This window comes from Pararge aegeria, chromosome 18 (assembly GCF_905163445.1).
Source record: "Pararge aegeria chromosome 18, ilParAegt1.1, whole genome shotgun sequence".
Taxonomy (NCBI): domain Eukaryota; kingdom Metazoa; phylum Arthropoda; class Insecta; order Lepidoptera; family Nymphalidae; genus Pararge; species Pararge aegeria.
The window spans coordinates 3,772,155-3,844,243 of NC_053197.1; the positions used below are offsets into that span (position 1 = coordinate 3,772,155).

General features: G+C 35.1%; 1 protein-coding gene across 1 annotated transcript; it reads left to right on the forward strand.

Moving 5' to 3' along the window:
- The first annotated feature begins 19,035 nt into the window (after positions 1–19,035).
- On the forward strand, positions 19,036–57,579 carry LOC120631538 (connectin-like). Its single transcript, XM_039901167.1, has 3 exons — positions 19,036–19,153; positions 55,280–56,355; positions 57,092–57,579. Exons 2-3 carry the CDS (start codon positions 55,302–55,304, stop codon positions 57,568–57,570), a joined length of 1,533 nt encoding a protein of 510 aa, XP_039757101.1. The 5' UTR covers positions 19,036–19,153; positions 55,280–55,301; the 3' UTR covers positions 57,571–57,579.
- The last annotated feature ends 14,510 nt before the right edge of the window (positions 57,580–72,089 follow it).

A 72,089-nucleotide genomic window follows, 5' to 3' on the forward strand; every position in this document is an offset into this window, starting at 1 on the left:
GTTTCTCAATATATCCTTACATAAATATTTATATCTGTAAATTTTTCTACGTTTCTGCTAGACTAAAAGCCTCTTTAAACGGGAGGGTTTGCTTATAAATTTTGGATTAATTAAATATTCTAACTAGCATAACGAGGGCCTGATAATTGCAACACTGTTTTTACTTATGCAGTTATCACGGTTTGTTTTATATACTGAACTGAATGTATATCTACTGTTCCAAATAAATAAATTATTATTTTTTATTAATCACCATGTGTAAGATACACAGAAGATGCTGCTGCCCGTTTCCCGATATTTTTCTTAATCGCCTCGGACGACACCCGCGGGAACAGTACAACTGCAAAGGTAGTAACAACTGTATTCTGATCCGCCATCACCACACCTATGTATTTATTGCTAAGAGACTTTTAAAATTGCATTTTCTTTTGAAAACATTTTTACCTTTGCTTATTTCCTTTTGACGTAATCTTCTTTGTGCCTTCGACTTCAAATCGGCTTTCGTCGAGTCACAACCGTGTTTCCGTTTTTCATTTAGTTGTTAGTAGGTCAATGTATTCGTAATATTGCAGAAAGTAGAGACACTTGTTGCAATGTGTTGACTTATGTGATGCGTTATATGAGAATTGGTATATCAAAGAAATTATATCCGTTTGTTCGTTTATTTGCATATAACTTACTCCTAGCTGTTGCCCACGATTTTCCACAAATGGCGATGGAAATAAATTGCTTTTGGAAAACCAACTGTAGCGCTAACATACGTGTCATGAGACAATTATTATCTATACCCGTTACTCGTATTTCTCCATAGTATTAGACGAGATAAGGGTTCGTTCAAAGAACGAAAGGTGGGCTTCTTTTTATAACAAACTAACAGTTTCCATGGGATTTGTAAAAAACAGTAATAAACGCGGATGAAGAAGCTAGCAAATAGTAGTAAAATGAGTATACTTGGTGACATGTTTACTGCGTAAAAGGGCTCAAGCTTTAATGTAAGTTTTCATACAAAATAACGTCACCCACTTGGTTAAGGTAAATCTGTGATTTAATAAGGAGAAACAAGACCTCACAATCTAATACGAAGGTTAAAAAACCTACGCACCTGAAACTGGAGTGTACAGGTATAGTAGAACACACGAAGTCTAACTGATATCCCCAGCCACTTAACCGGTAGTCCTTGGCATCGTTGATGGTTTCAGGAATAAGCTTGGATGGCTGGAGTAGAAAGCAAAGTGGGGAAAACAGTTCCGAGGGTTGAAGAAGGAGAATAGAAGATTTTGCGCTATATTGAATGTTGTTACCTTGATAAGTTATATGGGAGGCTTAGATTATAACAAAAAACGAGTGTGGTTTTATTATTGAAAAACTTTTTATATGATTTAAAATCGCTGGTGTTTCGAAATCTTTGAAAGAATTTAAAAATCGTTTCTTCAACAAAAACAAATCTCCAAGAGATCATCTAAAAACCGTTTCAAAGATATTGTAACAACAAATTAATAACGTCTCAGCGGTTTTAAAAAGCGCTCTAACAAAAATAACACAATTAATCCGAGGGAATTCCATTATTATTATAAGTTTAGAGAAGGGCGGTCGTATGGGACTTTACAAAGGAATCTCTCCTTCCGAGCGAATGACTCGCGTTCAACGGTTCTTAGTTAATTTACAAGCGTAAGCGATTATAAAAACAAAAACGACCTATTATAATTAACGTAGTACCAACATTAAAGCAAGAAGTTATTTGTTTCCAAAACATTTTTAAGCCGGTGCCAAATAAAATGTATTAATTAGCAAGAAAGGTGCGTAACCATTCTTGCTACTAGGTATATTAAATCGAAAGGAAAACAAAGTGTAGGTCATTATTTTTACCTTACTTTAAAATGTTGAAAACACATATTATTTCCAGCTTTTTACTCCCGACGTCGGTTTTTTTAATTATGTCACGTTTTTTAATGGGCCGATTTGCAATTATTTAAGTTATAATAGCCAAGTATTAACCGATCATTATCTTTTACAAAATAATGCATTTCCCTTAGAGATAACGTTATTGACGTGATAACGTCTTATAATTCGATGGAGCCGGCTGCACGCACGAAAAAACATGACGTATGCGGCGTTACCTCGCTCTGAGGCGTTCCATTCAAGGCTTGAAGTGCAAGCGAGAGCGCGGAACGAGCGACAAAGAAGCACAGTCGGCCTCCGCGTTCGACATCTGTCTCTCTTCTACTTGAGTGAGCGATGCGTACCCGTGGACAGCTTCTATACAATAATACATTTACATGTTTTTGGCAAGGATGAAGTGCAGTGAAAAGTGAATGTGGTGTCAATTGTTTATAGCAACGATAATATCTATCAAACAAATAAAATTAAAATTTTCTTTTGAAAAATGCAACCATTCCATCAGTATTTTCTTACGACGTTGTCACGTTCAACTATCGTCAGTAAGCCGATTTTACAGACAAGCAATTTTTTTGTTGAGGAGTTCTCCTAGCGATTCATCGTTAGCTCTTAAACTGAGTAAACTTATTTTATAAATATAAGTAATATAATCATAAACTTAATTTTACCTGAAAATTAGATTAGATAATTTGTAGGAGCATTATCATCAACACATTACCGGCCCACTACAGGGTAAGATACTCCTCTCAGAATGAGTACTGTAGACTTCACTTGCCATTCACGATCTCGTCAAATATGGAGATATATCAAAATCTCTCACACATCGTGAGAAAACTATAAAGGTTTCCTGATGATGTTTTCCAGCCCCGTTAAAGCATGTGATATTTTATTGCTTAAATTACCAACGCAAATACCTAGCTTTGGAAAATTATAGGTGCATGCTGGGGTGCGAACTCGGTCCCTCCGAGAAGCCATGACCTTACTAGGTTATCACCGCTTCCCAAAGACTTTTAGTTCGAAATTGTAGGATACCTGAAGCTAAAAAAAATTTGTTACTAAACAAAATTAAATCGCTAATTGCTCTTAATTTAAACCTCACAAAATAAGGGCATGTAATAATGCATCCCCGTTTTGCACGTGAGTAAGTTTTTGGTATCGATTAAAATGAGTTAGTTATATGGAATAATCATAAGTTTCGTTCACTTCAAAGGGCTTTGTAGCCCGTATCGCATAAACGTTATATTGAAATAAATATTAAATAGATATGTGTTTTATATTTACCCTCATTTTAAAGTACTTCGCTAAACCTGTTTACAAACGACACTCACAAAACGATGATACAAAAGCGAATGCACGATGGATTTTTATTAAAAAGCTGTTAAGCTCTATAATTGTTCTTATTATATTATTCCTAATTACAGATGCACCGAGTAAAGGTTTTGCCGAGTAACGGTTACTCGGTTTCATTGCCGCCGAATTCAGTACTCGGCCTAGTTACTCGATTCCAGTTTTCACATCTTAGAGAAACAAAAAATGTTTATACGTCCACGGCAACCACGGCTGCGAACGAGCTATCACTCTGCTCCCACTTTCATTGTCTTTTATGCAAGTTTAGTACGTCTCGTATATAGGAAGCCAGTGTCTTTTATGCAAGTTTAGTACGTCTCGTAAATAGGAAGCAAGTGCCGTTTATGCGAGTTTAATTCGTCTAGTATACAGGTCACAAATGTCCTTTATGCAAGTTAAGTACGTCTGGTATACAGGTCGCAAGTGTCTTTTATGCAAGTTTCGTACGTCTGGTATATGGATCGCAAGTGTCTTTTATGCAAGTTTTGTACGTCTCGTAAATAGGAAGCAAGTGCCGTTGATGCAAGTTTAGTACATATCGTATACAGAAAGCAAGTGTCGTTTATGCAAGTTTAATTCGTCTAGTATACAGGTCACAAATGTCCTTTATGCAAGTTAAGTACGTCTGGTATACAGGTCGCAAGTGTCTTTTATGCAAGTTTCGTACGTCTCGTATATGAGTCGCAAGTATCTTTTAGGCAACTTTAGTACGTCTCGTATATAGGAAGCAAGTGCCGTTTATCCAAGTTTAGTACGTCTCGTATACAGGTCGCAAGAGTCGTTTATGCAAGTTTAGTACGCCTCTTCCATCACTATTCCTAATGCTGATAATTAATTAAAAGCTTTCTAAAGGCGTAATGTGTTCTAAATTATAGCATGGAGTGTGAATTATTTAACTACTGTTTCCCGTTGAGGGGTTCTGTCCTACGGATAAACGAATTTTGATGAAAATAAGATTCGTTTTTTATATTGTAAAAACCGGATGAACCGTTGAACATCGAAATGTCCAACGGTTCATCCGGTTCCACCTAAAGAAGTTCAATATAAAATTACCCATTTCGATTTGTTAGGTATTCATTTGGGTATTTTCTAATTTTTATTGAGGAAAATAAATTAAATACAAATAAATAAAAAATCATACTATAATGATCAAGATACGTATTTAATATTTAGGTACCTGATCAACCAATCTGAGCATAACAATAAAATCTTGACATTATTAAATCACCTCTATAGAACTTATAAATACACCCAGGCGTACAAAAGTGGCACGAAAGCCATACAATGAGCGCACGGCCACACGAAGTGCTGTTGATATCATACAATGGTATCGGGGGTTGTAATCTGATACCTGATCGATCTTCTCAATCGAAATGGAATAAATGACGCAGATGTTGAAAAGATTACATTTGGAATTGTATGCCGCACTGGTTTTGTGATAGTCCGAGTCGTTATTATAAAAGCAGCCTGCCTGCCCGAAATTCGGATCATTTATCTCAGAAATTTACAACGAGTTGGTGCCATATTTAACTTTGCTTTTATAATGCTTACAATAGCAATATTTTATGAAGCGGTGATAGCTCTGTGGTTAAGACTTTGGCTTCACTTTGGGGGGACTGAGTTCAAATCCCAGAACTACATAGAAGAAGCTGAGAATTCGTTGGAGTGTAATATACTCGCATGGATACAATACTGCCAAATAGTCTTTAAACGCAGGCGAAGCTCCGGCAAGGTCTAGTTAATAATGTATCTTCTCATCATCATCATCATATCAATCTTAGTACCCCATAATACAAGTTACGTTTACTTTGGGACTAAGTGGCAATGTGTGTAGTGACGTGGTATATATTTTTTTATTATATTTATTTATTATTATTAGTCCACGCATCCGCACGGGGCCAGCGTAGTGGGCTACGGCTTTAACCCCTTCTCATTGAGAGCGGAGACCCGTGCCCTGTGTGAGTTAGTAGTGGGTTGTTATTTACATACTAATTTATATATATATACTACGATGCGTTATCGTTACTACATTGCCATCTAGCCCCAAAGAAAGCGTAGCTTGTGTTATGGGTACAGAGATGACTGATGAATATTTTGATGAATAATATACATAAATACTTTTTTTCTTTGGTGTACAATAAAAGTGTATTCATTCATTCATTCATACTTATAATATACATATAAACACACAGACACTGAAAAACATTCATGCTCATCACACAAACATTTTCCAGTTGTGGGAATCGAACTCACGGTCTTGGACTCAGAAAGCAGGGTCGCTGCAAACTGCGCTAATCGGCCGTTCAAACCATCCGTCCATCCATCCGTCGGCCATCGTCCGTTATGATGATGATTTATTATTTAGGTATCCCGTAAATAATTTATTGGCTCTGACAGTTAGACTGTCCGATACATGAATAGAGGGACGGACAGACACACTCACAGATGAATGGACGAACAAACGTTCGGACAAAGTGCAGTTACCGTCGCTCGATCAATAAGTACTTGTAAAATTATCTCAAAAAGCTATAAAAGCTCTTCGCTTGAACTGAATGCCGCCGTGTGAAAAGACTAACGAATTCATTACGTGAATAGCGAAATCACTGACTTCATCTTTTACTATTGACCACGGCTTCGTTGCAAAAGCTTCAGTGGTAATTCATTTGATATATAAAAAAATCGTACAAAATCATCGAAATCAAACAAAAAAGTTACGCGTTCTACACGAAAACAATGTAAATGGCGATTGCAAGATAAAATTATTATTATTTTTCACCGGTTTTTAAAGATTTTTTTTGTTTTTAATATCACTCCAAACAAGCCCAGGGCTGCAATATCACATATTGTAAAAGATGGTATGACAGTTATATAAAACCCATATTCCTAATCGGTTTCCGCGCGACCTCGTAAAAAAAGACACCCTACTGGAATATGCGTAGTTATGTCATGAATATAAATTTTTTTCAGTGTATTATAGTAAGTATTTATGTATATTATAGCCATATCTAGAGCGCTGGGGCTAGATTGCGAATTATTTATTATTATTATTATCATAAAATTCTTTATTCCACACAAAAAAACAAAATGCAAAGAGAAAAACATTAGATTAAAAAAAAAAACTAGTTTAGGTGTTTAAAGGCGGTCTTATCGCTAAAGCGATCTCTTCCAGACAACCTTTGGCGAAAGTAGTTGTTACAAAGAACGTGTTGGTCTAATTGATTGACAAAAACTGACGAATTATGACGTCAAATATAAATACATAATATATACTCGATCTTATAAACATTCCTAAAGTAAATCGCATTAGAAACACACAGAAAATACTTTATGAACCATAATTCATCGTTTTATTAAAGTTTACTCAACGACACGCGTCCGACAATGAGAGAGGAAAGACTATTTTTGGAGATCCGTAGGAGAACTGATAAAATAATTTGCATTTGATAGAAGCAGGCGTTACTTTGCGGAAATCCATGATAGATTATGAAAATTAAGCTTAATAAGCTAATCCTTATACTCCACACCAAACAGATCTTCGGCAATGTACACTCTGAATGAATCTTTCTGGCTGAATTTTACTACGTACGCGAGTGAAAAATGTTCTGTGCGGACGACTCAAATAAATGTTAATAAAAGTTGTGTTTCTTTAATTAGTTAATTTATTATCTAGAAAATATCGAATGTTTTTGCCAAAATAGTAAGAAACAGTTTCGATTAGGGGGTTTTTGATCAGCGCAGCAATAAAAATAATTAATGCAATGCAGTATTTAATAGTAATAGGTACTCTATGACAGTTACACTCCATGGACCTTGAGAAAACTAGCTGGGTATTGCGTCCATTCTTAATTAGACCTTACTGCAACAGCAAAAGAGCGCAATTCCTCTGTGCTCAAATTCACCTACACGACCGTTAAGTATAAATATCTTAATTAATCAATTTAATAAAATGCATATCAAATTTCGGATCCGGCATCAGATTAACCCCCGTAACTTCAGTTGTCGCAAGCTGTAGGTGCTTATCGCAGTTTTATAGTGATTCTGTTTGTATACTGATAGCAACGTACCTTTTATTTAGTTTACGATAACCTATGTATGCCTCCATTACCTGCTTGTTCCAATCCAGCCGTCATAGCCGAGTCACAAGACTACTAAACGTTCCAGTACGATGCTACTACTTACAAAAAAAACTACATTCGGAGCATCCATTCACCATCATTTTCATTATCAGCATACCTCTTGTAGTTAAGCGTGGTTGCCATTTTAGATTGTAAAGGTTCTAATAATCAGAGGAAATGGCAGGCGTAACTTAATAAAAAACATAAGTGAACATTACGGAACCAAATATTGCTTTACCAACTTCCGTAATATTAAAAAGCCATGTATTCAACTCCTTACCATTAAAATTAAAATTTACATATTACTTTCACTCGCTACATTACAGAATTAAAATTATAAATATTTTAACAAATTATATATGTTTCATGCGTTGGAAGTCGCCTCTCTGGCGTAGGCTTCCCCCAGCTCACTCCATTAACTTATTTTCTTAATGTTTCTCATCTACAAAGGTCCACTTATCGTCTTCTTAGCGGTTCCTCGGTCTTTCTCTTTTCCTTCTTTTATTACGTGGCAGCCAGTCAATAGTCTCAGAGCAGAGCAAATACCAAATCATGGACGCCCACAAATTTCCAAAAACTAATAATAACAAACCAAAGATGAATAAAAAACATAAGTAAACTTTACGGAACCAAATATTTCTATACCAACTGCCATAATAAAAACGTATTTCTAATAATCTCTTTATATCATAGAGAACCGTACACCATGACCCTTATTCTCCCTTTGCCATCGAAGAAACACGCGAATTTGAAACTTATCTCTTTTGGAATAAAGGTTGTATAATTAAAAATCATACAATATGGTGGTATTACCATAATTTCATAACAAGGGTGCGCTGGGATTTCTAATATAACACGTATTTTGATTTTTTTTATAGCTTCTGCAACAATGAGGATTCATATTTCGTACACGGAGTGCTGAAAAAGATAGACAGCCTCGATACTGGGACTTTATTATTTATCCACGGCATTTATATAGAAAAAGAAAAAGAGAATATGATAAAGATCCAACTTTATATCGTAAACGTTTAGTTTACAATATTATCTTAGATATATATTTCATTAGGACTGAAATCGGTAGGTATTCCTTGGTTCAAATTCCAACAGCCTTTTTGTCGTTTGTAACATTTCAAACGTTAATTAAGTGTTTTTTTTCATATTGAAGTTACATCATCAAAAAGTATGATTTTTTTGTACGCCAAAGCGACATGCATTTCACAACACCATAAGAAATATCAAGTTAAGTGTCACATTTTGAAGTTTGATCCACCATCATATTAGATTCTCGTTAACGATGATGAGACGTTATTAAATACATGAATATTTAGACTAATGCTACAGATTTTGTGCGAAGATATTATTATGATCGCTTGGTAAATATGAATAAAAAAAAGTGTGTGTGTGTGCAAGTCACACACGATAGAAGTGAAACTTCTGAAAAGTCCCTGATTAAAAAACCTTATTGTATTAACTTTTTTTCACGTGCACGAAATTCTTGGACACGTTCCGTAGAACTTTTTGAGGATTTTTAAATTTTTTTTCCGCCAGTATTTACGATTTTTTTCAACTTTAGTTTTTGGCATAATCTAATTCTCTCGCCGGCTGAATCCTATATTATATCCATTTATGTGTTTTTGTCTCTATCGACTTATTTTTTCGTTTCATTGAGTTTGAAATCACAAAAATTCTAAAGAAGTTTCCCTTTAATAATAAATAAATAAATAAACAACGACAACACACACATCGCCATCTAGTCCCAAAGAAAGCGTAGCTTGTTTTATGGGTACTAAGATGACTGATGTATATTTTTATGAATAACATACATAAATACTTAGAATATACGAATAAACACCCAGCCACTGAAAAATATTCGTGCTCATCACACAAACATGTTCCAGTTGTTCGAATTTAACCCACAATAACGGACTCAGAAAGCAGGGTCGCTGCCTACTGCCAGTCGGCCGTCAAATCGTCCGATACTTCGAATTACATTCTAAGTACTTTTTCCAGTTTGTTCTCTTTAAATTTGACAAGGATGTAATTTAACTCTTGTGATATGCGAGGATAGTGCTTGTAAACTGACAAAAGCAATTTCCTTAAATACCATTCGGAACAATTAAAATAAATAAATAAACTTTGTCCGTCTAGTTTCCTTAATCTTTGATTTGGCAGTGAATAAAATATACGCTGTATGCATTTCTGTTTACTATATTTTAGGCTATTGTTAGGAGAGTTATTAAATTAATTCTTTATGATATTTTTTTGTTAGGTTGGTACGTCAACCACGCTCAAGCACACTCTTACTACTTTTGTTTCGCTAATCATATTTCGGATAATTTACTTTCGTTTCGTTTGTAACACGGTCATAAATGTGTCAGAAACATTTTGTTACGTGTTATTCGCAATCTTGGGCAACACACGCATTACCCCTGATAGCTTGCGTGAGAATATGAATTATGGGTTCAACATGTACAAAGAGTAGACATCTGGGTCTGTTAGAGAATATAGTTAAACTGTAAGATGTATTTTTTATGCCACTTCAAGTTTGGCCTTGATTGACATCACACAAGTGGCGATAAGTGATTGCTGATAAATGATGATGAAGTCTAAGATGGTAGCGGGCTAACCTGTAAGGGAGTATGGTAGTCATACTCTCTAATCAGTTACTACACGACATCGCAACGGAACACTAAATCGCTTAGCGGCACGTCTTTGTCGGTAGGATGGTAACTAGCCACGGCTTCCCACCAGACCAGACCAGAAAAAATTCAGAAATAATGAATTCCCAAATTGCCCCTGCCGTAAATAACTAAATCTGATTTGTCTTAAATTAAACATTTAATCATCATCATTCTCGATCAAATAATGTTTTCACGACCATCCTGGCGCATTGGTAGTTATATAAAAAATAATATTAAAAAGCTTGGGTGTAAATTATTGCTCTAACCAGGTTGCTCTTCTAATAATTTAAAATGACATTGTGAGATGGTGATAACAAAAAAAAAAAACACCCGGCTAAGTTTGTTGTGGGCTTCTTCTTAGACCAGGACGCGTTTGGAACCCTCGTAGATTTAGTTTTAAGTTTACGAATGTGGTTATCGCCATCATCTCACTACCGTGTGGTTCTTATGTACGCATCAAAAGTGCCACCAGTGGGCCTACTTGAATAAAGATATTTTCGACTTTGACTTTAAGTGGGGGTTACAGGTTCGATCCCGGGCATTTACAAAATTACTGTTTTTTTAATTATCTCTGTTTTGGTCTAGTGAGAAAGACTTGCCGCCAAGCGATTCAGCGTTCGGGTAGAATCCAATACAAGGTATGGGTCTATGCAACTGCTATACCCCTAACATATAAGCCCGCTACCATCAAGACTGCATCATCGCATAATAAAATCAGGTGAGATTTCAGCCACGAGCTTGCTTGTGGAGAAATCTAAAAAAAAATCCAATGGACAGCACTTCGCCTCGTCAGGCCAGTAAATTTTTTAACGCCTCTTAAATGTGACATAAATAAATAAATATACTATGACAATACACACATCGCCATCTAAGTAAGCGTAGCTTGTGTTATGGGTACTAAGATGACTGATAAATATTTTTATGAATAACATACATAAATACTTAGAATATACATATAAACACCCAGACACTGAAAAACATTCATGCTCATCACACAAACATTTTAAAGCAGTGGGAATCGCACCCACGGTCCTGAGCTCAGAAAGCAGGGTCGCTGAAAACTGCGCCAATCGGCCGTCAAACCGCGTCGTGTATATAATGTATGTAAATGTAATGTATATAATACTTGCTCGAATACACGGGGGTATACAACGCCGATTTACTTACTCCATCTGAAAAACATTTGCGTGTTCATTCTTGTTCGAAGAAATTCTTGGTATCAGCTGTTCAAAATTTATTGCTAAGTACCAAGAGCCGCGGAAGTGGTACACCCAATAAATAAGCCTTTTACATAAAAACTTTACCATTACATTGCAACCCTTGTCGAGATTGTTTTAGTTTTTACAAGTACTTTATTTGTATCAAGTTTCCTGATATAAACGCAACGACTTTCTATACAATTTATAGGACAGTTTAAAGAAAAGAAATACGCTTTAGGTTACGTGGGATTCGTTTCTACAAGCCAAAAACCACCAAGGTATGTCCCTCTCGTCGGCTTTAGTAGACGTCCGGGGAACCCATTGTATACCTCCCAGACGTCTATCAACCGCCCCAACCGATTGCCAGGGCTACAACGCTAAAAAGGATGGGATCAGGACAGTTTGACCCCTTCCTCAGAATCAGAGTAAACCTGTAATGCCATAATTTTTTTCAAAGGCGTGTTGCCATAATGTTTTCATTGACCCGCTTGACTGGGCTGGGTTGACTATGATAAAGACAGTTATTTGATAATCACAGAGATATTATACTTCTTATTATTGTTTTAGACGTTTCTACGCGGGTTTTTTTTGTTGTGGATCGCTGCTGGCTAACATGCCACTCCTGATATTTGGTATATTATATATATTTTTTTATAAAAGTTGATATGATCATGATAATGTTATTTATTATGATCAAATCAACCCATTACCCAACCAACCATGGCCCACCTTTGAGAACATTATGGAGAACTCCCAGGCATGTAGGTTTCCTCACGATATTTTCCTTCACCAAGGCAAACAAGGGATATTTTAATTGCTAAAAACGCGCATAACTTAGAAAAGTTAGAGGTGCGTGTTGGGATTAGAAGTCGGCCTCTGAAAGTGAAGTCGAAGTCCTAAACTAAGCTATCACCGCTTCAAATAAAATGTAATGTTATTATCTATCTAGAATTTTCCTCAAGGTTTAGGCGAGCACTACAATTTTAGTCTAAAAGCATTATAAGTTTGAGTATGCTCCTAAGGGTGCCTTCAAAAGAAGACAATCTTATTAAATAGAGCCATAAAGTTTTCTTCTTATAATATTATTCTCTGAAGGTGCGGAGTTATAATTTTACTATCTCATACAATGGTGGTAATAAAAAGATTTTACCTGAGAGCTCACAGTTTCAACAATGGGTCTAAGTTTTGCTACACAGAGCTTTGTCTTATGCGATTTGGAGAGTTTTTATTACTTCGCAAAGGAACACTAAGTGTGTATGCTTGTTTTATTGCTGTGTTCTTGAGATTATGTCGCAGTTTCAAAGTGCATATTTTTGACTTAAGTGTTTATTATGGCCTTTGTTCGTGAAAGACCGGCTTCGCTCGTCTGAACTATGAATACTCCTTCAAGTACTCTTAAGTTTTGAAGAGACCGTTAGGCAACAGTTTTTTGGGCATCCATTTTAAACGACATTCATTATGCTAACACGTAGTAAATTCCTTAGCACTTGAATTGGAGTTTGACATCTTTTATACCACCAACTCACTTATATTACCTTATTTATTTATTTTAATGGACAACCATTTTTACTAAGTTTACTTAAAAATATATTTATTTATTTATACAGCAACGCACCCCGTTAAGACATTACAGTTGCCCAACTCGTCTCCCCGGGGCTATTAAAAGAATGTAAGAACAAGTAATAATTACAAAAAATTTAATTAAATTAAAACATAAAAATAAACTATATAAAATTAAGAACTATAAAAATAAAAACAATTCTAATAACAACGACCAAAAATTCAAAAATAATAAAAAAAAAACAAAACATTCAAACATATAATTAATATCATTGATTACCTACTGTCTAATAACATTTTAATTAGCTTTTGGAGCTGAAGCGTATTTCGTAGCGTGAGCTCCATGCTCACGCTACGAAATACGCTAGGTTTACTTGAATGAAAAGTTTGAATTTCGATTGAATTTTTGAAAGATTCGATGTAGCTCGTATGAGATAAAGTTATTCTCAAAGTTGCACTAACACCAATTCTCATGCAACCGGTTTAATAAGGAAGTGGACCGCGTGGGTATCAATTGCTATCAATTCGAATGGACTCTGATGACACCAGAGCCGTAGTTCAAGATTCGTTCGCTCGCAACCGAAGAGTCGTTTTCGAGTACCTATTAAACTCTGTGTTGTCAAAGTACCCTGTAGTACAAAGTACATGGCCCTAATGTCATTCGTTTGAGAGTCGCAAATCTCGAGCTTCTGATTTTTGTTTTACAAACGTTCTGTCCAAAGACCGAGCTAAAGAATTGTAGGCAAATTTGAGCTTTAACAAAATGAAAATAAGTTCCATCTTACACCGATGTTAAAGTATTTCCATACTCGAAAACGACTTCTCGATTGCAAGCAAACGAATCTTGTACTAAGGCTACAGCTTCATACTTAAACAATGCAGGCAAACATCAATCAACATTTATTTATCGTCATCATAATATTGTGGCAGTCTCCACATTACCTAACAAGATGGCGCCACAAAGTTTCTGCATCGCGCTAGCGAAATTCCAAAGATGAATGGTCGGACCTCAGTTCGCTAGCACGAACACCAGCTCTGAGGAAGATCTTACTTTTAGTAAGGTCGAGCACATCACCGAAGCTCCTGTACAATATCAACTTACAAAAGCACTTCTCCAGCTGGACATACGTAAATAGTTTTATAAATTTTAAATGCATGTAAAATTTTTTTGAACTGGCTGGATTTGAACCTGCGACTCTCTGGCAATCACGGCCTGAGAGTCGCCAGCCAAAAAAATTTAATTTATAAAATTGATAATTCCTTCAAGTGTAGGTAAAAACACTAATAAAAATTATACCTTAATAAAAAATGGTTTGTAATACTACGGCCTCATGCCGCTTGCTACTTTTTTCTGACTCGTTATCTGTTCACCTAGTGTTTTTCGACGCTTCAAATGGCATCCCCCTTCAATTAAAAATATAAGATCGTGAAAAACCACTGCAAAATTATTCACACGTTATGAAACGTTTGATACATAAGGCATTATTTATATACAAGAGCATTTGCTGCGTTTCTTGCCGGCTCCTTTTCGATGGAATCTGCCATCGGAACCGGTGATAGAGTCACTACAAATAGACAGTCTTGACGTCCTACTTGAAATAATTGATTATTGAATAAGGTGTTTATTTGTTATCATTGACATTTGGTATGATACACTGTGTAAATAGAAAGAAGTACTAAATTATGTAGTTACCTACTCACAATATCGTTATTCAAATAGATTTTTATCGACATCAATCGACGCCGATGGGCCCATGCTTTCGTTTGAAATCAGTTGAATGTTACAGTTAATAATTGAAGTAGTCTCTTTCGTGATAAGACTAGACTTAACAACTTCGGTTGAAGAGGATACTCATATTCTTGTAATACATATATTTTCCAGACTATTATTAAGTACATGGTCGTGCATAATGTTTCCATTTTAGTTTGTAATAACTACCCGGCCCGGTTTCGCATGGTTTTAGTTAGAATTAAAACAGCGATGTTAATGCTACCTTAATTTATATTCCGGCTACTTGATTGCAAACTATTATTTTTTTCTACTTTCAAGAACACTTCATCATCATCATCATATCAACCCTTTACCGGCCCACTACAGGGCACGGGTCTCCACCCACAATCAGAAGGGGTCAAGAAAACCTAATCAGGCTTTATTATATACGCACTATCTGTTAAACGTATCTAAATGTCTAAGCGTCGCTTAGGAATAGTTAGCGGTTAAACAGACACACGTGGAAAGGACAGTTGTGGATATTGACAATACTCTAGCACCTATTATTATTTGACAGCGACCCTGCTTTCTGAGTCCAAGGCCGTGGGTTCGATTCCCACAACTGGAAAATGTTTGTGTGATGAGCATTAAGTGTTTTTCAGTGTCTGGGTGTTTATATATATTTTCTATGTATTTATGTATATATAATTCATAAAAATATTCATCAGTCATCTCAGTACCCATAACACAAGCTACGCTTACTTTGGGGCTAGGTGGCGATGTGTGTATTGTCGTAGTATATTTATTTATTTATTTATTTATTTATTTATTTATTAAGAGTGTATGTATACACGCTCATGCGTTCTTTATATCAAAATCTTTGCCTAAACGCCTAGAATACCAATCATTAATAAATAAGTAAATATACTACGACAATACACACTTCGCCATCTAGCCCCAAAGTAAGCATAGCTTCTGTTATGGGTACTAAGATAGCTGATGAATATTTTTTATGAATATAATACATCAAAATACTTATACAGATAAACACCCAGACATTGATGTTTATCACACAAACATTTTCCAGCTGTGGGAATCGAACCGATGACTCAGAAAGCAGGGTCGCTGCCCAGTGCCCCACTCGGCCGTCAAATCAATCAATGAATCAATTTGTATTTTGCACTCTGACTGTTGCTCTGTTTACAGAAGATCGTTTCACAGTTACCAACAGGTAGCCCATATAGTTGTTCCATCAATTCATCATTTTATCAGTTCCTCAAAGTCTATTAGAACCACAAACATGTGCCTCGCTCCATGTCTGCCACTTTACCTTTGCAAGTGGACGAGTTATGTCTGTAACTCAGGTTGTTTTACGGATCTATTCATTCCTGGTTTAATCACATAAAGATATCAAAGTTTCGGACCCACTCTATTTTCCTTTTTCTGCACTTAAAACGATTCAATAATTATATAAAAAAAAATTACCTCCTTTTGGTTCCGGGAAATGAAACCTGTATCTTAAAATTATAATTAAATTAAACTAAATTAAATAAAACAGGAGTCCTATTTTTTAATTCAATACTTATTGTCTTACGTATGCCAGATGGATACAAGACGCTGAAATGGCATCTTGGTTAAACTAAACATCTGAATCTAAAGTGGATGGCCGTAGTGTTACTATACCTATTGACCTTTGGACTATAACTGCAGCATAACGTTATTTTACAAATTGTTTAATAACATTAGAGTAGGCAGGTGACTCACAAGCGGGGGACTAACCAATGGTTATAATATATTAGGGAAGTTATTTTTCGAAACAATAACCATTAGGGCTGGAGGGCGTCTTATCTGGACACTTATCGTACTTATAATGTTGGGGTGAATCTGAGATTAATGAAAAATAAATAAAATTTAATCGATACGCAGTGAAGCTTATCAACATAAATTTAAAGCGTGTCAATATAGATTCAAAGCTTCTCCTAAAAGAGACTAGCACTTTGCCTAACGGCGCCTTACTCGTATAAGTCAAAGTCAAACATTATTTATTAAATTAACATTTACCTACAACCAACTCTTTATAAGTTCACCCGTAGATTTTTTTTCATTTTTTTTTCTTTTTTTACAACTCCCATGAAACCTTCCTTGGTTGTTTTGAGATAAAAGTATACTTTGTGCGTCTCCAGCATTATTTACCTATGCAAATTATTGCAAAGTTCGTTTAACTATACAGCGGTGCATTGGTAACAAATACTTTTCAAAATCCCTCGAGAACCTATCCTGGTATTTCATCCTGGTGCTGTTCCGGGATACAGAGTTCCTTTTAGTATTTGCAGAATACAAGTTGTGTACCTATGTGGAGAATTTTATCATCTTAATGAATGCTATGACGTGGGTAGAGGTTCAACCACGATGTTGTGGTTGAGCATGTACCGACGCTTATTACTATAGGATAATAGGGCCATCAACCAACAATGGAACAGCTCCATAGGTCTAAGCAGCTTTGGAAATATCTCTCAGGCATGCAGGTGTCACAGTGTTTTTCCTTTACCATTAAAGCCATATTTGAATTGCTTGAAATTAAAAACGCACATAACTCAGGATCTATATTTATACGTGAGGAAATATAGCTATATATACAGAGGATATAGTTTATATGAAGAAATGCAGAACTCTAATCAATTATCATAAAAATAAATCAATAAAAAAAAACATTACACACACTACCGCGTAATATACACACACGCATATACCTACTCTTTTAAATATTTTTTTGCAACTAAAGATTTTGAAATAAGATTTTCGTGGTTAATCAACATTTCTTAAATATAGTTCCACGGGTACATGCTGCGGTAATTTTATATTTTTCGATATTTCGACCCAGTTGCACGATCACGTGACATCCAATTTGACATCTCGTAAGTACCTCCGCGAGTCCCGTCGAGACCACGATCAATGCTACTGGGTCGAAAAATCCACAAATCCCAAAATATTATCGTGTCCCGTTGAACAATATTTTTTTGCAAATTGTCGTCAATGTCAGTGGCTTGTCAGTCTGAGATTATAGAAGTATACTCTTTGACCATAGAACCATAATGTTCAAACCTATTATTTTTTAATTATTGTCGAGTTTTGACCACTGGGCAACCACGAGTAGTTAGAGATGATATGTGCCGGGCATAGAACTTGGTTTCTCCGAAATGGAAGCTGAAGTTGTAAACACCAGGATATCACCGCTCTCGGACAGAGAAATCCTTAAGAAAACTATGAGATAGGTTCATATGAAAAAGCATTACCTAATAACAGCTACAGTCATTGACTCTGTACATCGGCGTGACCTAACACGATTCTTTTCATACTATTCATGCCCTTACGCGTCCATCCTTTTATTTCAGTGACCCGGCTTAACCGCCCAGTCATCTTAATTACTTTGATAGTCGTCCTTTTACTGAATCGAAATAAAGAAAATTTCAGCTAAGAGTTCCCCTTTTAACCACTTATTTTCATTAAAAAATTATGTGGAGCTAAATAATTAAAAGGTTTTGCATTCGTTCTAAAGAATTTTAATTAAAACCTAGAACCAATAAAAGAATAGAGGAATCCTAGATACATTTTCTTTATAATAAACCCGTTTTATTGATACTTTAATAAAAGCTGATGACGTTTTTTGTCATTAACTACAAGAGTCCTTTTTTTTCTAATCTTTATTTAAAGAGCTTTGTTATCAATGCGTTAACTTACAGCTACATTATATAAATCAATTTTTTTTTTTTAATGATTTGAATGATGTTTTCTAAAACTGATTTTATACTGCCCGTAGATTGGTATATACAATTTGTACTAAAAATGGAGTCGCATATACTCATTCCGAACACATTCCATCAAAATATGGAATACGTCCTCGACCACACAATATTCTGGGCAGTTGGGTGTTGAAACCTTACCCATTAAATAAGTGAATTTATTTAATGGAATGCGTCCAAATCAAAGTCGAATATGAGTCCTTACTAATGTTGAGAAATACATAATTATAAGTATTTTTTGGGATTAAAAATAACCTATGAGTTATAACTTTATACTAAATTTCATTCTTCTCTAGTTTGTTTAGCATAAATATGTAAGAACAAAGTTGCTTATTAGATGTATCCTGTACTGTAAGTAATACGCATACAAACTAACCTCTTCAAGCATACAATAATCCACCATGAGCCAGCTTAATATATTAATTATTATTATTATTATAAAAAAGTACAACAAAAAATGCACGTGAATATTATAAACCTCTAACTTATGACTCATCCTAACCATTTTACCTGTGCTCGAGTAAATACTTCCGAGAAAGGACCCGTCAACTGATAAAAGCATAATCGAGGTAACCCAAAAAAGTAAGTTTAAACTATCTATCAATTTCTGTGAAGCCAGAGCCACCCTATTGTGTCCACTCCCTCCCAATTGGAGCATTTGCCCCAATGCCTCAGTAAGTCAGTGCTAAACTCGATCGCGGTCCGGGACGACGTTTCCCCCGAAAACTCGCGGAACTTTCGTGCGAAAATCGTTCATGCTTGGAACTTTTTTGCCAACTTGTCTCGCTAATTGTGATTATACTGTGCGTGCCCAGCGGAGTTCCTAAAGTTCCTGGATATTACTGTAAGTTCATTATTTTCGATCCCGCTTTCGGTTGTTAAGGAACTTCAGCGATTTTCTCACTTCGTTGTTTTTGTTCTTTATATGTATTAACAAAAGTTCAGATGTGTGTTTTCGCTTAGCAACTTTTCGCTTCTGACATTGTTATTATTTTAGCTTTTGAGTTATAATCATTTGAACATACTCATTTGATGCAATTTTATATGTTTTTATTCTTTTTATTTATTATTTAAGGGTATTATATGAGGTTATTTTAGTTAGATATATAGCTTTGGGCCTAATTTTCTTTCAGTAGTATTTATTAACAAAACACTATCCCAACAAGAATAAGGACACAACATTTTTATTTATCGTTCCACTGTTGGGCATAAGTGTCCTATCCTAAAGAAGATTAAGAACGTGATGGAGGTAAAACTTTGTAACAGCTGGCTATTTATTAAAGTGCATAAGTCATACAATAGTGATATTATTTGCAGGAAAATTACTATATAAGGGAATACATTTATAAATCCAGGATGATATAGCTTTAGTTATAAGTTATACCTTTCTAAATTTCAGTAACATAAGGTCAGTAAAACATACATGTTACATATATGTTCACATAATTGAAACCTAGCCGGTTTAATACACAAACGGCTTAAATAAATGCACAAAAAACACATAATAGTGTTCTCAATTGGTCGAAAAGTAGGTAGGTACTGCTTGTACCTACCTACTTTTCGACTAATTATTGCTTTCTGCAAAAATATGCGTCGAAGAGATTTCAAATGTATTTAAATAAAATATGATTTACTTTGGGTGTTTTAAGCGCCTCCCAAGCGATGCGCTTTTGATATATTTTTTTTGGAGACACAAATGTTATGTCAGACTTCCACTATCTAAAGCCTAAACGATCCTAGATCAACTGGTCGGGTGGACTGGGTCACGGAAAAAAACACGAAAAGAATCTCATCTGGTTACCATTAAAGCCCTACCATTAATAGTAGTAAGAAAGCGGTCCTCTGCGATGCCGCGTTCAAAATAGCTAGACTATACCAGCGCAGTCGTACACAGTCTATCCGATACGATGCGTGATACGTCCAGTTTCATGACTAGTCGGTTTTTGCCGGATCATCAAAGGAGAGATAAGAGATAACTAGGCAATTGTGATACCAAGTAAACCGAAAGATACCTACAATGAGTAAAAAAGCTTAATAAGGATCATATCAGGAAAATGATATAAATCTGGACCCGGCTCTAAGAAATGTCATACTTCTTGCAGATTATTCCCATATTAAACTCATTGCATTGTCTTGAACTGCATTGTTACGTACATTAATCACAGCGATAACTTGTAATCGAATATTTTTAAAGAGCCTAATTTGACAGCTACAACGTTAAAAGAAACAATACGGATTTTTTTTTAAATAAATAAATATACTACGACAATACACACATCGCCATCTAGCCCCAAAATAAGCAAAGCTTGTGTTATGGGTGCTAAGATGACCGTTTAATATTTTTTTATGAATAATATACATAAATACTTATAAAATACATATAAACACCCAGACACTGAAAAACATTCCTGTTCATCACACAAACATTTTCCGGTTGTGGGAATCGAATCCTTGGCCTTTGACTCAGAAAGCAGGGTCCCTGCCCACTGCGCCAATCGGCCGTTTTGTATCTGTAGTGCACCTACCTGTACGCCTCCTCAATAAAGGTAATATTTCCATCATCCCATCAACCCATTACTAGTCCAGTTCTAGCCTGCTACAGGACACGGGTCTCCTAGAAGAGTGAGAAGGGTGTAGGCTATAGTGGCTAGTTACCAGCCTACGACAAAGACGTTACTGAGGTGTTTTATCTTGTATGCATCAAAAGTGCAATGAAGGTCTATATTATGAATTAAATACGTTTTGACTCAGACTCATTAAATAATATTGGATTGCATCTTATTGATTTCAAGCCCAGTGGGTAGGAGCTCGACTACACTTTCGGGGGGCCGTTTTCGAATCCCAGCACTAACTTTTCTGAGTTATGTGCGTTTTAAGTAATAAAAAATATCACTTGCTTTAACGGTGAAGGAAAACATCGAGAGGAAACCTGCATGCCTGAGAGTTCTACATAATGTTCTCAAAGATGTGTGGAATCCACCAATCCGTACTGGGCTAGCGTGGTGGACCACGTTGCCCTCTTCTCAATGACCTGTGCCTTGTAGTGGGCCGGTAGTAATATGATTATGATGACATCATGACATCTTATTGTAACCAAATATAAATGTTAATAAAAAATCACGGGGGAAAAATCGGTTTATATTAAGAAATAATATACTATACCAACAAGGTATCATACTCTTTAAAGTCGTTATGAAAATTAGTTCACGGTAATCTTTTAATATGAAATTCTAGATAAGTCTTCCTTGGGAAGGAATTTTAATGAAAATGCCTATTATATTTTAATCTTTGATCATTCCACGGGCGAAATTAAAACGTAGAACGGTGCTTGTTGGAAGCTTACATTTTTATGAATTGTTTTTTTTTTCCCATTAAAGTTGCAGTTACACCTATGTTAGAGTAAGTGCTAATATAGCTTTAATTGACACCTTTCTTTCCTTGAAGATTTTTAAAGGTTATCATACAATGAGTGATTGACTTATATTATAGTGGTAAACGGAATCCGGAAAGGGATTTCAGATCATTGCGGTGCGTATTAGAAACGAACTGTGATAGGACTTTGGCGTCCAGGGAACATTTGTTTTATTCCACTAAAAGTTATCTTTTGACTGCAATCTCACCTGTTGGAATGTGATGATGCAGTCTAAGATGATAGCTGGCTAACCACTTAGGAGTACGGCAGTTATAGTAATCCCATAACCCCAGACGGGTTCTACTAATAATTGTCTCTCTTATTACCTAATGAATACAACAAAACAAAAATTTGCAACTAAACAAACTAAGTAGGTACCTTACAAACCTAGAAGTTAAATCATATCTCATAAATCTAACTACACTATTTGTATAAAACACTACTTGTAAATAAGAGTTACAAGTTTGAAATCGATATCTTTCTAATATTATTAAAAATGTTACAGAAATAACCCCGAAGTGAATGAAAAATGAAATACAGCTATTTACTTCGTAAAGAACAAATAAATAAGTTGTCTGAATATAATAAAATCGAGAGGTTTTGAGGAAAACATTTCAAAACACTCGATACCCGCAGCCTTTGATGTCATATAAAATATTCATGAGCAAACGTTTACCTGTACAAAGATAACCAACCAATACAAACAAGATCCAGAGCGGAAACGTATTTTTAAAGGCCAGCGCATACGGTGATAGAACGCGTTGCAGCGTGTTATATTTTGCTATACATTACGTGCAAAAATCATCCTTCAGTAGGTACCTAAGTTTTTATTAAAAGAAATCAGATACAGATCTAAAATCACGTGTAAAAAATTAAAATCAAGTGACTCTTATCATTTGAACATTTACCTGTAAAGCTTTCATCATAACTACAACCTTACGCTTCCATCGTTCAGAAAAATTGAACATTACAAGCAAAAATAATTAATTAATATACAGGAAATTGGATACCATTTTACAATTAAATACCGGTAAATATTTATGAGATCTCTTGCAGGTATTTTAAAAAGTTCAAAGTTTGTAATAAACTTAAGCTTATAGAAATTTCATATTCTAGTATAAAGGACGACGTTAACGCTTGCTTTTTAAATAGTTTTAGATAACAATGTGAGATGGTGATAACTAACAAAAAACCGGCTAAGTCTGTTATGGGCTCTTACTTGAGACGGGCGCGTTTGGAACTCTCATAGCTTTAGTTTTTAAGTTTTCGCCATCCTCTCAATTCTGTATGTTCTAATTTTTCATGTACCTAATGTACGCATCAAAAGTAAACCGCTGCTCAACCGGTTAAAAATAGCGAACGACCTCCATGTAAGCGTTTACTTTTATCTACCGTTATAAGGTTGCCTTCTGAGAAACCAAAGGATCTACGATTTTCCATTCTCCCTCTTCCTACATGCGTCTAAAATTGCCTTCCTTTGTGATATTTACATTAAAAGGTTTCTAAGATAACCGCTTTTTTAATTAATTAAAGATTTCAAAAATGTTTTTGTAACGATGAAGTGAAGCGGTGCTAGCCCATTGGGTTCGACTTCACTTTTGTGGGGGCGAGTTCGAATCCCAGCAAGCACCTCTAACTTTTCTAATTTATGTCCGTTCTTTAAAGCAATTAAAGTATTACTTTAACGGTGATGGGAAACATCGTAAAGAAAGCATGAGATTTCCACATTATGTTCTCAAAGGTGTTTGGAGTCCACCAATCCGCACTGGGCCAGCGTGTTGGACTACGGCCTTAACCCCTTCTTATTGTGGGAGACACCTTCTCATTGTGGTAGAGGGCCGGTAATGGTTTGATATTGATATCCTACTAATATTATAAATGTGAATGTAAGTTGGTTTGTTACGCTTTTACGCAAAAACTACTTAACCGATCCTCATGAAACTTTGTACACATATTCTTGGAAGTGTTAGAAGTAATATAGGATACTTTTTATCCCGACATTAAGATCGTTTCCTTTGGGAGAGGGGATGAAAGTGTTTGACGATTTTACACCATAACTCCGACAAATAATAACCGATTTAAATAATTATTTTTGTACTTTAGAGGTTATAATATGTGTTTAATTTTGCCCAAACTGTGGTTGGACATAGAGGAACCACCAAAAAAAAAATCAAAAGCAGACGAAGTCGCGGGCAACAGCTAGTAATATATAAATATATCGAGATCGATAGCCAATGCATGATCTTGGGACGCCCATCTAGTTTGGTACGAAGCGAAAGAGCTTTTTATGAACATGCTGTATATACTAAGGAAATTTCAGTTCTATTATAAGCAACTATCGTGGTTATCTGTTTTGGAATAGTGGATAAGGGAAAGTTACACGGAAACAAAGCCATAAGAAACCGCTAGTCCAAAAAAAACAAAATTAATCTATTTCATGTTGGCTTACTCTCTGCCATCTACTTCATCTCCTCGGTAAGGCAAGTTGTACTTAGAAAAGCCCGCACGAAACTCAGTAGTTTCTATTTATCAATTTCATTTAAGCGGAAATTGAAGGAATTCTTAGTGAATAAAAGTTAATATGCAATGAATGACTATCTCATGGGTAAAGTGTGATATTATTTTAACATGATTTTTATATATACTGCTGCATGCTGTTTAGCGGAATTTGGTTAAGAGCTAACCATAACATTTAAGATCTATATACTTACCCAATTTCGAAAAGAAGTATATAAACAAAAACATTTAAATTTTTTTCTGGTCTTGTCTGGTCTGGTCTGGTGGGAGACTTCAGCCGTGCTATACTCCCTAAACAGATTAGCCCGCCGCCATCTTAGACTGCAAGATCACTTACCACCAGTCAAAGGCTAAGTTGTAAAGGAATAAAACAAATTGTCTTTCTAGTATGTCTAGTCATATACCTAATAACAATGTTGTCTGCCCCGCCATTTATCGTCACGTCACAGCTTTGTGCAAAACTAATAAGACGTAATACAATAGGTGTCGACGACGCTCGTTCTAAGCGTTTAGGTTCTACATCATTAAATAAATGATATCGCATTTTACATTGTCACCCGATCTCATATAATATAGGTATCTAAGCTTTATCATTTAATAGATATCTCTGTGGCACAGCTATTGGCAAAATATTTTTTTGTGAATAGAATGGCGTTTTCTAGGGTCTTGAACTTACAGGAGCTTAAAGCAGTACGTATTGTTTTAAGATTATAATTTTTATGATAGTCCTTAACGCCCCTTAAATAGACAGACAATTTCAAAGTCAAAGTCAAGTCAAAAATATCTTTATTCAAGTAGGCCCATAGGTGGCACTTTTGATGCGTACATAAGAATTACACGTTAGTGAGATGATGGCGATAACCAGATTCGTAGGGTGGTAACTAGCCACGACCAAAGCCTTCCAGCAGACCAGACCAGAGAAAGTTCAGAAATTATCAATTATCAAATTGCGACTGCCGGGATTCGAACCCTGGACCTCCAAGTAGAAAAAACGGGGCACACCGTTGCGCCAGGGAGGTCGTCAAAAATATATCTGTAACATTTTATTTTTATTTAAAAAAAAAATTAACACACGTGTAAAGGTTTTTTTTTTAAATATAAAATAGCCCTATCACTTACTGGGTAACACGAAACGTGTAAAATATTCTATAGCATACATATAAAAGTAAACACTTGCGCAATGCACAACGCGTAAAAATATTAAACGAGTGAGTGAATCGAAGTCTGATGGAGATGTTTCAATAAAGAAAAAAAATGTTGAACTCTTTAACAAAAGAAAAACACCCGGCACTTCTTAGACCAGGACGCATTTGGAACCCTCGTAGCTTTAGTTTTAAGTTTACGAATATGGTTATCGCCATCATCTCACTACCGTGTAATTCTCATGTAATGTACGCATGGCACCACCTATGGGCCTACTTGAATAAAGATACTTTTGACTTTGGATCAGCATTCACTCACTCGGTTAATAATTTTATAATAGTTACTCAAACTGATAGCGCTAATAAAAATAAATGTTAACATTGAAGCAAAGAACCTACTGAGGTTCAGACATACCGTAGGTTTAAAATGCGAACCTTCTTTTTTGAAGTCAGTAATCTCGAAGCACATACTCTTTTAACTCAATTATCTTGTTTTCGTACTCGAAACGCCCGTTATCGTTAAAAACATGTGCTATTTTTCAGCTAAAAAATGTGGAATGCGAATAAAGAATTAAAAATAGCCTTGTTAAATTAAAATGGACAGTAAGATTGGATGGAGTTATTTATTATGTAAGAGAGTTTAATATAAAATAATATTATATAGTAAGATTTGTTTATTTGATTGTTCGTTTATTTGAAATCGTACTTTGAAAATACTTAACCGATTTTAGAATTATTTATCTATTAAATAGCTATTTTATCCATAAGTAACAAATGCTTAATTTAAAAATACGATATCAGCCTCAAGTAATGGGATATGTAAACCGTGCCAGAAGTAAATTAAGTCTCTAAAAATTTATGTATTTAGTTAATAACTCGAAACCTCATACCAATATGTTATATATATACCTACCTCAATACAAACTTATCTCTAATATTCAAACCACAATAACGCATTTTACACATGGTTAGAATACGTGGCTCTTAACAGAAGGTGTCTGGGGCTCTTCTCAGGCAATTCTGATATTTCACATCATATATAAAAATATATATATTGTTTCAAACATAGGCAATCATGATAAGCATAAAAAAATCACCTTAAAATCTACTTACTGTATTCTGATATTTTCGTGTCTTGCCGAAAGATATGATTTCTGTTGAAAATATCATACCTCTTTCCGAGGGTGTCGTACTAGGCGACTTATGGAATATTAATTATAAATTTGCAATTAATTTCATAATAAATTTTAGTTTAGGTATTTTTATCGAATCTATCTTGTTCTAACTGTCATGCCTCATGATATGTGAATAACCCTTATCAATAAAAGTCAAAACTATGTATGTATATAGCACTTAATATTTGAGAAGGCTGTAAAATTCGCTCGCCTGAATTCAGCAGTAGTATAAATTAAGTTTCTGGCTTTAGCACTTCCCCGTAATTTATTTTATAGCAAAATTCAATTTCCAAAGTCACATTTCAGGTGTATCCGGCTCTTAAGGTGAGAAGAGAGGAAATCTCTTAGAATTCATGGCACATAACATATAAACTGACTTTCGCGAAATTTATTGAAGACGATAAAACATTTCCGTTTTGCGGTGGGTGCGGTTTTACTATAAAATGTTAGACAATTTTCCGGCTCATTCCAGTTTTTTCCGGATAAGGCCGGATAAACAAACGCACGAAATTCCCGCTAAAATAAAACAACAGAGCGCAGGCCTGTTCACGGTTATCTAAATGTAAAAAAAATATATAGAAGACCGACGGAATCGCTTTAACGGGTTGCCTTCGGGCTTTTGTCAATTTAGGGTTGTGGCAGTTTAAATATTTTCGGACTTATTTTACCTATTGTAAACAAAATCTCAGAAACAAAAAGACTAGAACAGTTAATATGAATATTAACATTCGAAATTTTGTAGTGCAACTTATAAAAAATACCAGCAAAATATAATTAACTTACTTCAGTGTGGTTTTTAATTGCACTTGACTGATATTTTGTAGTCTCGGGTTACCTGATTTCTAAATTTACCGCAACTGTTTATTTAGTTAAGAGATCTCCTATTCCATTGAAAATGTATAAATAAATTTACTTGATTATTTAATTTTAATTTCTTTTTTCTAATAATGCGCAAATTTCACTAGCTTTTAGAACTTCATGTAAAAATAACTCTCACGCGCGCAGGTTTCATTACGATGTATTTCCTTCGCTGTTGAGCCAAGTGAAATCCTAATTGCTTAAAACGCAAATAACTTGAAAGTGAAGCTGAAGTCCTAACCACTAGGCTATCAACACTTTAATTACCGCAATTTTTTGAAATAAGATGACACCAATAACTCTCATAAAGACACACCATCTCTGAAAGAAAAGATAGAAACGTACGGAAACCTGAAGCCGGAAGGGCACTCAAGATCTTTGCGTACTTGAAATGTGGAAGCAAAGCGCTTAGTGTGTGTCCTGGGAATATAAACTATGAAACGAAGTAAAAGTTTAAGACTTACGAGAAGTCGAGGTTCAAACAGTATGTAGAGTTCGTCAAGCCGTCAGTGTAAAGGATTTGTTTGGAATGGAATAGACTTAGATTCTATATTCTTACAACCTTTTCCATCACAACGTCAGAGTACACATTTCCAAGAAAAAAATATACTAAAAATAATCTCTATAAATTGTGATTGAAAATATCGGAGGACATTTAAATTGTCTTACTCTTATCCTTTTGTATTATGTAGTATTCGTAAATATACGAAAATCAAAATCAAAATTGGTACGATTGTCGATTTAAACAATTAACTCGTTTAAATTTTATGTCAAAAATTGTACTGGTGTAACATGACACTTATAAAAATATTTAGTAGCTTATTATGTTATAGATAACATAAACGTAAAAAAAAGAGGAGTGAAAACTGAGAGGTAGGAATACTATATATAGATATATACAGTGGCGTGCACTCCATACATGTACAAAATCACTGCATACCCTAACATTGATATATAACTCGTATAGGAGGAGAACTTGTGCCGTTTTATGGTGTATGCATACAATGATAAGAAACCCAGTGCACGCCACTGGATATATAAATATGTATATATAGTACACGCAAAAGAAAGTTTTTTTTTTTTTTTAAAACAACACACTCTACTTTTTGCGTAGGTAGATATTTAAACTAAAAGTTTTAAATTCGAAAATTAAGATAAGTAATTTATAATGAAATATATCAGCATTTCGTCCAATCTAAGCTTTGGACGATGCATCGAGTCCAAAGCTAAAACTGCTGGCAAAAAACTTGGCATCCTCAACAAAGTTAAGCGCTACTTCACGCCAGAACAGCTTCTAACCCTGTAGCAAGCTCAGGTTCGGTCGTGCATGGAGTACTGCAGTCATTTATGGGATGGCTCTGCCAAGTACCAGCTCGATGCTTTGGATTCGGTGGATCGTCGTGCTAGGAGACTCATTGGCAACGACCTTGTAGTCAGTAGACTTCAAAGCCTTGAACACCGGCGCAAGGTTGCTTGTCTGGCTGTTTTCTACAAGATACATTTCGGAGAGTGTGCTCAGGAGCTATTCGATTTGGTCAAACCATCTCCTTTCTACCATCGAACTGCGAGGCACCGAAAGAATCTGCACCGTTACGTGGTTGAAATACCATCAACACGTACGAAGCGTTTTGCTTCTTCCTTTCTGATCCGCACCGCAAAAGCCTGGAATGCCCTCCCATCTTCCGTCTTCCCTGATACCTATAATCTGGGTACCTTCAAATCAAGAGTGAATAGGCATCTTCTAGGTAAGCGCGCTTCATCTTAGGCTGCATCATCATTTACCATCAGGTGTGATTGCAGTCAAGCACTTGTCTATATACTTTAAAAAAAAAAAAAAAATGTCATCAATCAAAAGCCGCCGACCCGTTGCCGCATCCCTGTGGCTTAATTGTCGACGGGTTAGTTTTCACATCACTTTGCAAGTTGGAAAACTTTATCTGCGGCATATAACCAGCAACATGCGAAATCGCCAAACAACTGAGTGTACAGATAGAATAGACACACCCAGTGGCGTGCACTTCATACATGCCCAAAAGCTCTGTCTACCCTAAAATTTTCGTATAACTCCTGTGAAGGATTTTTCCATTTTATGGCGTTTTCCTTCTTTATGCATACCCTGGCCAAAAACCCTGTGCAGGCCAATAACTTAGCAACACGAATAAATGCACTTTCCCCTAGGTTAAAATAAAAAAAAAATGTTGAGAACTCCGGAGATAAATATTTTTTTTTTTGGCTAGTGGTAGGTTGTCTGTCAGTCAGTTACGACAATCTTTGTAGTTATAGAACATTGGCAAATTCAAGTGATTAGTTATGCTTATAGTTTTTGACTGAAATCGATAAAAAAATTACTGTTACGCTTTAAATGAAGACGCAAAGTTATCCTCAGATTTATTACGTAGATGAGTCTCCAGATTTTTGTCGAACGTTGAAAGTTTTAGGGTGATATTTTAAAAGAAATTCCATCTCAGGGACCACGGCGAAGCAATCTCTGTCCAATTAGTGTCACTCGTTTATTAGTACGAGCTTTTGTGCTGCTTAACGTATGTATGTGGATATATTCTTCTCACATTTAGTTATTTTTACCGGTTTTATTTTCGAGTTAGCTCTTTACTGCATTCTCACCTGGAGGTTAGTAATGAGTTGCTTAAGGTAAATAAATAAATATACTACGACAATGTACACATCGCCATCTAGGCAAAGTAGGCGTAGCTTGTGTTGTGGGTACTAAGATGACTGATGAATATTTTTATGAATAATATACATAATACTTGTAACATACAGATAAACACCCAGATACTGAAAAACATTCATGTAAATCACACAAACATTTACCAGTTTTGGGAATCGAACCCACGTCTTTGGACTTAGAAAGAAGGGTCGCTGTCCGCTGCCCCAATCCGCCGTAATGTACTCGTAGTTATGTTCACTGTTTTTGTTTTCAAGTAAGCTCTTGACTAGAATCTCACCTGAGGATAAGTAATGATGCTGCTTAAGATGCTTAGAACTTGTTAGAGATGGGTGAACCTGTTAGGGAGTAAGGCAGTTAGTTTTAATAAACCCCTAATGACCCCTACCCCTCATTGGTTTCGGCACGAAAATATCAAATGACCCGCCGGGGATCGACCCACATATAACCTAATATTATTATGACAATAATATGTGTTCACATGAGTAGTTTTAGCACGGTCTAGATATATTAATAAAAGTCGACCCGTGAGCACAATAGCCTTTAATCTTTTCCACCTCTCCACACCGTTGGTAAAAAGATTTATGACCAGAGACACATATGATATCAGTTTCCCTGACGGTTTTCGGCCACGGTGGACAATCTCCAGTAGAGATTTTCGACAAGGCAGGAGTTAAGTAAGTGAACAAGTGTATACACAAATAAATGTGCACTCTCTATTCCCTCTCTCTCATACTATTTATTTATTTAATTAAATTCTTTATTTGTACACCACTACACAGTTAGGAAAATAAAGGACGAATAGAGAGAAACAGAAAGACTGGAGTAGAATACAAAAGGTTGCCTTCTAGCTTAGAAGTAATCTATGCCAGGCAACTTTAGGGTTGGGACAACATGAGCGAAGACAAATAGGAGGTGTAAAATTATTATAAACCTACATTCAGAAAACTACATACGAATAATACAAAAATTACACAAATAAAAAAATAAAAAGAAATATATATATAAAAATAATAAACTAATATATATTATGATATTGTCATAGTCCACTGGGTCGGCAGCTTTAACACAACCGAAAAGTGATCAGGCGCAGGACCGATGGCTTAACGTGCCTTCTTAGGCACGGGCGAATTTCCAGACTCAGGGCTTGTACGAAGAATTTCTTCATAGTAACCTATCAACCTATTAAACTTCATAAAAATCGAACCCGGGTCCTCATGACCTGCAGTAGAACATGCTAACCAAAAACCAAAGGAGCAAGTTAGTTAGTATTAAACTATTGATCAGTTAAGCGTATAGACTCCAACCGCCTCCTATATTCGATTAGGAGACAATAGAAATCTAAGTATCTAATTCAACCACAATGTACTAAGGTCAAGTGAAGGTACAAATTGGTACATGAATGATAAATTTACAATGATTGTCCTCTCAAAGCACCTGCCTACTTTTGTTGCGGAATTATTTAACAGCGCAAAGTAGCTTTCGCGACCAAACGTAGGGCCACGGTGTTATGTGTTAAACGTAATTAACCTGAACAGTTTATTTTTTTCCTTTGTTTAAATGCGCTAATCTCTAAAACTACCAGTTGTCCCTACTAATATTGTCGGCCGATTGGCGCAGTTTGCAGCGACCCTGCTTTCTGAGTCGAAGGTCGTGGGTTCGGTTCCCACAACTGGAAAATGTTTGTGTGATGAGCATGAATGTTTTTCAGTGTCTGGGTGTTTATATATATATTCTAAGTATTTACGTATATTATGCATAAAAATATTCATCAGTAGTACCCATATCACAAGCTACGCTTACTTTGGGCTAGGTGGCGATGTGTGGTATTGTCGTAGTATATTTATTTTTATTTATTTATTTTATTATTAATCACAAAGTGTGTCTGTCCTTCCTTTACGCCCTAACTAAGTTGTTGCTAAGTCAACTCTATGCCAACTTCATTTTTGACAGAGCTAGCTAGTTAGTTAAAAGAATGGAGAATAATGTCGGGTACTTTTTATCCCAGAATCAAACGGCTTTCCAAAAACCGTAATAAATGGGGAAGGACACGCACACCAAGTAGTACTTCATAAATCATTTTTGCATTCAATAGCGAAATTCTTGAGAAATATTATAAGTTGTTAAACATTAGAGTTCAAGGAGCCGTACAAACGAAATCAATGTATATTGAAATACTGTGGAACAGTGGATTAGTTTGTATGGAAACTTATTAGAATTTGTATACGGACTAATAAGTGGGGAACAGAATATATAACTATCGTAAATTTCCCGCGCCTAATTACTGATTGAGAAATAGTCTATCTATATCTGTTTGAAATCTTTAAGTGACGAAAAAAAAAAGTTCTTACGCATGGAGTTAGTAGAACGGAGAGTAATATAGGCTATTTTTTTATCCCAGAATACAAACTTTGCAAAAACCGTAATAAATGGGGAAGGACACGCGCAACAAGTAGTACTTCATAAATAGTAGCTATATTGAAATACTGTGGAATTGTGGATTAAAGTTTGTATGGAAACTTATTAGAAGTGCTACTGGTGCTGAAAAAAATTAAAAAAAAACATTAAACTCCTGTAAATTCTCGCGTTTATCCCACAAGCTCGTGGCCCAGCGATAAAGACTCTCCCAGACCTATCTGACTAAATTTGTAGATAGGCTGATGAAAAACCTTGTATCACTACTCCTACTACTTAAGTATTAAGGACTTTATATATTTAAAAGACTGTGAGGGATACTTTTCATAAAAAAGGGGCTTACAATAAAATGGCCCGAATTAATTCACCGAGTTTGGATTTAAACGTATACCCAAATTTTTTCTCGGTTAGAATTAATCCTTGTTGATTAAGATTTTGTTAAGGAATACGTTCCTTAAAGTTTGTAAATTTTAACCCTTCCACAGTATTTTCAATACACAAGACCTATCTACAGTTATAAATTATTTATTAATAGAATTAAATACATTTAACTAGTAGGTATATATGAAGCGGTGATAGCCCAGTGGGCAGGAGCTCGACTTCACTTTCGTAGGGCCGCGTTCAAATCCCATAATTTAGGAAAGTAGGAGTGCGTACCTCCAACTTTTCTAAGTTATGTTCGTTGTAAGTAATAAAAATATCACATGCTTCAACGGTGAAGGAAAGCATCTAGAGGAAACCTGCATGCCTGAGAGTTCTACATAATGTTCTCAAAGGTGTGTGGAGTCCACCAATCCGCACTAGGCCAACGTGGTGGACTACGGCCTTAACCCCTTCTCATTGTGGGAGGAGACCCGTGCACTGTAGTGGTCCGGTAATGGGTTGCGATGATGATGAACTAGGATATGAAACCATTCTCAGTCTGAACAATTTTTATTTTTATAACGGCCAGTGAATAATTATTTTATGCAAAGATTTAAGTAACGTTTTTTTATAACCGGTTAAGGTTAACGTTTGAACAATTATTAGGATTAATGAAGTGTAGTTCCTGGCTTTAAGCTCGCGATAAAAATACTAGCTCAATTTGAGTCCTAGGGCTTAAACAGTTGAATAAAACAATACAGATACTGATAGTAGCATCCAGTGGTCCAACTTATTCACACAACGAATCGATCAAACGTTATTAAACTTTGCCCCCATCTGATTCGTATTCATCCAAAGTTCAGCTGAAAGGGTAAAACCTATTTCCGATTTCATGTCCTCATAATTCCATAAAAGTTCTCGATTATTGTTCGGGCGAGTTGATCTCGATGAAGTCACAACTTGTTAAAACTTCGCCAGCACGTTCCTCTATCATCGATGGCTTCATGAATACATATTAAGCAGAATTTCCATGTATTTTTTTTCTTCGGGACTTTGAATTACGTACTGCAGGTAAAATATTTCCTATGATCGAAACTGATGGTGTATCATAAATTGCAAAGCATCTTACATGTGATAAAAACATGACCTCGTGAGCTTTCAAGATTTTTAGATTTTACAAGTAATTTGTGGATTATTTCAGAGAGATTTGACAAATTAAATGAAAATATTAATTTTCTGAGTAAAACTGACTAAATTTTAATTGGAATAGTCAAAATATAGTCACAGATCAGACTAAGTTATAAGTAATAATAATTACAAACTAAAATTGATATTTACAATAAATAACTTATTTTTTATATATTTTAAGAAGAACAAAATTGCACTAAATATAAATGTAGAATTGAAACAAAAATTACATAGGAAACATTATCTTTCAAACCAGCAACTCTTGCTACTGCGCAAGTTGGCACAAATATGTACAATTAGAAAAATTTGGCTAAAAAAAAAAATATTGTATAACAAATATTTATTTAAAGACGATATAAATATTTGGAAATCTACGCGTTTCTTTAATATCACTTGAATGTAAAATAAAACGAGGACGGAATAAAATAAAAGCAGAACACAAAAATACAACGATTTTTAAATTTAATTATACCCGTAGTAAGTCCTCGATTGCATGTTTCATTATTAATTTATATTGCCGCTTTTATTTCCAAGGAATTACCTGATGGGAGATTTTACAGGTGTCGCTTCGAGGTTGCTACTCGCCATATTTCGGGTATATTTTGAACAAATCTCAGGGCCTCGCAGCCTATTTCTTAAACTCTGCATATTTTATTGAAATTGTAAATAATAAATTTAGAACACCGTTTTATACTTAAATTGTGAAATTAGTACCCAAGAGGTCACCGCTCTCGTGTAATTTCATCCCTACTAATATTATAAATGACAATGTAAGTTTGTTTGTTACGCTTTCACGCAAAAACTACTATACCGATCCTCATGAAACTTTTTACACATATTCTTGGCAGTGTTAGAAGTAATATAGGGTACTTTTTATCCGGACATTAAGCTCGGTTCCTTTGGGAGAGGGGATGAGTGTTTGACGATTTTACACCGACCAACTCCGACAAATTATAACCGATTTAAATAATTATTTTTGTACTATAGAGGTTATAATATGTGTTTAATTTTGTCCAAACTGTAGTTGGTGATATAAGAAACTCTACATTCCTTTCTCTTCTGAATCATAAGAGAAAGGAATGTAGAGCTTAGAATCTTAAACATCATTTCAATTCAGGTTGGCAGGATATTAATATACATTTATATATATATATACATATTGCTTGTTAGCAATTAACATATAGAATAATATATGCTGTTGTTTTGACTAGGCCACGTCACCGATAACGACTAAAAGTAAATGAATTTGATCATAAAAAAAAAATTGCCGCGCATCTCGCAGAAACTCGAAAAAGGCTAGATAAATTTCCAAACCTTTCTTTTTGTTATATTTTTTTAAGGTGTTAGAAGAAAAAATATATATTTTATTGCACACCAAGAAACGTACACAAAGGGCACATTGACCTAAAGTTGTACAGTTGGTGGCTTTAGAAAACAAATTAGAACAAACGCAAAATGAAAAGCTGAAAAATGGAAAAAATTATATTAGTAATTTTGTAGTGTAACTGCTATATTTGTTGTCTCATAACAAACTACTAGTTTTTAATTATATGTGTAGGTAAGATACTAATTATGCAGATAGAACCTCTGTTATTAAAATGGTAATTTATAATATTTAAAATAAATATCTACAATATACTAATATATCATCAACAGCTTTTAACAGTCTTCTGCTGGACTCAAAAGGCCTCTCACTAGTTGACGGTTTACTCTATAGCACCACGCTGGGCAGACTGGTTGGTTATCGCAGTAGATGGTAGTAATACCACAGAGGACATTGCTGCCCGTTTTCTTTTATATTTCCTTAGTCGCCTCGTATGACAGCCGCAGGAAGAGAAGGGTGAATGAAATAAAAATAAATGAAATGATGTACACCAAAACATAATGGAATAGGTAACAAGAGTCATCATCTTTGTTACATTATCGGCCCTCTACAGGGCACGGGTCTTCTCCAAGGTTAAAGCCATAGTCCACCACGCTGGCTCAGTGAGGATTGGTGGACTAGATAGCAAGAATAATCCCTACTAATATTATAAATGTGAATTTAAGTTTGTTTGTTACGCTTTCACGCGAAAACTTCTAAACCGATCTTCATGAAACTTTTTATACATATTCTTGGAGGTAATAGAAATAATATAGTATACTTTAGATTGAAAAAAAAAATTACGTAAGATAAAGAAATGTTTGTGAAAAAAATCTCATATATCACTTTAGGTGTAGACTATGTAGCAGTACGCTGCCTCCCAAAATAAAGTAACGCAAATAAAATAGGCAGCCTTATCGCAACCTAGCAAAGGACAACTGTACTGGGGTAGTGATAATTGTATTTTAATTGGCCTTCACTACATGGCAAACATTTCAACATATACCTTAATAGAGAGTAGAGGCGTACAAAATAAGAATCGAAATACCCACGTCGTATCATTCATATGTATTGATACAAAAAAAGTTCTCTAACAATACGTTGTTACATTTTCACTTGAAAATACTCTCAAGTTGGAAACGAGCAACGTCTCGGGCATGACTCCCACATGCCAACTTCTGATATCAAACTAAGCGCTTAAGCATAGAAGAGCCCTCTTTAATTTCCATTTGCGAATTGCGAAATAAAATGTCCCGGCAATATCTGAGCATCAAGATATTACGCTGTGAAGTTCCAAGAAACTTAGTTTTCACAGAACGCGTTTCTTGGCTGATTTAAAGACATTGCAGGTTTCTTTTTCAATTTTATCTTGTTCCTTTAGTTTCTTCTCTTAAAGATTATACTCGTATAAGCAGGCTAGATTGAGTAATACTAATTTGTAAATTTTCAACCAAATTTTTCCATTGTCTTATGCCATGCGTGTGATTGTTTTATTCTGGTTGTGGTTAAATCAAAATAAAACATTTTAAAATAAAAAACTAAAGGTAGAGTGAAAAAAAAGTATTTAACCATTTCATACATTTAGGAAGTTCTTTTATCCGTTGAAAGTTCCACAGCTGTGGAGCGAACACGGCGGTCAGATAGCTCCGTAAATACGAACCGTTACACTTCAGTTTATTTTAATGAAACGTTAATTTTCACTTTTTCATTTTTAGCAGAATATAAAGTATAAAATTTTCAGCAATTTATTGAAATGAAATTATCTCACTATCATACATTTAGACACTCGGTTTATGAATTTCAATTTCATAAAAACTTTAAAATACATTTAAAGTAATTAAAATATTTATATCTGTTATATTTTATTTTATTATTTATTTTTGAAGTTGAAAGTTCTTTAGTCGCGTTGAGCACTTTTTATGGGAACATGGGAACAAAAACCATGGAACTCGCACCATCGTCAACGCATCTCATAAGCCATATGTATACCTACTGTTCCTATGAATAATGAATGAATATACTTTTATTGCACGCCACAAAAAATACATAAAAAAGAGAAGAAAGTGTACAATTTGGCGGCCTTATCGCTTCATAGCGATTTCTTCCAGGCAACCAATGGCGAGGAAAACAGTTAGGTGGTGCATGTATATGATATACACAGATTTAGTTTATACTTACCTAATTGTTTTCTTTCCTTCAAACTTGATTATGTATTTTTGTCTGTCTGTATTTTTTTAACACTCATGACTATACCTACGGTTTTCTTAGTAAAAAATCATAGTATGTTTTGGGTGATCTCACTAATAATCGTTTTCTATACGAGCAAGATCTCGACAATATTGAATGTATGAGACGCAAGATGCTTGTTCATATTAACCGCGAGATGGAATTCAGTATATTTGCGAAACTCCAGTTAACATCAACTATTTAATATATTTATATTATGTCGCTATAATATTACTAAAGTGGTGATAGCCCAGTGGGTAGAAGCTATACTTACCTTTGGGGAGGCCGAGTTCGAATCCCAGAACGCCTCCCACTTTAGTAATGTACTTTATGAGTTTTTTATAATTTTTATTAGTGTTTTTACCTACACTAGGAGAGCCGTAGCTTAATTGGAGAAAGCGCTCAGGCCGCGATTGCCAGAAAGTCGCAGGTTCAAATCCTGTCGGTTCCGAAAATTTCTATATGCATTTTAAATTTATAAAATTGTACCTTTTTAAGTAATTAAATATCTCTTGCTTTAACGGTGAAGGAAAACATCGTGAGGAAACCTGTATGCCTAAGATTTCTTCATTATGTTCTGGGTGTATGGAGTCCACCAACCGTACTGGGCCAGCGTGTTGCATCACGTCCTTAGAAGTCACGTAGTAGACCCGTGCTTCGTAGTGGGCCGGTAATTGGTTGATATAGATATTATTGAATGATATTTAGACTGGATATTTAAAACTTTGATTCAAATCCAGAATATCGTAATCGTAAAATATCGTGAGTAAATTTTTTTAAAATTGTTAATTCACGGTTGAACTCACGTAAATTTTGGTCGGAGTTTGCCCGACTAATTTCAAACCCATTCAGGGCAATTAACAATTAAGTTATACCTAAGTTTGCTGTCAATTTTAATGTATTTCGTATGATTTTTAGCGGCTACGTAATCGGTGTTATTTTCTTTGTACTCATTTTAAGTAAAATGTTTGAACTTTAATAAATAAAATAAATACATATAATAAATTTAGGGTAGGCAGTGCTTTTGTACACGTATGAAGTGCATGCGACTGGTCTTCTGCACGCTATTGTACAACCACTCTTGAAAATGGACATTTGGTAGCGATTTCGAAATTCTAATGCTTTGTGTCTCTAGATCAACTTTCTGCGAATTTTTGGTGTTGTCTGACGGACAAGAGTACCAACGTTACGTTTTCTAGTGCAATTTTTCATTCTAGTACCTTCACAGGCCATGAACAAATTACAGAGTCCTGTGTACATCAACCTGAGGCGTCTGTATTAAGCCGCATGTACCTACTTGTAATTACTACGCATTGAACACAGCAATTCTGCGAAACCCAGCAACATTTTTAACGGAAGAAATATAGTTAGCAAGTATACTTATAGAATCATCCGCCAATTCATCACATGCGGACAACTTAAATCAAACTAAAACAATAACTTATCCACGAGATACTTAGGGAATTTAACTTCGGCAATTTGTTACGAGCTGCGCCCATCAATCAAATCTCCACGTAAATACTCAACATCTAATTGCCTGAGTGAATACTGGGACTGCAAAACCCCCTTAAATTTAACTTAAACTCCGCAAAACTCCTCATCGAGATAATGTTGACTTACATTAATTTTGCAAGCCAAATGATAAAATACCTTTCACAATTTTGCGTGTCCCTCAAGTTTAGATTGACCAAGAGTTATAAGTGCTGAAGTTAGTGTAATATTTTACACTGTGGCTTTGTTTATTATTCACTAGCTTACGCTCGTGACATCGTCCGCGTAATTTTTAGTTTTTTTTTTTTTCATATTCAGTGGGAACGGTTGGTTTTTCCTTACTTAAAATCTTTGCTCATATTTCACTACAAATAAGCATTTGACTACAGTCTAAAATGGTAGCGTACTAACCTTTTCGAAGTTTTGTAGCTATATTAAGCCCGTATTCCATATTTCAAGCGATAATCGTTTCCTACGTGGTATCGCACTGGAACGCTAATAATAACTTGACGGCACGTCTTTATCGGTAGAGTGGTAAGTAACGGCTGAAACAAGATGCGAAGCCGAAATAAAGAAATAAAATTGCCTCTGCCAGTGATTAAATCTGAACCCTCTTACAAAACCTCAGCCCGCACCACTGTACGCAATAAAAAAAACCTTAAATTCAATTACACACTTTATATTTTAGTAGATCCCTGCTATAATCTATTCTGTACGCATACTGCCAAAATGTATAACTATTTCTTCAAAATGTATATATCTTTTGTAGGACGTTCCAAACTCCACGATTCGTGGGTGCTTGTATCCAGTGGCTCCCCGTGACTCGTTTAATGTCGTCTGTCCACCTGATTGAGGGTTGACCAACGCTGCGGTCACTGGTGCGGGGTTGGCACTCCAACACCTTGGAACTCCAACGTCCATCGGTTCTACGAGCTATGTGCCCCGCCCATTGCCACTTCAGCTTCGCGACTCGTTTATATAACTATTTGGTTGTTGAATATTTGTTGTTACATTTAAATTTAGGTGAAAAATTAACTTACCATGAAAAATTATAGTTTTTTTTTGGGCTTTTACGTACAACTGTTAATATATTAACTATAGAAATTTGTGACTAACACCGTATTGATTATAGACATGCAGGTGTATCGCTGTCAAATGGCACAAAAAAATACACCATTGCAAATTCAATATCATCAGACTGACAAAATTTTTAAACCCCGTTACACAAGAGTCCGGAATTCTATTATTCTGAATTACACCATAAATACAGGTAAAATTTAACTAGAAGTCCCTAGTAAATACGTGCTTGGTAAAGATTTTGTGGTGCTTAACTGAGAAAAAACTCTATTTCCTTTTATTATTAACGAAACCAACAGGTAAAAGGGAATCGGGTAATACTGTCTGCTCTTTGGAATTGTCCATTCTTTTGTGGGATAGAAATAATATTCATTTTGTTGGTCCTTCGAAGGTTTTTTTCCGACATGCAATTTATATACTCCTTTGTTAGTATTTCGTTTATAAGATAAAACGTGTTCATTATTCGTTTTCTAGTTACTTTTTGGGTGAACTAGTTTTACTGACTTCTGAGTTACTAACGTGAAAGTTTCTTACTCTTTTACGCAAAGATTAATAAACATCGGCGTCCTTTTCATATCAATCCATTACCGGCCCTCTACAGGGAACGGGTCTCCTTCCGCATTGAGAAGGGGTTATGGCTGATGTCTACCACGCTGGCCCAGTGCGGATCAGTGGAATCCACACATTTCTGAGAACATTATCGGAACTCTCAGGCGTGCAGGTTTCCTCACGATGTTTTCACCGTTGAAGCAAGTGGTATTTTACTTACTACTTCGCACATAACTAAGAAAAGTGAAGCTACTTTTATCCCTGAAAAATCCCCAGTTTCCACACGATTTGTAAAAAAAGCTTAGCTTGGTAATAAGGTATACAACTATAATTAAATCATATCCAGCCTACCTACCAACTAACTGTACGTTAAAAAAAAAATATTTATACTCTTTATTTGTGCACCACATCATTCAAGAAAAAAAAAATTAAAAAAAAATTAAAAAAAATAAACTTTTGATCAGTATTTTTTTCATCGGTTTCTACTTTCATCGGCTATACTCTGCAGTTTTACATGTCATATCGCCTGGCAACGTTTACATGTTGAACAGAAGCGTTTTGGGCAGAGCTTTTTATTTATGCTGAGCGTCCAAACGACAACTACTCGCTAAGTTGAAATGGCGATTCGCGGGGCACAGCTCGGAGAACCGACGGACCTTGGGGTCATATGTCTGTAATAACGCTGCCAACTACGCTTTTCAGACCGGAACACAGCTTTACAACAATGCTCTGGCGGTAGCACTTTCCCAGACGAGCTTTATCACAAAGAGGTCCTATTACTTCTAACTATAAATATACACCATAGCTAACATTAGTGTAACATGGTTAATGTATGAACGCTTCATAAGTGCCTGTAATAAGGTCTACATGAATAAAACACTTGAATTTTGGAATTTTATATATCTTATCTTATACATTTTAATTTTAATGTTAATTTAATATTACTTGTCAATCTGTTATAATATTCATATTAACATTACTATTTTTAATAGTGTTCAGTTACATACTTATTTTAGTTTTTATTTTTTTATAATGTGACCGGAGATAACTACGATAATTCTGATACACCTATAATTGATATTGTAATGGCACTAGTAATTTGTAATTCTAACACAAATTTTTTTTTTATGAATGACCTACATTCATAAAAAAAAAAATATGTGTTAGTTACAATTTATTGCTGGTGTGTCTTATGAAGAAATAAATAAACTTTTGAATCGAGGTAAGGTACTAGATTTGACCCTCCAAAGTAGGTCACATTATAATAATAATAATAATTATATTTTCACTATCACTAATTTTCAGTGCATATCACGTATTTCTGCTATTTCGGTCGAAATCAATATGAAATGACCATTTTGTACGAGCCAATGGACGGCTCAGGCGAATGTTGAGATTTACAGATCGTAATATATATTCCCAGCTGAAATACTACGTAATTTGTATATTTATCGACAGTCCTCGAAATTTATACCGGTGCTAATGTAAAGCATTTTCAGTTCAGAGAGACTGCGAAAATGGAAAGGCGCGTTATTTTCATCTGCCTTTTCATTCCTCTGACATAGGAATGAGGAGTTAGGAGTATGGAACCACCGTGCGACTCAATTACGATTTGGTGAAAAAAGCTCGCAAGGACTTAACATGCTTTCCAAGGCACGGGAATGTTAATTAAGATTCAAAAACAAAAATAATAATGGAATTCCTTAAGATTTCTCTCTTTCTATCATCAGTAATTTCAGTTAGACATTTGTTAAAAAAAAAGAATTTTGTGTAACGGTTATATATTAGTTTTATAAATAAGCTAAATAGCGCCTAAATTCTCAAAACTTAAGACCCAGGCACTAACTAGATTTGGCCCGCATTCTTCGACCGCATTTATTACATTTTTTTTTTAAATTTCGTGGTAACTGTTTATTTTCCTGGGATAAAAATTAGCCTATCTTATTCTCCGTTAGGTATTTCAACTAAATCTATGCCAAAAATCAAGTTGAATTGTTCACATTAGGACTAGCGTACTATTTAGGACTAGCTGACCCGCGCAACTTCGTCTGCATCAAATATAATTAAAATATTTTAAAGCATTTCTATACCCGTCGTAAAGTTTAAACGATAGGTCCAATTTGAATAATTCAAAGAGGAATTTGCAGGTACATAATCAATTTTAACTAGAAAAATAATTTATTTGGATAATGATCTGATAGGAACGTCACTATCTTAAGATTGTACCCGTGTTTTGATTGACAAATTATAACAAAAAGCGATTATTGTGCTTTAACAGTTAGACATTTGGTCTCCCGGACTTTTTTTAAGTAATAATGATAACATTAAACATGTCCATCGATTCATACATACATACTCACGCATGCATTCTATCGTTGTCCCATATGCCTGGCGACTCGCTGTTATCTGTGAAGACTTATGTCCTTAATCTCCGACAATATTTATCAGATCTTAATTAAAATTACACAACACATGCTTGGTAGTATACACTTTCAAATAAAAAAAAAGAATTATTTAAATCGGTCCAAATTTAACGGAGCTATGAAGTAAAATTTGTAAAAATTTTCATCTCATTTCCCGGGAGAAGCTTATTGTTTATCGGGATAAAAAGGAGCCTATATGTTGACCTGGAATATCGGCTACCACTGTAACAAATTTTATTTAAATCCGTTCAGTAGATTTCACGTGATGCCCGGACAGACAGACAAAAATTAAATGAAAATCTATTTTGGACCTGAATCCAATCAATACTGATATCGATTATAAAGCATCCCCTGGTCAAAATTATCAAAATATATTTTAATATATTTTGTACAGAAAACTTCCAGTAACAGTTTTATTATAAGTATAGATTCTAGTCCGCAGGTAAAATCCTACGTAGACTTCATTGCCCGTCTCAAAAGTAAAAAGCTAAAATAAACATTTTACTCTTATCTCATATATTCACTCTGCAATTCTTATATTATACATTTAAATTTAACATAAATAGTCTCGCCGTAAACCCAAACATAATAAAACAATAAGTTTTAGGTACATCTTTTAATGAAAAAAATAAAAAAACAATAACAAAAATGGGTACGAGCTCGACTTCACATTCAAGGGCACGAGTTCATAATGTTCCCAAAGGTGAGTGGAGTCCACCAATCCGAACTGGGTCAGCTTAGTCGACTACGAAAAACATGAAACAAAAACAATAAAATAATAAGGTCATCTTTGGAGGAGGCCTTCACCCTCATATACGAGGGTGAAGGCCTCCTCCAAAGATGACCGAGACAGACCCGAGAGATGCTATCTTTGGCTTTTTTACCCGTCCAATTTTTAAACGTCACGTTCCTATTTCAAATCGTGTATCTGCCATTTAGTGGTTCGATTGCTGGTATATTTTAAGAAGCATGTAGAAACTCAGGACGAAACTATTCCATAGTATTATTCACACAAGAGTCGATAAAATTAGTCAATGCGTATCGGTTCTAGCCTGCTACAAATAAATAAATACTTAAATATAAACATCGTATGAAATCTGAACCCACTCACGCAGAGGGTCGCACAGTCGGATAAAGAGTTGTCAACTAAAATCACATTTTGTGAAAATTTGCCATTACCCAAGAATACCCGTAACATGACAAGCAGCGTCATATAAAATAATATGAATCTTATTCCACCGAAATAGAGGCGATAATTCAAGAAGAATGTAGTTTTCCGACCCTGGGTTGTAACGACTCGTAAATTTCCATTGCCCTGTCAGACCCACTTTAGATACAGAATAACTTGACTACTTACTTTCTCTAATTGAAATAAGTGTGTCACCAGCACGCACATTTGTTATTAAATGATAAATAAACAAATATAAAATATACTACGTCAATACCCATATCGCTATCTAGCCCGAAAGTAAGCGCTAGATGGCGATGTGTGAAGCAAGTGCTATTTTAATAAGTAATTAAAATATCACTTGCTTCAACGATGAAGGAAACCATCGTGAGGAAACCAGCATGCCTTTGAGTTCTACATAATGTTCTCAATGGTGTGTGCCCCCAAATCCGCACTGGGTCAGCGTGGTGGACTACGGTCTAAGCCCCTTCTCATTGTGGGAGGAGACCCGTTCCCTGTAGTGGGAAATCGGTTGATTTGATGATGATGAGAGCTTTTTGTGACAGAGCTCGTCCGAGGAAGTACTACTGCAAAACAGAATTGTTGCAATTCTGTGTTGCCAGTGTTATTACAGGCACACTAGGCCCAACATATTGTATGCGTTAGGTTGACAGTAAGTGGAAAATCATAGCCCGGTTTATAGGCTATGATTGTCCACTTGAAATCTGTTGGGCCATCAGCTATCAGTCTGGAATATTGGAAAACATTATTTGGATTATTATTTAAATTATTTGTCTTGAGTACCGCAGTGGGACATTAAAAAGCCGAAAGTGAGTCGCAAAGTATTCCGAAATAAAAATAAAATATACTAATATCGCAATAAAATATATACTGGGTATAACTCCACTCTAAAATTTCCATACAAAATGATACTTCAGAAAGTTCCAGGTCCATTACACACGTACATGTGATCTGCGAACTTCGACGGAAATTCCATTTTTAAAAACATAAAGTAGGCGTGTGGCCACGGCTTTCGGTGAATTTCAAGAGCATCAGGCCTGAATTCATTGAATTAGATTATTTGTCAAATTCATAAATTCATATCGTTTCGCTTATCGAAGAATTTAATCTCAATCCACTCTACTATTCTATTTTGCGTTATGGATTAAAACATTAAAAGTTTAGCGTGCGTTAAGAAACCTCACAGCTTTAGTTACAAATTATCAATTAATGTAGTTAATCACATCACAATATTATTATCATGTAATCGCATAGCATTATAGAGCTTGTGATTCGTATTTGCTTTATAAGCGGGCAGAGATATATTATTATTCCATTTCAGGGATTATTCCATTTAATCATTTAAGGATAATATTGTGGCACAAATAAACAGCGTTATCAATAAAATACGCAAAATTAACGTTGACGTAAAGTCGATCCACGAGCTGGCAGACACACGCACACGACTTTGTGGTGTTTCATGGGAGTCTTATACATCCATAAAGAAGATTCATTATTTTTAATCGCCGGGCGCTGGACTCCTCTCTGAAGAAAAAGAGTTAAAATTTTCGTTCATCAATAAATAAGGTTACATTAAGCTTGCTAAATATGAGTTTGTGATTAATCGCTTTTGTGAACATAACGTAGCCCAGCCGAAAACTCAAACATGACAACTGAATAGGGATGTACGTCAACGTACCTGCAAACTTTATCTTCAATCGCGAAATTGTTGTCTTTACAAAGAGAGATTCAAACTTCGTGATCTGAAAGTCAGAGTCATAAAGGCGTTTTAATATTAAAATTTATAGTACGTTACAGGCCAATTCTGTTTTGTGCAATGCCTACAATTCCTGGATATTCCATCAAGAGATAAATCTGGGCAAATTTTAAAGCATAAATATTTGCTTAATATACCTCAATGTTCCGCAAATCAATTTAGCGTTCCGTTTCAATCCTACGTAAACACCGTATAGGTGAATGAATTTAATACAACTACCATTCTCCAAACCTGTAAGTGTTCTGTCATCTAAGACTGCATATTAACTTAACAACAGATAAGCCTACAGTCAAGACCTAACTGGTAGTGGTTTAAAATAATATGAAAGTATCTTATGTCCTTCTCTAAGATGCAAGCTATCTATATGCAAAATATTTCTTTAACTAAGCGGAATAAAGTAAAATAAACAACAAATAGACACACCTTTGCATTTATAATATTACAGTTGTTGTAACTATAATATAACCATGCTTATAGCCTTGGTTCAATGCTACAAATGCCCGGTCAGTGTCAGCATCGCGTCCTCTGTAAAAACTGCAACATATCATACGTTTTCTTTGTAAAGAATTTCTGAGCAAAGTATCTGCAAACTGATCAACTCCTTTTATTTGCAATTCAGTTCCAAGATACGTCAACTTCTTCTTTGACTTAAGAGCTAAGCTGTTGTCGGTCTAGCACTCTCTAACCATTCCATTCCACCTCTCTTTCACCTTTCATCTTCAAAGTCAAAGTCAATTACGGATATAAAGCTAATCTCCGGATGTATGATTTCCTCATCTAGCAGAGCCTGCACAAATTATCGTCTCTGTTCTATAGTTATTTGAATTTGGACAAAGTATTTTTTAAAAGTCTGACTGACAGACTTTATGGAAAAATCCATCTTGGGATGATAAATTATAATTAATAATTTATCTAATACAAATCATGAAACATTTAGTTTCGTCTTGTTATCTAGAAAATATCTATTAGGTTTTGTTTATGAATACCTACTGGATCCGGTGAGATAAATTAGTTCTGTAGACACCCGTGGATTCTAAGCGGACAAAGTTGCAAGCATTATCTAGTTACAATTCATAATATATTCAAGCATTTTAGCGTATAAAACTTTTTTCGTCCTAGTAGAGAACTTTTATTTTTTTTATACCAATTACAAACTACGCCAAAGAAATTAAATTAAACAGCCTACGGACCAAATTTCTCTTGATACTAAAGAACACGTTTGAGAATAAAACGAAAAGTAAGAGTTGTAACTTTTCTTCCCTCTTTTTTCGGAGATAATAATATTTCTGGGCGACCTCATTGTGTCAGTACCATTTCAGCTATTTAAAGACAATTATATTTATTCCCGTCTTGTCAAAAAGTTCCAAATTTTGTAAAATGTTTACCGGAATTTACCTACGTTTTTTTTACTTTTTAAATGGTTCGTTGATCTAATTTTTTTCCTGTAACAAGTTTCTTATAACAAACTACCTAGTTGGTCTAGCGGCTACTGAACGTACGAGATTCTGGGTTTGATTCCCGGTTCGTGCCAATAAGTTTAATAGAATATTTTTGGCAAAACATTTTTGTTAAGCCCACCAACTCGAGTTGATACAGCGTTGTTGGTCGAAAACGTTTCTTCTATGATTGAAGCTTTTGCCCAGAAGTGGGACGTTAGTAGACTGATAATGATAGCTTAGTTGACAAACAAGTGATTTCGTTGAATAAGTAACGTTGACATGACAAAGTCGATAAGATGATATGTGACAATCTTAAAAATTTCTTTTAAATGCCGACATTACGAATATCCCATGCCTCTTTAAACATGGACATTGCCTCCAGCAGTGAGCTATTAATAAATGACACACAGAAAAAACTTGTCTAGGTAAAAACTATTGCCCATAACCTGTCATTGCCATAATTTTAGCACAAATAACTTTCCACGGTATAAGCTAAAACTACAGTACAGTATTGTGTTTCGGAGCCATATGACTCTTGTTTAAGCTAACCTAACATATTCTTAAAAATACTTTTTCTCAAATCTAGGGGTTCCAATCAAAAGAAAAAAAATTGTGAATGAAAATCAAGCTTTATTTTATGATTACATTTATCGAGTTACAATAATATTTGGGAGATGCCCAAGATCCATTCGTGCTGGTCATTCTCCTTTCATACAACAAAGCTGTTGACTTGAACTCATGTCCCGATGTGAACGAAATATGAACTAAGGAGGAAATATCATAAATGGGATGGTTTCCCCGCAATCCTTTTTAGTTACACAGTAAACTTTGTTATATTTATATAATGAAAAAAGGCCAAGTTACGTTCAAGGTTCAATCACACTGGGTGTTCCGTACTTGGATGGAACCGTATATGAATTATTTGGTTGAATAAGAGTAAAATTAGGCATACCAAGTAGATCTTAATCCCACTTCTGAATTTGGCTGCTGTGTGGTGACGGCAGTTTAGAGCACAGTTGTCACTGCCCCTTTTGCCGTGGGTGTCGTAAGATGCGGCTAAGGGTCTGTAACGGAAAACGGGCAGCAATATGCTACTACCATCTTCTGCGATCACCAATCTGTCTGCCCATCGTGGTAATTATAGCACAGGCCTTTGGTCCAGCAGTTGACTGTTCTAGGTTTCGATGATGATCGTTATAGAATAGAAATTGTACGCATAAATAAATAAATATACTACCACGATACACACATCGCCATCTAGCCCCAAAGGTAGCGTAGCTTGTTATATATATAAGATGACTGATAAATACTTTTGTGAATAATATGTACATAAATACTTAGAACATACAGACAAACTCAACACTGAAAAACATTCATGTTCATCACACAATCATTTTCCAGTTGTGGAAATCGAACACACAGCATTTCACTCTGAGAGCAGGGTCGTTGTCTTGATTGATTTGATTTTATATTTATTAATGTTAAAAGTATGAAGTTAAAAAGACACTAGTGCTTTAGACATTATAATAATAATGTCAATGTGTTGATAACTATGAATTATTTTAATTTTGAATAGGGCAATAGATCTAACCTATTATACTATTAAAAATTAAAATAGCAGCTACCTAAAAAAATTACTTCAAAATGCTTTTTATGCAACAAACAGCATCGCTTATTATATACATTTTGTTCATTTTGAATTTCATCAAACAAATGTTATTATTTAACATTAATTATAACTTTACTGTAGATACAAAGTAAGTTGTGACAAACGGACGAGGTTTCTGCTATTTGACGACCTCCCTGGCGCAACGGTGAGCGCTGTGAATTTAAGCAGGGAGTTCCGGGTTCGATTACCGGCAATTTATAATTTCTGAATTTTCTCTAGTCTGTTCTAACTTTGGCCGTGGCTAGTCACCACCCTACCGAATAAGACGTGCATAGAAACCGATTCGGGGTATGGCTACCATATGCCCGGTAGGTTAGCCCGCTACCATCTTAGACTCTGCATCATCACTTACCAGGTGAGATTTTAGTCTCGGGCTAACTTATAGTGGAATTAAAAAAAACATATAAGTTCATTTCCCGAATGCAAGCTACATGTGTACCTACTCAGTTTCATTAAGATCACAAGTTGTGCTGAATATTTGTAACAAACAAACAGCCAACATTATAAATGGAAAAGTATGTTTGCTGGACAGTTTTTTCTTTTACATAGCAATGTTACATTTGCAGGCTGTTTTATCCCGGCAAAACAAATCTACGAGGATGAAGTCCCGGGCATAAACTAAAAAGTTGGGCTATTTACAGTTCCTGTTACAAAGGTTAAACAAAAATGCTGTGCAAAAAACTTTGACGTTTATTGTACCTACTCGTACAACGTTATATATTGCGGTTCGAAAACCTATGTGCACTCAGACTAATTTGTGGGGTGTGGAGTGAGGGCCACTGAATCGAGTTGTATGAGTCATTCCCACTCTCTTTATGACTCGCCACTGTTTATTGAGTCATGTTGCCTTTGGAAAGTAAATATTGGCGATGTTAGAAAACATTTAACAATATTTCGAAAGAAGATCGCTATTGGAACAGAGTTGTGGACTTTAATGTTTAACAGGAACTATTCCAATGTATTTAAATTGTATTTTATCCGTTTGAAGGTAACTTAATGCTACTTTATAACGAACTAGCGGTCCCCCGCGACTTCGTCGGATATAAGACAACCTTTTTTTTTTGACTTGGTGGAAAAGCTTTTTTGCTACCCTTGGGCAGGACGGAGGTTATATGGGACACCGCGCTCTAAAGGGGGTATACCCAAACTAGTAATCACCCCGGCAAGTCCCTCTCATTTGTTTTGTTGTTTTGACGGCCGATTGGCGCAGTAGGCAGCGACCCTGTTTTCTCATTCCAAGGCCGTGGGTTTTGATTCCCACAACTGGAAAATGTTTGTGTGAAGAACATGAATGTTGTTCAGTGTTTGGGTGTTTAAATGTATATTATAAGTATTTATGTATATTATTCAAAAAAATATTCATCAGTTATCTTAGTACCCATAACACAAGCTACGCTTACTTTGGGACTAGATGGCGGTGTGTGTATTGTCGTAGTATATTTATTTATTTATTTATTTGTTAGACGCCCGTGGAACCCGTCGTATACTTCCCGGACGAAATATAGGTCAACCTTAAAGGATAAACATATATATCACGAACTTTTTTAAATCGTTTAAGGAGAACAACTTTGTCATACATGATTTTATCGAAACCTTAACTGTTTACGCAGCGCACACACTGGAAGCTCTCAATAGGGAACAAACCCCGATTTTGAAAACATTATTCATTGGTTCGTTGATCTTATTGGTCTTATCGTGATGATATATAGCCTATAGCCTTCCTCGATAATTGGGCTATCCAACATTGGAAGAATTTTTCAAATCGGACCGGTAGTTCCTGAGATCGTCGCGTTCAAGTAAACAAACAAACTAACTCTTTAGTATTATATATATGTATAAAATTACGTACCACATTGCATTACGGGGATGTCCCGAATATTCGGAATTTAAATTAAACAAGAGCTTTTGGATGTCTATTAATAAATTAGTAACTGTTTGCCCTACTATATTTATTGTTTTTATAAATGGCCAAACATTCATCAAACTAATACAATAAAAAAAAGAATAAACTATCTATAAACTGTACTATCAAGTAAATTGAATCAGATAGGAATCCGAAGGATTTTATTATTGTCGTTCTTATTAACATTTAAATCAAAATGGTCGACAATCCCTCGAGGTTTTCGAGGTTAATGTTTAATTAAGACGCTCCTTTAATTAGAGCGGCACTCGTTTCTTTTTATAGTAACTGTCTTATCAAGGAACTGAAGGGACAGATGGACAAAGGGTCTTTGTTGTCTTCAAATCATTTTATTGTATTGGATTTTTGGCCAGTCCTCTTTAAGGCAAGAACTTTTAATAGTTTTCTTTATTAATCTGTACTTTAATTTAAAATAATCATGTAAGCAATTATGTGGTCTCTGCCGGCTGAACACAATTATTTTCTCGCAAAGAAGAGTAGTTTATAATATAACGCTGCTCCAATATAGGTAAGCGGAGTTAGGTTCTTGTTTAAATAATTTAATCTATTACTTTACTATCATGATCAGAATACCATCCAAATTAGAACATTGTCGCGCCAGGCTGCCTCATTGCGGGCTGGTGGGCTTTAAAGATTATCACATGTTAGTGATAATAACTGAGGCTGACAGCTTAACGTGCTTGCAGACACTTTTGTGAACCTGTCCAGTTTCCCAACTTCACGCTGGAACCTATTGAAAATTTCTAGACAGAAAAGTCAAAAATTCGATAAGGTTCATCTACGTAGAATTCGTTGATAGTAATCCCTGCATTACATATCCATTCCAAAGGATAATGGATATGTAATGCAGTACCAGCACAGCAGGAATTTGGGCCACTTCCAAATATTTTGTATATCGATAAATGTTATTGTAAAATAAAGCTTGATTATTCTTTTTTATTCAAATATATATGTTTTTGGTTGGAACCCCAGATTCAGAAAAAAAACTATCTTTAAGAATACGTAAGGTTTGCTTTAATGAGAGTCACAGGGCTCCAAAACCAAACACTGTTGTAGTTTTAGCTTATACGAAGGAAATATATAATATCTCAACTCGACGTAAAAGACACAAACCGGCATGAAACTCACTGACACTAGTATAAAATGACTGAAATAAATTCAAGTAGGTAATAATTACCACGCAACAATTAGAGTGATTTAAACCATACGTCATAGACAAGAGTTGTTGCGATTCGATTATAATTGGATAACGAGATATTTTGCGAAAAAAAATATTTTATTTGCTTTTAATCTATATATATAAAAGAGAAAGTGTGTGGGTATGTTCCGTATAGGCTCCGAAATGGCTGGACCGATTTCAATGAAACTTTCAGGGTATCTCTGGATTGACCTAGCGAGTAATCCTGTTAAGTTTGGTGACGATCGGAGCACTCCTTATTGAACTGTCAAACTGTCAAATACAGCTTTTATTTACTATGATTATATTCTATTGTTGGGTGTACATGGGTGTAGATAATGATCTTCACCCACTCGAGAAGAGAATAGAAGAGAATGAATGCGGAGAGAATTAAATGATTTAATATATTATCAGACTTAAATTAAAAAGTTAATGATGTAAGTTTATTGTTTAAATAAAATAAAGCAAAATCTAGCTCGGCGAAGCGGGCTGGGTAAGCTAGTGTTATATAAAAATTACTGATCATAATCTATTATGTAGCGATTACCTCCGACTAATTATTATTTCAATAATTAAAACTAAAAAAAAAAATTCAAACTCCCGCGTATTCCGCGTTTCTATTACTGTGGAGTGGAGCAACAAACATTCAAACATACAAACTTTAATATATATTGCATCAATACGATAATAGGATCCGTTATTCAAACGGAAAAATCCTATTATAATATTAAGGATTACTTAAACGATAAAAAGCTTGGGTGTGAGTCGCTCTAGCTTCAAACCTTAATTTAATTTACTGTGAGTTTATTGTGAGATGGCGATAACAAAAAAAAAATTACCCTGCTAAGTTTGTTGTGGGCTTTTCTTAGAACAGGGCGCGTTTGGAACCCTCGTAGCTTTAGGTTTAAGTTGGCTAACAAAGTCACCATCTCCTTACAATTATGTAAACATATATGTATGAACGCATCATAGGTGCCTGTTATAGGCCTACGTGAATAAAGAAAATTTAAATTTTGAATTTGAACGTGAGCTTGCTGCTACAAAATCAAGGTTTATATAAAGAATTACAAAAATACAAACCAATACATTAAAGCTTACAGCAATAAAACGCAGTATGCTTTTCAGCGGTTAATTAACATTAAATGGTCGCTTAACAGTAAAATATGTGACACGAGCAAACAAAATACATTTCGGACATTAATAATGACATGTGTTTTAATACATGAAATTGTTAAATTGCGGATTATTACAGGGTTAAAACAGTATTTATGAAATATATTTTTTTTATCATTATCTTTAACCCATCACGAGTCTCCTTTCAGGATATGATGAGTTTAGGCCGTAGTCCACCACGCTGGGATTGGTAGCTCTCAGGTATGCAGGTTTCCTCACGATATTTACCTCCACTGTTAAAGCAAGTGATATTTAATCGCTCAAACTAAGAATAACTGTGAAAAATTACAGGTGCGTGCCGAACTCGGTCCTCCGGAAAGGGAACCCGAAGCCTTACCCACTGGGCTATCACAATTTTTATTTATCACTATTATTTATAATAAAAATGGTGATAGCCCAAATGTGGTAGTTTTTAACATATCGTAATTACTGATTATGGCTTACTAAAATACTAAATGAGTGAGTTCTGGCGACTGCAAATCTTGAAAACAGCCACTATTAATCAATGGATAAAACCTAACTTAGGTTTTATCCCACTCAATTCATAGAAGCATTTGGACATCATGACCACACCTTTGTTGATTTATCACTTTTGGTTTTATAATAAGTTGTCATTAAAGTCGCCCACTTAGTACTTCTATTAGGCTACTTTGTTAATTATTATTTTTATCAGCAGTTGACATATAATTTAGTATACCTACAGTAAAGGACACTGTAGGCATACAAAGGCGGCCTTATCGCAGGAATCATTTACAGGCTCCTTTGTATAATCCGACTTGCAGTAAAAGAACACGATAATGCCAATAGTGTTATGATATAAACGTACAGACTAAAATGTATACACACAAATACATATCTAACTTTCTTCTACTTCTTCTTTGTCGTTTACTTCATTACTGTAGGTCGTGTCCAGATTCAAGTTCCTTCGTAGTATTTTTTATTACAGCCTCCAATCCTGTTCTAACCTCGGCCTTTTTGATATCTTATGTCTGGATCGTCCCTTGGACATTCACCTTTATCTTCTGACGTAGCTGTTACTCGCTGTTCAAACGATACGACACCTTATATATGTATATTGTATATAAATATATATTATAATCTTTAAGGTTCTTTGACGAAAAATGGCATGAAAGTCGCTTAAAAATTGGCGTGTTTTTCATAAGTCGCTGTTTTAAATAAGTTTTTTTTCTTTTTGAGAACACATCTTAGTAACTGAAATACTAAAAATAACATTAATCTACGTGCCTTAAAGAGAGTCTGAGTCCCATTTCTCAGCGTTTCACGAGTGGAGCTAAAATAAAACGTCCCGTCTTATTTAATATTAAAGTGCTTTCAGTATCATATGTCAGAATTTATAATGGTCTACGTGCTTATGTTAGGAGCCAATTCCTTATTAATGCGTTCCATCTAAAACTGTGACATGTTATACTTATCTCCTTATTATTTCACCGAACGAATCATTTTTGTTTTTCTATCTATAAAACTAGAACTGTGTGCTCATTGTAAAAATATCAATCACATCGCAGCTTTATATGCAACAAAAGTAATCAATATCCAATTAGTGAAGCGGGTTTATTTATTATTATTCCCGTTCCTATACCGTCTGAACATATTTGTATTTGGGTGCTGTACAAATAAACGAATAGAATATAATATTTTATAGTATTTGTTTAATATATTATTCCCCATAAGTAAATATAATATCACTACTGAAGTTTTCGCTGTAAAAACTCTTTTTAATGTAGATTTTTTTTGTTCCAGATAACTGAAAAAGCTGGGGAGCATGGAGACCGTCGTTCAATATTTACTCCTGGCTCTTGCATTGACCTCGGTGCAAATATCCTTAACTGAAAGCCGTCTAAATGAAAAACGCAGGGATAAAACCGAAAGAAGATATCACACTGTACATGCCAAAGACAATATGTGTGAAATAACAAATAGAGACTCAAAAGTGCATTGCTATTGTGAAAACACAGAAGTGAAAACAGCAACACGAGCTGACTGTTGGGTTTTCAATGGCGGCATCGATGAAACTGACCCTATCTGGTCTAGTTTTACTTCACAACCGCATTTAGAAAAATTGACATTCAATGTACGGTCAGATGGGGCGCTCAAATTTATTCCCCTTCAAGTAATTCATCATATGAAAAGATTGCAAAAGCTGTTCATTCATTACGCGACGCTGAATAAAATCGAAAAGAAGACCTTTACAAATATGTCAACGGTCAGAGAAATAACGTTAATGAACGATAAAATAATGGAACTGGATTTATTCTCATTTTCAAACCTGCCCGCGCTCGTAAACTTAACAATAAAGGGGAACAAAGTTACTGAGATACAGAGGGATGTTTTCGTCGATTTGCCGAGTCTGAGGTTCCTCGATTTGTCCTTTAACAGCATTAGTCTGGCTCACGATGGATGTTTCGACCATTTAAATGTACTTAACGACTTAGTACTGGAGGCAAATTTAATTTCGGTCTTAACTAGAGATACCTTTAAAGGTCTTGCAAATTTGACGAGATTGGATCTGAGGTCGAACAAATTGTCAATGGTTGGGGATCTAACGTTCTCAGAATTGTGGAATCTAAATGAGCTTCTATTGGATAATAATGAAATAACATATTTGTCTGAAAGAGCTTTCGACGGTCTGGCTTTGCTTCAAAAACTATCGGTTACTGGAAATAAATTGCAGTCTGTCAATGAAGGACTTTTAGAAGGTGTCCGAGGACTAGAATTGTTGGACTTAAGAAATAATGATATAGAATCATTCTCTTACGAGACTATTAAGCCAATCCATGAAAACTTAAAAATGAAAACCTCAGTGTTATATTTAAGTGGTAAGTAATCTTGACTTAAACTTACATTAAATCTTCTAAACTTTCATTTGGTACGTATTGTTGTTAACGTAATAAAGTAAAATAGTTCAGAAATTTCATTTCTATTTTAAAACTAGTTAGGTATATCTATAAACCTAAACTTAATTATACGAGGACTAGTGAGCTTGTCCGAATAAACATGTTATTTAAAGCTTAATAATATACTTAGGACACACTCATGGGAAGATAAATAACTACTATTTTGTGCAAACAAAGGCGCATTCCCTGCAGGGCCATAATCCCCTACCAAAGAGCCAAAGCACCCTCCGAACGTTAAGGACAATTAATGAGTGTAACAGTTCCCTTTAGCGAGTCAACAATGGCGTAATAACACGATTTAGGCACAATGAAGAATGAATTATTAAAAATCAACAAACATAACGGGAGTGTTCTCATGATAATTTTATTATACACTTTTGTTGTTTGACTATTCGCGCCAGCCCGATAAATCCTGTGTATTTTTATTATATTAGACTCGGAATTATTCCATCGTTCATGAAAATTTGGTTTTGGGTTCCGTGGTATTTCTTCGAAATAATATAAAACCAAATTATTTTTAAGGGGGGCTTTCAAAAGTATTCGTATCTAGACCTATATGTAAAATATTTGGATTGCAAAACAAACGTAATACAAATGCCAAATTCATAGTTTCCCGAGAAATACCCATTTTGCAACTAAAACTGTCATTTGTTTACAGGTAATAAACTTAACTGCGATTGCCGTTTATCTTGGATTCAAGTCTTGCGAAACGATACAAAGAGTGAACCACTCAGAATGGCTCTCGATGAAGTGACTTGTATTCTTACTGCCAACACAATAAATAAAAAGCCAAATAGTGAAAACGAAAATATTCCTGTTGAAGAAAAGGTGTATGAACTTGAGTCAAATGGAGAAGTTTTCCAAAAGGATGGGAATGATGAAGAAGTGTACAGCGATTCTCCGTCTTATAAATATGAAGATACAATGAAACCAATTGGAAATCAAGTAGCAGTGGTTGACATTCCAGCTGAAAATTTACGTTGCACAGAAGAAGTAGTACAAAATGGTGAAGATTCTTTGATGTTATCTTCTAAAGACGAAAGTTACTGGCAACCAAGCTCAAGTTTTAAAATTCTGACAAATTTATCTTTAGTGCTTACATTAGTGATGGTAAATTTATTTCAATATTATTTGTAAAACATGGACTTGTAAACACGTAAAGTAAAAACTTTGCTAATTAGAATAAGTAAAGAAGACTGGTTTAGAATATTTAATTAAATTATTCTGTAAGAAATTAATTTGTATCTGGCGTTTAAATTTATACTTGAATTATGTGCAAAACATTTCGAGAAAGCAACATTTAATGTAACAGTAAACAACAACGTTTAATGTAACAACGTTTAATGTAACAGTAAATAGTAAAAACTCTTTCAATGTTCTATAAGTACCTACTAACTTCTAGTAGCTTAACTAATTTAACATTTATTAGGCATGGCACAAAAAAGGAAAAGAAGAAGCACAAAAAATTAAAAAATTATGATTCGTTCAAAGACAGTCATATCGCTAAAGCAATATCCCGCAGACAGCCTTTGGTGAAAGGAATTTCTAAGAAATGGGTCATTCCGTAGTTTATTTGGTATTTATTCGTAGGCCATTCTGTATTTTTCAGTTTAGGTTAAATAATAATTGTTATTGTAAAAATATCAATTCGATTGTAGTCAAAATTTTATTTTTTATTCTTTGATAACGTGAGATTTATTTTGTAACTCAAATCTTTATAATTTGCAAGATGGTTTGTTTGTATTGGTGTATGCATTGATTGGCTCGTACAAGGTATACGAGCTGTTTTTCTACTTGACCTTCACTGGTGTCTCCGGTAATATCGTCCTCAGGTCGCATAACCGGTTTTTTTAAATCGTTATAAACTGCTACCAGATTGGTTGGTGGAGTGGCGTGAGCTTTGCTAGGGGTTAATCCCAATGACTGGAATAAATAAGGGCACCATTGAAAGGGTGACTCTTGGGACTACAGCTGGGATCTTACGAAAGGTAAGTGGATCGGTTTGAACTTAGGTTAGACCACGTACCTCCGACACCATTAAACATCCAGGGGACGTAGGAAGAGAGACCTTTCATTATATTGTGTCAAAGTGTTACTCAAAAAAGGAGTTGCATTTTACACTTTTTCAGATACCTCAATAAACAAATTTTCAAAAACATAAGCTTTTGTTTCACGGTTCCTGCTCCAAATCTAGTTTAAATCTACAGAAAATGTAATATTATAATCATTATAAACTATGTAATTCAAGGCTTTTGTTCATAAAGAATTGATCTTTCTATATGAAATCTTCTGATATTTTCATACGAATAATCAATATTTTCGGTCAACTTTTTTCAGAAATTTACGCTATATGCATTAATTTCTGAAAAATACGTATATTTCTTGATATTTTATATATACCACCTACTTTTTTTATTCCTTTCACACACGCGTGTCAATATTTCGTGCTCGTTTGAGCAGGAAATATTTCTATTCGGCTTTCTTTTCGTGGAGACCGAGAGGAGTTATGTGCGTTTTTAGTTAGCAATATAACTTGCTTTAAACCGTGAATTAAAACATCGTGAGGAAACTTGCGTGCTTGAGAGTTCTTCATAATGTTCTCAACAGCGTATAATTTCTACCAATCCACACTTGGCCAGTGTGACTTGACACTTGACTACGGCCTAAACCCTTCTCATTCTGAAACGAGAACCGTGTCCTGTAGGACTGGTAATGGGTTAATAATGATGATGATGATGATGATGATGCTGGTCAGTTAAGTAGCACTATATCAGTATTATCTGCAGAAACATACTTTTTATATTATTACTATGTCTAGATTAGTGTTTTGTGATAATTTAATTATTATAAATAGGAAGTGTAGAAAAGAGAATATTGTATATATTAAGATGCATTCATATAATATTAAGTTAGAGAGTAAGTATTCGATTATAAATATTACGAGTTTTATGATTATTGTGAGATTGATAATGTTATTACAATATCGTTTGAGCATGTGTACATAAAACATAGTTTACGGCAATGAACACAAAAGTTAATGTAGAAATGTTTGATATGGTATTACTGTTTTTGCCCGAGGCCACCAAACAGAAAATTATATTCATGGTAATTCATTACTTCTATAATAATGTTACAACTATCGATTCTTCTCATAGATTTATAAATGGTCTAGTGTAGTTATTCCCAGTGAATTGAATAGACAGCTATGATGTAATTACTCAAAATATAGGTACTATACAATATTATCTGTTTGTATAATTGCATTAACACATTCCATTAATGATATGATATGGTCGCGATAATTGAAATTCTAATAGAAAACTGATGTCAAAATAAATCTGTATTTATTATAATGTGTGTTAGCTTGATTTAGAAATGCATTTATGTACCTAATACTATATATTGTGTTTTGATATAATGTGTAATTTTGAATGTGCAAGTAAAATATAAGGGTTAATAAATTTTTTGAATTGAATGACAATTTGGTTTTTTAATTATCTCTATAAAACAGGAAAACAGCTGATTCTTTTTAATTAAAGGGTTTTTATTTTTAGCTGAACAGTTGCTCTCGTCCTGATTGAGTGTCTAATCCAATGGTATTGTCACTGTCATTCTGCGAACATTTACCGGCTGTTTGAAATAATATCGTTTACGACAAAAAAATCTATTATCTACGTAAAGGTTGTTCGTTTGATGTAAATTGGCCTTAACAACATTTAAATTCCTTGCAATCGGCTTACCAGATGGCGACAACGCGGACTTCGAAATATCGCGTGCTTGGGTGATGCCAAGAAATGTAAACATTGTTTTTGATAAACCAACGTTTGTCATTAATGTGCTTAAAAATAGGCAACCAAGCGACAGCAGAAAATTTTCACGATATACAAGCGTAGCCTTGTCGAGCTAAGGGTAGTTTAATTTTCCAACTCGACGGCACTGACAATTTCTCTGTCAGCATAACCATAACAGAGTAAGGATAGCCATACAGGGGCCTCATTAAGACGTGCTAATAAAGCAATCGTGCTTATAGTTCTGGTCGAGGAAAGGTATCTAAATGGAACCACAAGTAAGGGATCTATACAGAAGAACATATATCCGCTGCCGCAACGCTCGCTAGACGATGTCGGCATTTACCTAAAGATTAAAGGCTTCCGACTACTGTATTCTGTGTCAATACGTAACAATTTTTTAGGACTTATTGTTCCGCGGTCCAACATGCTATCCAAATGGCAATTGTTGAGATTCGAATTGAGACTTAGATGTTTTAATAAGTTTAATTTTTACCTATTACAAACGTACTCACGTAACACTGTGAACCCCATTAACCCATTGACCTTTGACATCACCAACTGCCCTGATTCTAATACCTTAATCAAGGTACCATCACCTAATATCACACACCTATTTATATAGATGAGTATAAGATATGAATAACTCTTTATCTCATTGAGCTTAACTTTCAACAGCGATTTTTCAAAGAAATACGGTACCCAAAAAAGCTACCAATTTTAAGGCCTTATTGGGAAAATACAGCACTTTTAAATTCCTACTCGAAACACAGAAGCATTGGTGCCGCATACAAATGAGGTTCGCTTCGCTTATTAAAATCTGTCTGGATTCCACTCAAAATATAACCGGGATGAAAAGAAATGAGGATTGCTTCTTTATGCTCACTTCAAATGACCGGTGTCTCATTTCACCATGTTTATAGTCTCGAGAATTCCTCAAAACTAACTCAGCATGGGTCTCAGAATGAGAAGGGTTTAGGCCGTAGTCTACCACGCTGACCAAGTGCGAATTGGTGGACTTTGAGAACATTATGGAGAACTCAGGCCTGCATGCCTGAGTTCTTTCTTCTTTTTCTCACGATGTTTTTTTCCACCGTTTAAAGCAAGCGATATTTAAATCTAGTTATTAGCTTTGCTATCTTAAAATGATTTGGATTATTATAAAAGTTGGAAATAATTTACTATAATTGTTGAGTAATAATTGTTAGTAAGGCTAATTTTTCACTTAAAAATTATTCAATGTAAAGTCAACATCTCCTGAGGATGCTCCGGTTCTGAGCGAAACGTGCGTAGAGGGTACATTGCCGAGGATCTATTTGGTGCAGAGTACCTTTATGGATTGGAGAAATTATAAGTTACACCATACAGATTCTCCTGCTGTTCGCGGAGAATAGCAAATTAAGCTTAATTTTTATAATATATTTATGTACGTATTTTATTATTTATATCTGTCTTAATACGCCGTTCGTTTGGCATTGCGAAAATAGGATAACAGTGCACTTAAGGAATTGGAAGGTATTTGGAATTTTGTTTTTTTATTCCACTACAAGTTATTACAATCTCACCAGCTGGCTAATGGTGATGCAGTCTGAGATGGTAACGGGCTAACCTGTAAGGGGTAAGGAAGTTATATTAAACTCATATCCATGATTGGTTTCTGCGCGATATTGCAATGCTAAATCACTTAGCGGCACGTCTTGTTCAAGACCAGATAAAATCCAGAAATTGCCAATTTCTAAATTGCCCTGCCGGGTATTGAAACCTCCCAAGCTCTCACTTAAAACCACAAACCATTGCGTTTATCGTAGTCCAGGAAGATTGTTAAACATGGACTCTTGAGCGAAGCAAGCCTTTAATTGGCATAAACAATACCTATTTCTTGTCACTATAACGCGACAAAATATCTTTATCCTTACTAAGAAAAATAAGCTTATTATCGTAATAGTCATCATAATATTGTACATTGCATTTTATATAAATTATATTATATATATAATTAAACGTGTAGTTTAAGACGTAATAGAAAATTTTAATGAAAATACGTGCGGGAGGGGAGTTCACGTCTATTAGTAGTCTCGGTATGTTTTAATAAAACATTTCGTTACGAACCATAGTGGAAGAAACCGCGAGGAACAACTATTATTATCTACAATATTTAAGCATGATATATTTTTAGTATCCATTTTAATAGACCTGTTTTTGGAAATTTCGGTAGGTATCCTGACTAATTTTACATTTGCGACTGATTTGCAGACGATATTGTGTACTCGAACCATCTCCGTTTCGTCATAGAAAAAATAATTTGCTATAAATTTGAAAAGTTCAAGAGCAAATTAATGCTCTGCAACTCCAAGTTGAAAATCTTTCCTCCAAATGAGAAGTTTTGCTAGAAAAAATCTGGCACTTCTGGAATCGTTGTGAAAACACTGGAGCGTTGGCGTCGCATGCAAATGAGATTCCGCTTCCTTTATTAAAATCTGTCTGGATTCAACTCAAAATATAACCGGGATAAAAAGAAAATGAGGATATCTTCTTTATACTTGCTTCAAATGACCGGCGTCTCGTCTTACCTGTATTTTAACCTGAGGGGAATAATCCCTACTAATTTATTTTATGCGAAAGTCTTTTTGTTGCAACGGTGCAACGGGTTGGCATTATTCTTTGCATACAGGTAGTTTCGTGGGCCAAAAGTGACATGGTCAAGTTTAATCTCGTAATTATTTTATTCCTTACAGTCCTATGGTATGGAGCAATGTTAAAAGCAATTAAGTTAGATTTTACCTAAAATGCTAGAATAGTTAAACAGATAATAATGAAGTATAATAATAATAAATAAATAATATTATAAAACAACAAAAAGTTATGGTGTGATGAACATGAATGTTTTTCAGTGCCTGGGTGTTTATCTGTATTTTATAAGTATTTGTGTATATTAACTAGTCATCTTAGTGCCCATAACACAAGCTACGCTTACTTTGGGACTAGATGGCGATGTGTGTAATGTCGTAAAATATTTATTTATTTATTATATTAAGCAACTATAATGAGTCTGACTATTGATTAGACATAATTACTCTGTATAAATCTCTCCCCTTTTCCTTCGTAATAAGAGTGACAAAGAAGCAGAAAGTTCAGTATGGGTCCATTTAATCCTCATCTGAGGTTAACGCGTCATTCCCTGATGGCTCCCATTTACCTTTATCGTTACCAAAATGAGTTTCTGCGTAACTCATTTCGTCACCTCCGGGTATTTTCTGGGAATATTTGAGTTCATTCATGGCTGATTGAGTTACTCAAGGCTCTTTTGAGGTTTTTCTTATAACAAAAATGATTCTATACAGATGTAATTGCGGTTCGCGAGCAATATTCTTTTTCGTAAATGACGATTATTTCGGTGACAGGATTATTATATTATTGCTTTAGCATAAAATAAATAGGTATTATAAAAGGGTGGGTGATCAGAGGTGGTCCCAATTGAAATAAGTGAATCTATTTGAGGCATCCTAGAAAAACGAGGGAACTCTTCAAACATTATAGGCACACCCTAGTATAGGTGTGCCTATAATATTTGAACACACACACACCACACTGATTTGAGTATTTTTAATATAACTTGAGCATTTTCCTTCGAAAGTACCATTTAGTCATGTCAGGCTAATAATGAAGACAAAGGATGACCAACGAAACTATACAGTAATAATTATTATACTAGTTTCGGGAAAACACCTCAACCATTAAAGCCCCGAGAAAAGCTATATTTTTTACAAAGATATGAGCAGTTGGCATTTAGCTATAAACTTATCTTCTAAACAGCGTAATAATTTTTTTTTGACAAAAAAGAATATTCTCTAAAACAAATGTAGTCCTCACTTTGAAGTGACAGAATACAATAATACCTATAAGTTTCAAAACTCTTCTCTCTCTGCTCTTTAATAATTGTAAATGACAATTTGAGATGGTGATAACAAAAAAAACACCCGGCTATGTTTGTTGTGGGCTTCTTCTTAAACGTTTGGAACCCTCGTAGCTTTGTTTTAAGTTTACGAATATGGTTACCGCCATCATCTCACTACCGTATAATACTCATGGTATGTACGCATAAAAAGTGCCCTCTATGGGCCTACTTGAATAAAGATATTTTTGAATTTGACTTTAACACCTATGTTTTTAATTTAGCTCTCAATGCTATTTATAAACGGAATAAGCTTTACTTTTGTGTAAGTAAAGCTTATTCCGACATTAATTAATCAATCTCCTTAGAAAATAATATTATTCTGAGTGATATTATTCCAATAAGTTCTAAATGAACATAGCATTAAGCGGACTAATTAAAACAGGGATTAAGTGTCGCCGTTTTAGAGAATTGATATTGAATTATACCTCTGGAATTGGTATTGCGAACGCTTCAATTACACCATGTTCGATTTACTTCTGAGTTAGAACATGATATTATATCGTATGGTTTAAATCACAAGCGGTCGAATTACTTCATATACTTTTGCATTGTGTTTCGATGGTTTAGGCGCAGTATTCTGGTCAAAAGCTCCGACCGGTGGTAGAGTCACTACACACGGACAGACTTGACGTTTCAAAAATGCTTATATTAGGCCTACAACAAATAAATGAATTTTGAATTTTAAATTTTTGAATTTTTAATTTTTTTTTAAATACACATTAAAAGAAAAAAAAAATTTGTTTATTTTGTTATTTCTTCCTTTATTGCAGTGAAGACCTCCCTGAAACAGTGGTAAGAACGAGGTTAGCGTTCCCTGACAGGGAAATTTAGAAATTTACAATTCTAATATTTTCACCAGTCAGTTAGGAATCGGCCTTTTATGGGGTTGATTATAAATTTTATATAAAGTGATTAAAGATTTCGTTTTAGACCTGCTATTGCATTCGTTTAGGAAATGTGTTAAACAATTGATTTTGTTGAGATTTCTTTTATATTGACAATATACAAACATGTGAATTTCTCAACTTTCATATAAATAGAGCTATTGCTGAGTATCTTGCTGGCTTTTATATAGATAGAGGTGCAACAGACAGACTTGACGTTACAAAAGATTCTTGAAATAAAAAATATTTGTGTTCGTTTTTTGTGAACATGTTTTATGGGAAAAACGTCAAGAGGTCTTGGGAACTGCTCCGTTTGATCAAATATTGACCACTAATTCCAAAGCTCTAATACGCCTTCGAAGTTCCACACCTCGACATTTACCTTTTAATTATTAAGAGGCTGAGGTATTAGTAGGCAGGTACGAGGGGCAGAATTAAGGGATAATAATGTACTTTGCTGATCTAGTGGTTAGAACGTAACTTTGGTTCGCGAGGTTCTCGTTCGATTTCCTAAATATGTTGGCCTAAATATGTTTAGTAGGTATTTGCCTTATGTTATGAAATTGCTGCCGTCTCGTGTATCGTAGAGCATGTTTAGGCGTTGCTCCAGGTCATTAAATAAAATAAATAAATAAATATACTACGACAATACCGCCATCTTGCCCCAAAGTAAGCGTAGCTTGTGTTATGGGTACTAAAATGACTGATGAATAATTTTATGAATAATATACATAATTACTCGTAATATACAGATAAACACCCAGACACTGAAAAACATTCATGTTCATCAAAAACATTTTCCAGTAGTGGGAATCGAACTCACGGCCTTGGACTCAGAAAGCATGGGTCGCTGCCCACTGCGTCAAACAGCCAATCGGTCGGTAATATAACTCTGATGTGATAACAATCTTCAAAAACCCTCCCCCCAACCTGTGAACCTGAGATAATTGTCTGAAGATGACGTTAAATGTATTTTTTTCATGCGAACCTAAGAAACATTTTTAGTTAACTATCAATTTATCCGCTTAGTATAATGATTTATTTCCTACATTGAAATATAAAGAAATATTTCTACAATATATGGATAAATGTATGCATCACCTACCTATCTTCTGTATTTGTTTTCTTCGCCATTGGTAGCCAGGAAGAAATGGCTATGAAGCGATCAGGCCGCCAAATTGTACCTAGACGATGTTTTGTTATACTTTTCTTTTTTTATGTACTTTTTGTGATGTGCAATAAAAGTATATTCGTTCATTCATTTATTCAATGTAACCCAAACTTAGCAAACATTTATTTTCTCAGAATCTTACAGACATAGGTAGCGGCCGATCGGATACATGTATAGTGGAAATTGCACTTGTTTTAAAATAAATAAAAGAACTGGTTAAATTCGCCAATTTACATATTAACAAGTATCAATATCAACAGCAGAGCGATAAAAGAATCGAGTAAAACAAAAAATGAGACGAAAAACGGCAGTTCGTATCAGTATTGTTACAGTTATACGATATCGCCATTTTCCCCAACGTTCGAGCAATTTCTGCCGAAAATCGAAATAAAATATACAAGGAGAACGATAATGTTCATATTGATATTACCCTCAATTGTAAGGTTTATGCTGAACACATACCAGGAACGCATAAACGCTTCAGTGCTCAATATGTGAACGTGAGAATGACTTTATCAGTATTCGGTGCATTCACTGACATACGAGTAGACATGTAATGATATTACTGTGTAAGGCGGGGGACCACAACAAATTGCATCTACTTATTGGTGCTAAAACGTTAAAAGAGCACCACGCACGAGATAACCTTGTATTTATCTACTATTAAAGCGATTGAACTAACTGCATCAATCGATCCTTTTTATATTAATAATTGATGCATCATGGCCTACCGTTGGGTGAATAAAACCATCTTTAAAAAGAGCAACACTTTTCAGGGCATGCAAGGAACAAGCCCTGTAAAGTGCCATCCCGTGTTCATCACCTTGATGTGTTGCCAGTGGCGTGCACTTCCTACATGCACAAAAGCACTGCTTACCCTAAAATTGAAATATAGCTCGTCTAGGAGGACAATTTTTGCCATTTTATGCAATTTTCCTACTGTATGCATACCACGGTAAGAATCCCAGTGCACGCCACTGTGTGTAGCTGTTAACCCTCACGCCCTTCCGAACACAGTATATCAATGCTTCTTTGTGGCACGCATGGTGGTAGTAGGTACTTCCCTGGACGAGTTGTCGCAAAAAGCTCTCCTGAAACTACTATCAATAAATAAATAAAAAATAGGAAAACGGTTGACCTTAAAGGCCATCCCTGCAACTTCCCGCTGATTCTATACTTATTTTGTTCCTCGAGCCCAAAAGTCTGATAGAAGTTTCATAAAGCAAAATTTTTCGTATTTTTAAACTTTCAATTTAGAAGCGGGAAGTTAAAACAATAACATTATTCAATTATAGAAAATTAGAAGGGTGGTTCACTCATCAGTTCCTTACTTTAACTTTTAAAATTTTTAAATTATCTTAGCGGGAAGTTAAAAAAAAACGAAATACAATGTATATAAGAACATAGTAATCGCACTGTATGCTGCAATATGGAAGCAGCATTAAATATATGTTTCTGACGCAGGGTTGTAGCCAATATCAATAAAATAAATAAATATACTACGAAAATACACACATCACCATTTTGCCCTAAAGTAAGCGTAGCTTGTGTTATGGGTACTAAGATGACTGATGAATATTTTTATGAATAATATACATAAATACATATAATAAACAGATAAACACCCAGACACTAATAAACATTCATCACACAAACATTTTTCAGTTGTGAGAATCGAATTCACGGCTTTGGACTCAGAAAGCAGGGTCGCTGCCCACTGCGCCAGTCGGCCGTCTAAATATGTTGTAGCTAAACTTTACTGTAAATACTGCCTATGTATATATATCAAAACGGAATACTAAGAATATACATATGAAGTTTTTTCTTGCAGAATATGCTGTAATGTGCGAATAGCATTAACGATATGTTTCTGAAGTAGGGATAGGAGCCAATATAATTATGTTGTAGCAAAACTTTGCGTTCAACTACGATGGTCGGAAATTCCCACATGAAATTAATTCCAGTTTTGGAATTTTAGAATGGAACAAAGATATTTTTGGCATTTATTAGAAAAGTTCTGGCGCAGTTGTGAGTGCTGTGGTTTTAAGAGTGGAGGTCCGAGATTCGACTCTCTTGAGATCATTTGGGAATTCGTTGTACACAATTTTTTCGTGGCTTTGGTTGTGGCTAATTACCACCCTACCGACGTATACGTGCCGCCAAGTAATTAAGCTTTCCGATATGATGGCGTGGAGACACCGATTAAGGTAAGGTTTTAACATAAGTGGCATACCCCTGTCAGGTTAGCCTGCAACAATGTGTTTTTCACACCACTCGCTCGACGATGCCTTATTACATTGCCTTATGCCTAGTATTCAATGTAAATCAAAACGTCCTTTAGACTTCGCGGGTAAGTAATGTTGTACTGGAGACTAGTTTTTAATGATTTTAATAAGGAACATGGAGCACGCCGTATCTGAATAAGATCTGTTCTAATATGTGCCGTGTGGTGATGGCAGATGGCTTACTGTTCCCGCGGGTGTCGTACGAGGCGACTATGGGAATGTAACGGAGAACGGCGTCTTCTGTGTTTCTACTACCATCTTGGTGGCGAGCGTGGTTCTTTTGATATTATAATAATCTGGCACTCTTCCCAAATAACTGGCGTCATTCTGAGCCGTGATATTCTTTTGCGCTCACGTCTTGTTCGGCTGCACCTCTTTTCTTTAAATGGTAAGCTTCTAATTAATTAATGATTTACGAATTATTCATTGTAAAGTCAACATCTCCTGAGGATGCTCCGGTTTTGGAGCGAAACGTGCGCAGGAGTACATTGCCGAGGATCTGTTTGGTGTGGAGTATACGGATTGAAGAAACTATAAATCACACCATACAGATTCTCCTGCTTTTCGCGGCAGTTTGTAGTTTATAAGGTTCCTTACACAATGGGTGGCAACGGAACCCTACTGATCCTTCTGGTCCGCTCGTTTGTCCTTCTTTCTCTCATTGGGCTGTATTATATGAACCGTATTTTTAGTTTTAGCAATTAAAATATCACTTGCTTAACCGGTTGAGGGAAACATGCAAAGCATGTCTAAGAGTTCTCCATAAAGTGTTCTCAAAGGCATTTGAAATGTTCAAATCAGCACATGGCCAGTGCGTCAATTAAGGCGTAAATCCTTCAATTCTGAGAGGAGAGTGCCAAGGTAGGGGCACGGTAATGGGTTGAAAGTGGTGATGAAGTGGGATGCGCTAATAATGATGATAGTGAGAATTTAAAAATAAACGTTGGAACGACCTGCCTCCGCCATTTCGAGACACCAGCATGTCCAAACTCTTTTTTAAAAAAATTTACTTGTAGTGCAATATACTAGACTACATAAATTAAGTAATCCTCAAATAGAAAACCTTTGTGGCGCTGAGTATATGCTTTAATACCGAAGGTAATATCAGGATTACTATTACATAAGTTTAAAGAATGAATAAACACATTCAACTTTTATATCACACAAGATAGAACAATGATTGTAAAATTGTAAAATTATGTTGTTTAAGAGTAACTGCTGTGTTTCTTTCCGGCTTCTTCTCGGTAGAATCTGCCGGTGGTAGAGTCACTACAAACAAACATACTTGACGTTTCAAAAGTGGCCTACCTACTTGAATTTTTTAGAATTTAATTCATTTAAAGTAAATTTTACACAATTTTAAAATAAATTACCGGTTGATATCTTGGAGATGTCTCTAAAAAGGTCAAAGTTTGTATTAAGCGAATAGAAAAGTCCTGTTATAGCATCATGGATTATTTGAACGATAAAAAAGCTTGGGTGTTATTTATAGCTCTAACCAGTTTGCTTCTCAAATATTTTTAAATGACAATGTGAGATGGTAACGGGAAAAAGAAAAACTTGCTAAGTTTGTTGTAGGCATCTAGAACCCTCGTAGCTATAGTTTTATGTTTACGGATGCAGTGCAGTGCACTACTAAGAACCAATTTGTGTGTAATGAACACATCCAAAGTGCCATCTATGTGCCGTGCCAACTTAAATATAGAAAAATTTGACTTTAACTGGAATGTATAAAAGCAAAGTATAACTCTCAATATTTTCGATTTTTTTCTCGTTGGTGTACATAAACTATTATTTCTCGTTTCCTATCACTTTTATCATAAATAAAATTTTGTTATTCTAATCACATAATATAGTTTAATACCAATATAAAGTGGCATTAGTATTCAAAGTGTATGGAAAGTTATTACCATCGTTATACTGCACGCGCTGTTTATTGGACTCGTGGAATAATTTCCAATTTCTGATATTCGCAGCCGCATTTAATACAATGAATTTTGATTGGTAAATAACGAGATATTATTGGTAATGTTTTGGAAAATTATTATTGGTTATCTTTCTAATAATATTTTTGAATTAATACTTCTCTAGGCGCGACTAGGGAGTTTCAGTCAGTTTTTTTTCTGACGGAAGTAACGTTTACGTCAGACGTCTGTGTAGTTTCCGCTATTTAAAAATAAAAATTTTGATTGGTCGTAAGTATATGTCATATACTCCACGCTTCTTGACTTATACGCCGGCTAGTAGCAAATATCATAATCAATTAGGATATTTGTTGTAATAGTGGCAACAGAAATATGTTATCTGTAAAAATTTTAGAGTCGGACGAACGGACGGACTGGCGTCTAGCGGGTGCGGAACCCTAAAAAAGGCAAGAAAGATATAAGCATGGATAATATCGATAAAAAAGTATATATCAAAAAAGGCTTTAGCTTGAACCGTTTGCAAACCGCTCTCTGTCATTACAGTTTTAATAAGCAATAGATACAAGCGAAAATTGTCACCGATTGCCGTGTCGTAACGTAAATTACTCGACTTCTACACCACAATTACTAGATTGCAATTACTGTAAGTGTAAATTTAATATTCGATAACATAAACGCTTCAACAGCAGTTTAAACTAAAATGGTTGTTTTTAAAAATAAAAATACTTTTCTATTTGCTGTCACCGGTAACAGCTTTTTAATATTTTAGAACCGTTTTTAAATGAAGACTGTTTTCGTATTCGAATCCGGCAAAAGATTCTGCGCAAGATTTTACACAGGTTTCTCTGTGGAGCATAGTTGGAAGCAATTATATTTTAGTAACCGGATATTGAAGCGGTCATATCACAGAAGTTAGTACATCGACTTTACTTGCGAAAGGACGAGTTCGAATCCCAACTTTTCTAACTTATGTGCGTTTTTAACAATCAAAATATTACTTGCTTCAACGGTGAAGGGAAACAGCGTGAGGAATCCTGCATACCTGAGAGTTTTGAAGGTATGTGAAGTCCGCCAAATTGGGCCAACGACCACGCTAGCCCAGTGCCGATTAGGGGACTTTATAGTACACTACAGGACACGGGTCTCCTCCAACAATGAGACTTGGTTCAACGGTGAAGGAAAGTATCGTGAAGAATCCTGCATGCCTGAGAGTTTTACATAATATTCTCAAAGGTATGTGAAGTCCACCAATCCGCACTGGGCCAACGTAGTGGACTACGGCCTTAACCCTTTCTCGTTGTTGGAGGAGACCCGTATTCTGTAGTGTCCTGTAAAGTCCCCTTATCCGCACTGGGCCAGCGTGGTCGTTGGCCCAGTGCAGATTGGTGGACTTCACATACCTTCGAAACTCTCAGGTATGCAGGATTCCTCACGCTGTTTCCCTTCACCGTTGAAGCAAGTGATATTTTGATTATTAAAAAGGCACATAAGTTAGAAAAGTTAGTGCGTGCTGGGATTCGAACTGTGCCCGCTGATAGTGAAGTGAAGTCCTACCCACTCGGCTACCACCGCTTCACAAAAGTATTATTGTCTCGCAAACAGAAATCACCCACGTCAGTACACATTATAACAATATTATACGCCATTG

Excerpts from the sequence above, each read along its gene's own strand:
- LOC120631538 (XM_039901167.1), top strand. The coding sequence starts at position 55,302 with ATGGAGACCGTCGTTCAATATTTACTCCTGGCTCTTGCATTGACCTCG. Across the intron at positions 56,356-57,091 it reads CTCAGTGTTATATTTAAGTG|GTAATAAACTTAACTGCGAT; the intron begins GTAAGTAATCTT and ends ATTTGTTTACAG.